The sequence below is a fragment of the Ovis aries genome, chromosome 13, assembly GCF_016772045.2.
Source record: "Ovis aries strain OAR_USU_Benz2616 breed Rambouillet chromosome 13, ARS-UI_Ramb_v3.0, whole genome shotgun sequence".
Taxonomy (NCBI): Eukaryota; Metazoa; Chordata; class Mammalia; order Artiodactyla; family Bovidae; genus Ovis; species Ovis aries.
This window is the reverse complement of record NC_056066.1, coordinates 40,355,262-40,427,350: the sequence shown is the minus strand read 5'-3', so window position 1 is coordinate 40,427,350 and position 72,089 is coordinate 40,355,262. Positions and strand designations below refer to the sequence as shown.

At 45.5% G+C, this 72,089-nt stretch overlaps 1 long non-coding RNA gene across 1 annotated transcript; it reads right to left on the bottom strand.

The window, feature by feature from the left end:
* Positions 1 to 12,254: 12,254 nt before the first annotated feature.
* Positions 12,255 to 36,986, bottom strand: LOC121816265 (uncharacterized). Its single transcript, XR_006055785.2, has 4 exons — positions 30,328 to 36,986; positions 20,213 to 20,292; positions 13,805 to 13,946; positions 12,255 to 13,714 (listed from the first exon to the last, which is right to left on the bottom strand). It is a non-coding gene; the product is annotated as an uncharacterized LOC121816265 (long non-coding RNA).
* Between the last annotated feature and the right edge of the window lie 35,103 nt (positions 36,987 to 72,089).

The window sequence follows — 72,089 nt, the reverse complement described above, 5'->3', positions numbered from 1 at the left end:
GGTGCCTTGGGTTAAAGAAGTCTCCTTGCGGCTTTCTCTCTCACACCCTCCCCTTAGTCCCACCTCTCACTGTGTTTTTAGGAGACCTGTGACCTTCCTTCACCTCATCTCAGCTGCCCTGGGTTGACTGACAGGGAGCCTTCGACAGTCATGCACATGAAGCCGAAATTTAAGCCCCCGCATATCGCTTGCCCAAGCTCCTCCAAAGGCTTGTCCTCACATGCTCAGAGCAGACAGGAGGAGCCTCTGTGTATAGTTAACACACACGGGGAAATGCTGATGTAAGAGAACACAGCAACAGCACCTAACAGGCGTCACGCCTGTTGTAAGGATAGTATTAATACAAAGCAGGCCTGCAGACCATGAGGAAAAAGCACAAACAGTGCTTTCACAATTTAGGGGAGAGGACAGTTTGGGGTGTTTTTGTATGTCTGACACCCATGGGGTCACTGTAGGGCAGTGTTTAGGGGAGGAAAATGCCGCATGTGGAGAAATAAAATACCTCTGTGTGTTTGACAGAGTTTCATGACATAGTAAAAGTAACTTTTTCCATGTGACGTCATCTGGGTAAAAACTACACTGATTTTTTATGGGATGTCCCTGGCCATCCACTGGTTAGTACTTCACCTTCCAACAGAAGGGTCGCAGGTTTGATCTCTGGTCAGGGGGTAAGATCCCATATGCCTCTTGGCTGAAAAACACAAAACAGAAACAGTATTGTAACACATTCCATAAAGACTTTTATAATGGTCCACATCAAAAAAAATCTTTAAAAAAAACTACATTGATTTGTATATGCACTATTCTTTGTCTTGTTCAGTCAATTTCTACGTAGTTCAAGAGAATAATGAGTATTAGATAATAGTCTGAAATCTTACTGACACAACATTTTTAAGGGTTCCATTTTGACATATGACGGAGAAGGCAATGGCAACCCACTCCAGTACTCTTGCCTGGAAAATCCCATGGACAGAGGAGCCTGGTGGGCTGCAGTCCATGGGGTCACGAAGAGTCGGACATGACTGAGTGACTTCCCTTTCAATTTTCACTTTAATGCATTGGAGAAGGAAACGTTAACCCACTCCAGTGTTCTTGCCTGGAGAATCCCAGGGACGGGGGAGCCTGGTGGGCTGCCGTCTATGGGGTCGCACAGAGTCGGACACAACTGAAGTGACTTAGCAGCATGACATAGGAGCTAAAGTGTGTTAACCTGCATCTATTGTACTTTTTTCATTTAACTGACTCTGGATTGTCTTCACACAAGTTCAGTTATTAACAAGCAGGAAATTTTTTAAATAGCATATGTTATAAGATCCCAAAAGTCAGTCTATTGGCCAAAACACACACACACACACACACACACACACACACACACACACACACACACAACAAAAACAACTCTGTCAGAATTTATGAAAACGTAGGTTTGATTTGTAGGTTTTTGAAAAAACAGAAGTGTTTTTATTAGCACTTCCAGACTACTACTTCTCAGGTGGTGCCAGTGGTAAAGAGCCCTGCTTGCCAGTACAGATGTAAGAGATACAGATTGAATCCTTGGATCGGGAAGAATCCCCTGGAGAAAGGCATGGCAACTCACTTCAGTATTCTTGCCTGGAGAATCCCCATGGTCAGAGGAGCCTGGAAGGCTACAGTCCATAAAGTCACAAAGAATTGGACAAGACTGAAGCGACTTATCATGCAGCCTACTGCTGGATATAGGCTAATGAAAAAGTATCGTCAGGCAGGGAGCCTCAGGCAGCCCTGTAGGTACCAACAAGGGATGCTTACCTAGCCCTGCGCTGCACTATACAAGTAACGTCATCCCATCCAACCTTCTCAATAACCCTGCGGGGTAGGTACTGTTACTATTACCCAATGCACAGATGCGGAAACTGACTGCACGGACAATGTAATATGTACAAGGTCACACTAAGAAGAGGGGCACTGGGATCCACCCTCAGTGTTGGAAAGCTGGAGTTCTGACTTGTGAACCATTTCACCAGATGACATATGAACTGACTCTGGATTGTCTTCACACAAGTTCAGTTATTAACAAGCAGGAAAATTTTAAAATAGCATATGTTATAAGATCCCAAAAGTCAGTCTATTGGCAAACACACACACACACACACACACACACACACACACACACACACACACACACACACACACACCAAAAACAACTGGATGGTACCCAGAGGGACCGTCGCAGGACTCATATCTGCACATCCCTCAAGAAGAGCTTCTGGCATCGGTACCAGGAGCCTGCTTTACACACACCAGCGGACCCAAAGAGCTTCTCTAAAGGCCGGCCTCGGGTCGCATCACTATGAGGGTATGAACCGCCTGCCTCACACTGCTCGCTCGGCTTTGTCTGCCCACTATCGCCACCTGCTGGCTCCCGAAGGGAATGAGTGTGAGCCACGTAGCTGAGCGTGTGCATCTTCCAGAGTCTTCTAGAAAGAGGCCCTGGGGGCTGGGAAACGATCACAGGAGAAGCCCGCCTGCAGATTTCATGTTTATCCTGCAGGCAGCTGAAAGCACGCACTGCGGGCGTGTTACCCTATTTCCTTCTAAACGAGCACAGGAAGGGGAAACCTAAGAGATGAGACTGCAAGGCAAGTCTGCAAAGAAGGATGAATCCCCCGTTGTCACCTGGAAATCACGGTCCCTCCACTTGACCCTCAGATCCACAGTGGACTTCTCTGTCCTAACACTGGAGGATGGATCCGACACGTCAAGCACACCTGTTCTATTCCTGGTGTGAATATCCCTGGCCCCTCAGTCTGTGGCCAGTCTCAAGCCCGACCCTCCTGTCTTCCTCACAGAACAATTGCATTTCAGGAGGATGGCAGGGCTGGATCAAACCGTGATCCAGAAAGCCTACGAGACTTTCCTGGCGGTCCAGTGTTTAAGACCCCGTGCTCCCAATGCAGGGGCACATATTCCATCCCTGGTCGGGGAACTGAGATATCCCACGTGCCATATAGTGTGGGAAAAAAGAGAGAGACAGAGAAAGCTCCCCACCTTCAAAGCCGATTCAGGGACCCAAGTTGCTCAAAGTCTGAGGAACCAGAGTAGCATTTCTGAAACATTTTCTGTGCAAAAGACAGCTTCAGTAAACCCCTTGAATCCCATCTCAGAATGCCTTTAAAGACAGAAGTAAAATACACAAGAATTCAGAGGAAACCAATTATGTCAAATGACAGCTAGTTATCAAACTATTTAAAAACAAATGTATGATGTATTAATGTGCTGTGCTGTGCTTAGTTGCTCAGTCTTGTCCCACTCTTTGCGACCCCGTGGACTGTAGCTTGCCAGGCTCCTCTGTCCGTGGAGATTCTCCAGGCAAGAATACTGGAGTGGGTTACCATGCCTTCCTCCAGTGATGTGTTAATATCTGTGGTTTTAATTGACCATTAAACAGCGTCTCTAGCTGCATGTCTAATGACTAGCATGATTTTACCACCATGATGAGTAGAAAAAATAGCTCGAGATTCCTGTACAAACTAGACTATAATATGAAAATATCTGAGTTCTATTGATGACCAAAACCACAGGCACTGCTAATGTCACTGCGAGTCATTACCTATATAATTGAAGGAAACACTATTTGGTAGGTATCTCTCCATGAACATCAAGGTACAAGTTTATTTCTTATTCAAGATTAGGGATGCTCTGCATTTGACTCTCAGAACCCTTGGGGGCTCCCAGGGGCCACCAGGCCAAGAACCAGGGTGGCTGACTATTACTGCATCCCACGTGTTTATCTAGAGCCATCTTCCTGGCAGCCTTCTTGGCAGCACCTTCACCCCTTTTCAGCTAAGAAGGCCAAGACTCACTCTGCAGCCCATAGCCACTTGCCATCCTGTCCTCCCAGGAAACTCTCCTTCCATCTAAGCAGCCTCATTGAGATGAAGCCAGTTTCTTACACCTTGTCTCCAGGGAGAAATGAGACGGAGTGGAGCAATCACGGCCTCCCACAGTGGGAACAGAGGAAACCCTGCAGTGCTCCCTGCCCCTCCCAACCCCCCAGGATCCTTCTCAGAGACTGAGGGAAATCTGACATGTGCTAGCCTGAGAGGAGTGTGTAGAAACTTTCACTTGCATATAAGGCTTGCAGTTAAATTGTGCCACCTCGTGTGGGGGTCCATGGCCTCTGGGAGGCTGAGGCCCAGTTATCAGCTGTGTGGGAGCCCTGAAGATTTAGGAGGTGGAAATGTGACACCCCATCCCCATCCCCTACCCTGGGGGGTGACGGGGATGGAGGCTTCTGGAGGCTGGGCCTTCAGATATGTGTGCCCCAGCCTTTGCAGGCAGGGAGGTGTCAAACTGCAGTCTCCCAGCCCAGCCTCAGCTCAGGAAATTGCTTTTTAGTCTACGGGGGCTGCACATGCCTTTTTACTTTACTGGCCTCAGTCCCAGCAGCTGATGAGATGAGTGTCTGCCAGGCAAGGGGCCTGCAACTGAGCACCTGGGTTTCGCGGGGTGATTCTCAGTCAGCCTGGGGTCAGAGCAGAGCTGGGTTGGGAAAGCAGAGGAGAGGTGGACTGGAATAAGGCCTCGGCCAAGGCTGCTGCAGAGATGTCTGGGCCCCTGATGACCGGATGGAAATGGTAATCGACAACTCAGCTACCGGCCTTACCCAGCTTAGCTCAAATCTCTTCCAGGGCTGGGATTCGCCTTCCAGGCTGGAGTCCCCTGGGCAATAAAGTCCCTGGTGGAGAAGCAAATTGAGAGCAGATTTCATTGGGTTTGAAGCTTTTAAGGGGCCTTAAAAGCTGGGTTTTTGTTGTGTTTTTTTTTTATCTGAACCTACACATGAGGAAACAATCAGACAAATCCCAATTGTAGGACATTCTGAAAATAATCAGCCTGGACTTCTCAAAATTGTCAATGTCCCGGTGGGGAAAGGCTGAGGGACTGTTCTAGAACCGAGGAGGCTAAGGAGATAAAGCAACTAAATGCAGCAGGAGACCTGGAGCAAACAAAATGGAAACATTACTGGGACAACTGGGGAAGCATGAATTGAGACTGTCTATTGGGCTTCCCTGGTGGCTCAGATGGCAAAGATGCCAATGCAGGAGACCCAGGTTCGATCCCTGGGTCAGGAAGATCCCGTGGAGAAGGGAATAGCTACCCATTCCAGTCTCCTTGCCTGGAGAATCCCAAGGATAGAGGAGCCTGCTGGGCTACAGTCCATGGGGTCACAGTCAGACATGACTGAGCAACTGACACTTTTCACTGGGTGATAGCATTGTCCCAGAGTTAATGTTCTGATATCCATAAGCACACTATGGTTATGTAGGCAGATGTCCTTGGTTGTAGAAGATGCACAAAGCATTTAGAGGTGAAAGGATATGTCTGTGACTGGGTCTCAAATGGGTTGAGAAAAAACAACCAGGTAGATAGTGACAAAGATTTATCTGCTTGACCGAACTGCAGTCCACCCCTGACCTCACAAGAATTTCCCAATAAGAGAATTATCATAAAAAATTGCTAGTAGAGACTTCTCTGGGCGGTCCAGTGACTAAGACTCCATGCTTTCACAGCAAAGGGCACAGGTTCACCCCTGTTTGGGGTTAGTTCCCGCATAGTGCATGGCAGGGCCAACAAAAAAAGCTAATAAGATTCTGAATGACAGTAAAAGCTTGGATTTTTATTGCGAACACAATCACCCAGCCATCCAAAACTATACATACAACAGTGTGCAGGGTATCGAGGTCTAATCGCTAATCTCCAGCCCCACCTTGCAAACCTGGCTTTGTGATGCCGCAGTTTGGATGCCGCATACATTTCTGTTTGGCCAGTGGCCCCCAGTCGGGGAGAGGCTGCAGGGCCAGAGAAGGGGCTCTTGCTTCCTGGCCCTGGAAAGTCTTGTTACTGTCTGTGTCCTTTCAGCAGTGTTTCTTTACCAGGCAGCAGCATTTCCTTCCCACAGCAGCAACTCAATCGAGTCTGCAGTTGTCCCAAGACTGGGGGAACCCATTCCCTTATGCCCCCTGCTCAGATATCTGAGCTCCATGGGGCCCCTCCTCTGAGCTTCCAAGTTTGGATAATTTCCAGCCTTTCTTAGTTCTCTCATCCCTGGAGGATGTACCTGAAAGTTTCCTTCAGATGTCAATACCATAACACCTTCAACTTTTAAAAAATTATTTATGTATTTGATTATATTGAGTTTCAGTTGAGGCATCCAGGATCTTCATTTCATCGTGTGAGATCTTTCTTTGTGGTGCACAGAATCCTTAGTTGCAGTTTGAGGACTTAGTTACCCTGAGGCATGTGGGATCCTAGTTACCCAACCAGGGATTGAATCTGTGTCTCCTGCATTGCAAGGCAGATTCTTAACCACTGGACCACCAGGGAAGTCCCAACACCTTCAACTTTTCTTTTTTGCCTTTCAATTACCCAGGTAACAATTCCTTCTTAAATTTCTCTGCGTTAAAATAACTGTGTGGTTTCCCAGGCTGGTTGAAGCACCCTCTGTGAACCAGCATGAAAGTCTCATACTAAGTCCAAAACCAGAAGAAAAGAGCCCCCGACCAAGTCTGACATATTCGCAAAGGATGGGAAGATGCCTTTCCATGATAAATCAGCCTTTGTATTTATGCTGAATTGGACAAACATTTGCATCAGTGCAGTCTGTGGTTCCCATGGGGCAATAACCTTCCACTCCCAGGAAATGGCTTCAGATATGAAGTCTCCCGTGGCTGCCACTGATGTGCCAGGGGACAGCGGGAGACTAGGACTAGGCTGCTATCCGTGTCGTCCAGGTCAGCCGGAATGGCAGCTTCACTCAGCAAACAGATCTGCGCTATCTGAGCACTTTCACAAGTGGGATCTTTCTTCCAGGCATGGGGAGTATCTGTTTTTGTGTGGGGCAGGTTATTTTATAGCTACAGACTCAACCAGACATTTCAGATCTTGACAGAGTTCCCTTGGCAGCTTTAAAATGCATTTTTTCTTTTCTTGCTGCACCCCAGCCATGTGGGACCTTGGTTCCCAGAACAGGGATGGAACTCACACTCCTCCTGCATTGGAAAGTGGAGTCTTAACTACTGGACCACCAGGGAAGTCCCTAAAATGCCTTCTTTAATTGTCCTCCAGACCCATGCATGAGACTGAAACCCTTGCTTCTGGGTGGGGAGGCTGGTGTGGGAAAAGATGAGGCAGGTCCAAGCAGCCCCAGAGCTCTGCTTAGCCTTGGACAGCTGTCTCCTTACCTTCTCAGGCCAGAGCCTCAGGTCATCTGGCTGAGACATGTGACCTCAGCCACCCCAAGGCTAAGGTCTTCCGCTCCTTCCCGGACTTCCCTGATGGCTCAGCTGGTAAAGAATCTGCCTGCAATGCAGGAGACCTGGGTTCAATGCCTGGGTTGGGAAGATCCCCTGGAGAAGGGAAAGGCTACCCACTCTAGTGTTCTGGCCTGGAGTATTCCATAGACTTAGAGCCAATTTCTAAGTCTAAGTCCATGGGGTAACAAAGAGTCGGACATGACTGAGCAACTTTTTCATTTTCACACTTTCACTCCTTCCCAACTCATCTCTGTGAGACTGGAGCCTCCTTGAGAGCCAGGTTCTTACTTCTATCAGCATCTCCTGTGAACAGCATGGTTCCTGAGCCCTGCCGAGGCTATTGCTTTTCTTGAGCTGAAACAAACTGAGTGTAATAATTCCTGGTGGAAACTTTACGAGCCGTGTAGAAACATGACCCCATACTCTGATCTCCTACCGCCTCTAGTGGTTTTTGCTTTTCCATTCACCTCTGCTTCCCCTTCCTTTAATCAAAGAATGGGAATGGGCCAGCAATTACACCTCCCCAGAAAGCCAGGGAGAGCTGGGGAAGGGGTCACAGAGGCACCCAGCAAATCCAGACACAGGACGAGGCAGCCAAAAGACAGGACACCTCCAGGCCAAACACACCTGTCAGTCCTCTTCTCTCTCAGTTTACAAATCAAGCCATTTTATGCTAGCGAGGGTGTGGAGAAAAGAGAACCCTCCTACACTGTGGGTGGGAATGAAAATTGGTGCAGCCATTGTTGAAAACAGGATGGAATATCCTCAAAAAGTCAAAAAAATAAAGAACTACCATAGGATCCAGCAATTCTGCCCCGGGTATGTATGTAGAAAAAATAGAAACATTAATTCAAAAAGGTATACCCCAGTGATCATAGCGATACTATTTACAATACACAAAACGAAGATGCAACCTAAGTGTCCATCAGCAGATGAATGGATAAAGGAGATGTGGTATACATATATACAATGGAATATTAGTCATAAAAAGAACGAAATAATGCCATTTGCAGCAACATGGAAGGACCTAGAGATGATCATACTAAGTGAAGGAAGTCAGAGGGAGATAAATATCATGTGATATTACTTATACATGGCATCTAAAAACTGACACAAAAGATTTTATTTACAAGACAGAAACAGACTCACAGATACAGAAACAAACTTATGGTTACCAAAGGGGAAGGAGAGGGAGGAGAGGAATAAATTAGGAGTATGGCGTTAGAAGATATACACTACTATAGATGATAGATAATCGATAAGGACCTACTGTGTAGGACCAGGTACTTTATTTAATACCCTGTAACAACCTAAATGGGGTGGCTCAGACAGTAAAGAATCTGCCTGCAAAGCAGGAGACTCAGGGTCAATCCCTGGGTCAGGAAAACCCCCCTGGAGAAGTGAATGGCAACCCACTCCAGTATTCTTGCCTGGAGAATTCCATGGACAGAGGAGTCTGGTGGCCTACAGTCCCTGGGGTCACAGAGAGTCAGACACGACTGAGCGACTAACAAAACAACAACAACAACAAATATACTGGAATAGAATCTGAAAAGGAGTAGAAATATGTATGTGTATATATATATATAGCTGATTCACTTTGCAGTACATTGGAAACTAACACAACATTGTAAATCAACTAGACTTCAATTTAAAAATTAATTAAATAGATAAAACAAAATATTTTGAAAATTGAGCCATTTTAATGTCCCATGTAACAACAACAACAAAAGCAAATATTTAAATATCATAAAATATCTTTTGTACCTATGAGATTGGTTGTAATTATTGCCATTTTAAACAGTGTTAACCTAAAATAATTGGAGAAGGAAATGGCAACCCACTCCAGTATTCTTGCCTGGAGAATCCCATAGACAGAGGAGCTTGGCAGGCTACAGTCCACGGGGCCACAAAGCGTCGGACACAACTAAGTGACTAAGTAACTAACTAACCTAAAACAGTTAAACAGTCAGTTATGTTAATCAGCAAAATGAGTTTATTCTGAAGCAGCAAAAAATGCAATTGGAGACACGCAACTGTGGGAGCCACATGCAAGTCTGGTAAAGCCAAGGAGAGAAAACTCTTTTATAAAGGAGAGAGGGCAACTGGGAGGGACTGTTATAAATGAAAAGTCCATTGAAGGAAACTGAGAGCTCAAGGTATAGTGGATTTTCATTGGCTGAGTCGTGACAGTCTCTCACTGGCCGAGCTGTTGCCTGGCAAGGAGAAAATCTTCCTTCTGATGGCCACAGCAGAGTAGTGTCCTTTCCTGCTGGAGAAGATAGGTAGTCTGCTCTTGTTGGACTTTATATTTCCATTGAATTGTAAGTGCTTGAGAGCTTCTCCTTCTGGCCTCCTGACTCCTTTTTAGTGAGTTTTCTCATTATTAATTTTTACAATGTTAATACTAAATATAGTATTGTTAACACTCAACATATTCTGGGGCTTCCCTTGTGGCTCAGCTGGTAAAGAGTCCACGTGCGATGCAGGAGACCTGGATTCTATCCCTGGGTTGGGAAGATCCCCTGGAGAAGGGAAAGGCTACCCACTCCAGTGTTCTGGCCTGGAGAATTCCATGGACTGTATAGTCCATGAGGCCGCAAAGAGTCAGACACGACTGAGCGACTTTCACTTCACTTCAACATATACTGAGACTGAACTTTTTAATTCACCTATAACACTGACAGAGATTGAAGGAGATGCGTAACACTCTATGTACTGGAATGGTTTTTTAAAAAAGAAAAGCTAGTAAAACCAAGTGGTGGCAAGACTGTAGAACAACCGGAACTGTCACACATCACTGGTGGAAATGCAAAATGGCACACCCACTCTGGAAAACGATTGGCAGGATTTTTTTTTTCAGGTTAAACATAAACTTATTATATGATTTAGTTTAACAAGTCACTCTTAGGAAGGACTGATGTTGAAGCTGAAACTCCAATACTTTGGCCACCTGATGCGGACCCTGATGCTGGGAAAGATTGAGGGCAGGAGGAGAAGGGGATGACAGATGGTTGGATGGCATCACCGACTCAATGGGTGTGAGTTTGAGTGGACTCCAGGAGTTGGTGATGGACAGCAAGGCCTGGTGTGCTGCGGTTCATGGGGTCGCAGAGTCGGACAAAACTGAGTGACTGAACTGAACTGAACTTAGGTATCTATCCAAGAGAAATGAAAATTTTTACTCATACACACACCAAAGAATGTTTGTGTCAGCTCTATTTATTATCAACAATAACTGGAAACAAGTCCAAGTGCCCTTCAGCAGATGAATGATAAACAAGCTGCATCCACACAATGGTACACTTAGTAGCTGGCACTAATGAGGAATAACTATTGATGTGGGTGGGTCACAAAGGCATCGTATTGAGTGAGACACCCTGGCTGCATACTGTAAGATTCCATTTATGTAATATTCCAGAAAGGCAAAATTTGAAAGATGTTGAACTGTTCAGTGGTTTTCAGGGATGTGGGGATTGTTTGACCACAGAGATGAAGCCTAAGGGGTTTCTGGGGCTGGTGGAACTATTCTATATTTTGATTAAAGTGGAAGTTTGATGATATATGTGTGCTGAAAAATCCAAAAACTGTGCACCAAACAAGGCAATGGTACTGTATATAAATTTTAAAATAACAGTTCAGTTCAGTTCAGTCGCTCAGTTGCATCTGACTCTTTGCGACCCATGAGTCACAGCACGCCAGGCCTCCCTGTCCATCACCAACTCCCGGAGTTCACTCAAACTCATGTCCATCGAGCCATCAATGATGCCATCCAGCCATCTCATTCTCTGTCGTCCCTTTCTTCTCCTGCCCCCAATACCTCCCAGCATCAGGGTCTTTTCCAATGAGTCAACGCTTCACATGAGGTAGCCAAAGTACTGGAGTTTCAGCTTTAGCATCAGTCCTTCCAGTGAACACCCAGGACTGATCTCCTTTAGGATGGACTGGTTGGCAGCCGAGACGAGCTACTGCACACCCAAGGTCAGGGGCAGCGGCCAAGAGGAGCTACCCCACACCAGAGGTCAGGGGAGGCGGCCGAGAAGAGCAACCCCATGTCCAGGGAGCAGCGGCTGCGCAGGCACAGGAGGGCCCAGAGGAGCTACTCCAAGTCCAAGGTCAGGAGGGGCGGCCGGGAGGAGCTACCTCTCGTCCAAGGTAAGGAGCAGTGGCTGCCCTTTGCTGGAGCAGCCCTGAAGAGATACCCCACGTCCAAGGTAAGAGAAACCCAAGTAAGATAGTAGGTGTTGCAAGAGAGCATCAGAGGGCAGACACACTGAAACCATAATCACAGAAAATAACAATAGTAAGAGAGATTAAATAAACAGCCAAAGATGGGTGGGTTTGGAGAAATGGCTGATTCTAGGCTGGAGGCAAGGAAAGACCAAAGTGAACCTGAAGCACCTTGTGCCACAAAGTAAGGACATACCCAGGGATGGGGGTCCAGCCAGGAAGGAATGCCATTTGCCACATCTGGGATGATCTGGTTATCAAAACAGGTAACTGCAGAAACACACTGAATCCGAAAAGAACCCGTGAGTCCCTACTGATACTGAAAGAGGAGGGAGATGGGAGGGAAAGCTTTTCTTTACAGAACAGTGACCGCTTAAAAACAGAAAGTAGAAGAAACAATAGAAAATGAGACATCACTGTACAGCCAGCAAACATTAATTGGTTCCAATGAGGATCATTAATGGATCCTGAAACTGCTGGGCAAGAGAATGCTGAGAAACAGATTGTGGTAGTCTCTCAGTTGTGTCCAACTCTCTGCAATACCAGAGACTGTAGCCTGCCAGGCTCCATGGAATTCTCCAGGCAAGAATACTGGAGTGGGTTGCCATGCCCTTTTCCAGGGGACCTTCCTGACCCAGGGATCCAATCCCAGTCTCCTGCATTGCAGGCGGATTCTCTACCATCTAAGTCAACAGGGAAGCCCAAGAAACAGAATATTCAATCTCAAAGTGTCACTCAGTCGGTCATTTATTAATTACAAAGGATGATGGGCATTTTTCCAATGAAATTGGAAAGAAGAGAAGGAGGCAGTGGTTTAGAGGACAGTGGGACTGGAATTTTTATCCAAAGACTGACTTCTTCCACTTTAGAAATGGGCAATAGAGCTAGGATCTGTTCTGTGGAGTCCTGGGTTGCCATCCAGGTAGCAGGACAGATAGGCTGGTCTCTACTGGTAAACCTTTCCTCAACCACATGATCAAAAGGTCCACATCAACAGTAACCGGACCAACAGGCATCACGTTCCCCCAGCACAGTGCTCCAAGAAGGAAGCCGTGTCATCTTGGTAAGATGCCTGCCAAAAATAGTTATGCTAAAACTAATCCGGAAGAAGCCATCAGATAAATCCAGATTGAGAAATATCCTTTAAAACTCTTCAAAATGTCAATGCTGTGAAAGACCATAAAAAAGACCAAAGAAGTGTTCTAGATGAAAGCAGATAAAAGGAAACACCGTCTGTCATCCTTAATTCCACTGTGGGTCAAAACAAAAATCTATTAAGTATTCAATCACTTGATGTGGACTTTACATTAGAAGACTGTAAATTTTCCCAAGTGTGATGCTCATAGAATGCTTATGTAAGAACATTTCCTCATTATTAAGAAAGACCCACTGAAGTATTTCAGGGCCAAGCTTCACAAATCCAAAAAGAGCTTGATGAAAACAAATATGCGTCAAAATGTTAACAGTTGGGGGGTTTGTAATAGGTGGAAAATTTACAAGGGCTCCGTATACTTATTATTGAAATTTTTCAAAGACTCTTTTTCCAAAATAAAAAGCCGTGGGAAAAGAAAAATGTTTTAAAAGGCTGAGGAAGACCTAGTAATTGACCAAAACATGGTCAACCCAATATTTTGAAAAGATAAATCAGAACTCCCTGGACTTTGTCTGACTTCATCTGAAGGTCCAACTGAACATCCTGCCAGGCGAGGACAAGCCAGCTCTCACAACCTCTGCCCATCAACTCTGACATCAATGACCTTAGACACAGCTCACTCGCTCCTTTCCTGGCTCCGTGCCAGGCACTCAAGAGGCATTTGGTAAATGTGCCTTGGTTCTTTATTGTCACTGTGAGATTGGGTCTTCCCCACCTTTGTCCTCCTTGTCGCACAGAAGGCATCGTGTGCCTATTCAGGGAATGACAGTGGACACACAGAAGGTTCACTGAAACTTACCAGCCACTGTCTGGAAGATTTATAAAGACGCCCCACCTGTCCTGGGGAAACGCAACTTGCAAGCCTCCCTTTCCAACTCCTGGACAGAATCGAGGTGCTGAGTATCCCACTGACCACCAGATGGCAGGCTTTCCCCACGTCAGGCCCCGCGGAAGGCGGCAACCCAGTCTGGTGTTTTCTGAATCCAGCGTCTGTGTTGCCTGAAGCATCAGGAAAGAGATCCTTTACTAAAGAGACCTTCACGAAAGAGGAGAACAGTAGGATTAAATATTCGGAAACAGAAGAACTCGAAGAAGAAAATACAATTTCCCAACACCACGTGCTCACCCAGCCTTCTCGGCAACAAAAGTTTCAACAGTTTTGTGCCCATTTGCAGTCTGGAGTCGAATTAGAATTGCCAGGCGTCCCGGGGAGCTCTGAATCTACATTCCTTGATCCCTTTGTGCCACTCAAAGCCAGATATTGATGTCTGAAAACAAGATACATAAGCTTCATTATTTAAGTGCCTTTTCCTTAAACAAGAACGCTTTAATACTTAACAAGGTAGGGAAACTACATAATTTTAAATCTATGCGAACAGAAATAAGAAATTATTTGTAGCGGTCTCCACTTTTACACCCAGCAACAAAGAAAGACATTCACAATTTTTTGCCTTCCCAGGGCCCCAAAATACAACACAGGCCTGTTCTCCTGCTCCAGGCAGAAGCTGCAGCTGAAGCTGTTCTTTATCAGCTTTTCTTTCTCAATATTTACCAACCAATAAATCTTTTTTCCCCTAAGACAACTGACATTCGAATCCTGTTCATGTGGAGCCTTGTTATCCAAATAATATTAAATAAACTGCTTCATTATCCACTGAAAAAGTATTAAGATGCCTTTTTCCCCTCCTGTGGGTCAATATTGAAGAAGAGAAAGGGGTATTTCCATCCCCTGGGGAAGACAGCTCCCTGCCCTTCAGGGGCTCATTTCAGTCCAGGGGCCTCATCCTCATCCTCATCCTCCTCTCTGTCACCCGGGCGTGTGTGCTCACTGGGGAAGCCTGTCTGTTTTCGCCCAAAGGGCTTCCCACGGTGGTGGCTCTACCAGCAGAGATAAGCCTGTCTGTCCTGCTACCTGGACGGCAACCCAGGACTCCATAGAACAGACCCCAGCTCTGTTGCCCATTTCTAAAGTGGAAGAAGTCAGTCTTTGGATAAGATCCAATCCCATTGTCCTCTAACCACCGCCTCCTTCTCTTCCTTCCACCAGCTGAGGTGTCAAGAGTGAAGGCCCTGGGCTCCGCCTCTGCCACCTGCCTGGTGGGACCAGCCCAGGGCCGGCCTCAGCATCTCCATCTGTAGACGACATCCCACTCGCTGCTCCTTCTGACCTGCCCATCACTCTACTTATCAAGGATCAGAAACGCAGGAATGGGCTTTGGGGCACTGGAGCTCCAACCGTTGGAGACCACAAACACTGAGTTGATCTTTTTTTTTTCACTTTTGAAAAAAATCTATTTTTAATTTATTTTTTATTGAACTATGGTTGATTTACAATACTGTGTTAGTTTCAGGTACACATACAGCCCCGTGATTCCATTTTTTGCCAATTATATTCCATTATAGGTTATTACAGGATATGGGGTGTAATTCCCTGTGCTGTGCAGTAAATCTTTATTGCTTCTCTTTTATGCACAGTGGTCTCTAGGTGTTAATCCCATACCCCTGATTTGTCCCTCCCCTCTCCTCCCTTCCCTTTGGTAACCACAACTTTGTTTTCTATGCCTGAGAGTTTGTTTCTATTTTGCATGTACATTTATCTGTATTACTTTTCAGATTCCACAGATAAGTGATATTATATAGTATTTGTCTTTCTCTGACTTATCTCTGTCTGACTTATTTCACTAAGCATAATATTCTCTAGGTCCATCCATGCAAAGGGCAGTATTTCATTCTTTCCTATAGCTAAGTAATATTCCATTGTATATATGCACCACACCTTCTTAACCCAATCATCTGTGGGTAGGCACTTGGGCTGGCAAAATTTTAATGAAAACTAAGCAACTCACCCCTGGAGACTCTTCTAGAAAAAATAATCTTTACTGTTTATAGTAATAAATAATATTTACATAGATATTTTATTGTACCAAGCTTCATTCCAAAGTTTCATCGTACTAACTAATTTAACCCTCACAACACTCTCATTTTATTATGACTGTTTATACTCGAAGAGGCTAACACTGAGAGGTTAAATACAGTCCCTGGGATCACTTGGCTGGGGACTAAAAGATCTGAAGCCAGGGGCCCTGGCTCTGAAACCACTCTATTAACCCCTCGGCTTCAAGGCTGCGGGCAAACTCTGAGTGCTGTCATATCCTAAAGCCAGGGCTCCAAAACCAACCAAGCCTGTGTGTCACACCTGTTGAGCCTGTGCTCTAGAGCCCAGGAGCCACAACTACTGAGGCCCACATGCCTAGAGCCTGTGCTTTGCAACAAGAGAAGCGCAAGCAATGCGAACCTGGTGCACCGCATCTAGAAAGTAGCCCCCAGTCAATACAACTAGAAGAAAGCCTGTGTAGCAGTGAAGACCCAGTACAGCCAAAAATAAAATAAAATAAAATTATAAAGGAAAAAACAGCACCATTAAAATGGTGGACTGGTAGACACATGTCATTATCCATTTGTCCAAACCCACTGAATGTAAAACACCAAGAGAGAGCACTAACGTAAAGTGACTTTGAGTGATGACATGTCATTTAAAATGCATCAAGTGGTGGCGAGGAAGGGGCTACATGTGTGGGGGCAGGGAAATCTTTGTACCTTCTGCCCCATGTTGCAGTGAACCTAAAATCACTCTAAAAATAGTCTCAATAAAAATAAGTAAACCGATGATAGTTTAAAGAAACAACAACAAACAAGCTTAATGGCTTAAGCCAGCAGTGCCATTTGTTTGATCACGGATGTGTGGTCTGGGTGGGACTCTCTTCACTCCTGCCATGCAAGCCACAGGCATTTCTGGAGTCAGAGCTGTGGTCTGTGGTTCCGAAGCCAAATCCAGCTAAATAGCATATACTCTGCTCTCTCTGAGTAAACCAAGAGCCTCTGCCTCCATGCAGCCTTCCCCGATTCTCCTTTCTGGCAGGATGGCCATCCAATGACTCTCTCCCAGAGCCTGTTAACTCATTATGTCTCATAGCCAGTGGCTTGTTGGATTGCCCAAATCCACTGAACACCCCTTGAGGCCTGGGACCTTGCTGGCTGCTCTGCCATCTCCCCAGCTGTGCCAGCCCAAGGACAAGCACCCCCAGGCTGTGATTGTTGACCAAGAGTGAAACAAAAGAGTGGAGGAAATACCAGGGGTGCACCCCTATTGCTTTGCACTCTCTTTATGAGATGTTGACATTTTGTTTATATTTCACTGGGAATCCCATTCACAAACACCCATTGATGTGTGTCCTCCCTGTGCGATGAGCAGGCATTTGTGTGTGTGTGTCTGTGCATGTCTGTGTGTAAATGTGTTCGTGTGACTGTGTGGACCCGGACGTGTCTGAGTGCACATCTATGTCTGTCAGTCGGTACACTTGTGTGTGAGTGCCTGTGCACTTGTGTGTGTCTGAGTGCGTGTATATGGGGGCATGAATGTGTGCACGCACATTTGTGTGTGTGTGTGTGTGTGTGTGTGTGTGTGCAAGAAGTGTGCCCAGGCCCCCATCCAACCAGCCGGCTGCAGGGCAGTGGGACTGGGTCCCCATGCTCCGGCCCTCATTGGCGATTCCACCGGCGTCCTCTGGCCGCCATCCTGACTTCCTCTGGAGGACGAGGAGCTGAGCAGAGGTCAAGTGACTGGCCCCAGACCCCACAGCGAGCCGGGGCGGCTCTCACTCCCCCTGCGAGGCCGGGCCCCTCTCCGCGGCGTGCTGGCGCCCGGCCCAGGCCCGGCCGCGGCTCTGAGGGCTCCTTTGTGGGCCTGAGTGGCTGCGTGCCATGCCCCGGGGTCCCACAGGTGACGGGTCTATGCAGAGATGCTGAGGGGCCCCGAGGGGACAGGAAAGGGGGCTCCCTCGTTCTGGGTGGCTCCAGCGGGGGAAGGAAGAAGAGGAAAGCAAAGCCAAGGGAGATAATGAAGACCGAGCAGGACGCACACGGAGAGCGGAAGGGGCCGGTCAGGAGAGGCGGAAACTGCGCTGCACACACAGACAGCAGGAAGCGCAGGGCTGGGGACCACGTGGGCGCAGGAAACCCTTTTGTTTCTGGCTCTAATTGGTGACCCCACTCAGAGCGGCTGGAAACGGGCACAGATCAAGAGACTCGAGTGCTGGGTGGAAACCAGGGCGGGCTGAGAGGCGAGGACAACAGCCAAGACTGGTTTTTCAGTCCTGGCATCAGCGTCTTTGACAGCTTCTCCTCCGGGCAGAGAGGGAGGGCTCCCAGCGGGGCTCCCCATGGAAAATCCACCTGCACAGAGGTGCCCCCCACTCCCCGGGCTATGACCCATCACCCCAGTGTGCCAGCCGGATGCACTGAGCCAGGCTGCTGGAACAGACCTGGAAACAGAGCCATGTGGGAAAAATGGCATTCAGCAGAGCTTTTCTCATCAAAACAACCAAAAGGAATGCTTCTTAATAAGCTAGCTGGGGTAGCAAGTAAGACCTCCCAAGGGTCAGGTTTAAGTAGCAATGGGGCAGAGAACTTCCTTCAAGAGTGGAGGTTGCCAGTCAAGGGCAGGCTTCTGTCTTGCTTGTCAGGATGTGCTGGTTCAGGACAGAGCACGATTTCCTGGGACAACTGAAAGGCCAAGATGGCCACCAGCAGGTGCCCCTCACACCTTCCCCCACGCCTCTTCCCTGATCATCACATATTTAAAGCACATCTGTCTAAAGAAGCACAAATTATTTTTCAGAAAAGTAAGCCAAAGTAGACTGTTCAAAAATAAGCAAATTATGGATAGAAATGGGGCATCATGTGTCTCCTTCCTCACTTAAGACTCCTTCAAGATAATAGGGAAAGAATAAAGGATGACATTCTCTTAAGAACAAATGATAATGGCCAGGAAACCAACAATCAAAGGATGAAGACTTCTGGGACTTCCCTGGTGGTCCAGTGGTTAAGACTCTGCGTCCAGTGCAGAAGGCACAGGTTCAGTCCTTGGTCCGGGAACTAAGATTCTACATGCCGTGCAGTAAGAGAAGATTTCCAAAACCGAATCTTCGGGACTGAGTGGGTGGAAGCAGGCTGAAGAGTCAGCCTGTGTAGGGAAACCATAGCTCAAAATGCACCACATGGGACGGAGTCAAAGAAGCTGAGCTGCTGCAAGACCTCCAAAGGACCATGAGGCTCAAAGATGGGCACAAGGGAAAAGCGGGACTGCTTAAAGGGAGGAGTTCAAATCAGTTCCCCCAACCACAAAACCGTTTGCTCCCTGCCACCACACCCCACTCTGAACAAAAAGAGGGCAGGCCATGCAGCCAGTACTCTGGCTTCTGGGGAGGGGGAAGGATAACTCAAAGTATTTCCTTCTAAATGGAGCAAACTAGAGTGGGTACTGGCACCATATCCACACCCTCTCTGTCCTGGCCTGTGAGGGTGCCCAGCCCTAAAACTCCATCCCCACCACTTCCCCCTAAAGTGAAGCCTCTGACTCAGTCAGTTCTGCTCCCCTGAAAAGCTCGCCATCCAGTCGACACTGTTAACAGCTGCAAAGGGCACACCAAGCACCTAGAAAAATCAGTGCCTTTCCTCCTTCTTCAAAATTCACAACGACAAAGGATCACTAGATATATGGAGAATACAAACTACAAGCTACTGGAACAGAAACACCAAAACAAGTGGAAAGAGATGACCCCAGAGAAAATGGACATAATTCAGGAAACTAAAGAAGACTTCAGAAAAGCATTCAAATTTGCATCCTCAGAGTGATTTTGAGATTATAGCCCATCCACAAAACAGGAATAGAATGCCTTAAAAGTAGAATAAATAAAAGAGTTCTTGGAAAATAAAAAATGTATTTTCTGATTTTAAATGGTAAATGAATTGGGAGATAATGCCACGATCACTCCCAAGAGAACAGAGCAAATATACAACAGCCAAAAACATAGAGATGGTAGAGATGGTATCATGCATAGAGAATCAATCCAGGAAATGATCTCAAAAACAGTTTTAGAAAAAATTATCAAAGTCATGCAATAAGAGAAGAAAAGTTACCAAAGGATTTAATCCAAGTCTTCACATTAAAATGGCTCACTGATTCCCAGCAAAATGAATGAAAAATAATTCAGAACTGTATGGATTCTTGGGACGTGTCAGAACAATTGCTGAATTATTGATTGAATGAAAGAATGAATTGAATGGGAATCCCATCAGAGTGGGTATACCAGGTATTTCAACTGCAAAGTCCCCTCTACGAAATGAAACCAGTCATGTCTTCTGAGGAACCGCATTTTGCCGTGGTCGTTCTGCTGTTGGTTAACAACCACAAATCCATAATGAATGCCTCTGTTGTAAAAGGACAGCTACAAAAGTCTCTTTTTAAAAAATAGAAGATATAGAATTTAAATTTTAAGATATGTTTAAAGTCAGATCAGTCCAGAAGGCCCAATAACCAATAATCAGAATTTCAGAACAAAAAGACAGAAAGGAGAATATCATTTAAAAATAAATGACTCAGTAAAGTTACTCAGAACTGAAAGCAGTCATCAAATGTCCATCAAAATATGTGAGAACAGGGATTTCCCTGGCGGTCCAGTGGTTAGGATTTCACCTTGCAATGCAGGGGGTGCAGGTTCGATCCCTGGTGAGGAGCTAAGATTCCCACATGCCTTGCAGCTGAAAAACCAAAACCTGAAACAGAAACAGTATTGTAACAAATTCAATAAAGACTTTAAAAATCATCTACATTAAAAAAAATCTTAAAATAAATATATGAGGATAGAGCCACACCAAGGCCTATTATTTGGCAATTTCAGAGTACCGGTAATAAATGAAGATCCTGACTTTCCCACAAAGAAAATAAAATTTCATATATAAAGGACTAGGAATCAAAATATCTTTGAACTTCCCAATGGCAATACCAAAGCTAGAAAAAATATTCTTTCCAAACAATTTTCTGTACTCAGCCAAACTGTCAACAAGTGTAAAGGTAGAATGAAGCCATTTTCGCACTTCGAAGCCTTAGAAACATTTATCTTTTTTGACACTATTTATTTAGAAGGCAACCTGAGAGACACTTCGCTAAAATGGGGAGAAGTAAATCAAGAAAGAATGAGAAGCAGAATCCAGAAAACACGGGCTCCATCCCAGAAGAAAAGTAGAGAGACTCAGAGGATGAGTAAAGGCACTCCCAGTATGACCTCGGTCAGCCGGCCTGAGGTGAGGCCCCTCCGTCTTGGAACAAGAAGATGTGGACGTCCTGGAGCAATGTCATCAACATGGTAAACAGTGGGTTCCTGAACTGTTTGAATATCTTGAGAAGACACAGGCTTCTGGCAAACTTTTTTAAATGAATTAGTGATTAGTAAATTTTTTTTTAAACAACCAGCAAAGGGGGACTTCTCTGGCAGTCCAGTGGCTGAGACTCCAAGCTCTCAATGCAGGGGGCCTGGGTTCAATCCCTGGTAAGAGAACTAGAACTCACATGCTGTAACTAAGATTCACAAGCTGCGAGTAAAGCTCGCACAGGTTTCAAAGAAGATAAACGATCCTATGTGCTGAATCTAAGACCTGGCACAGCCAAATAAATAAATAAAAGTAAATATAATATTAAATTTAAAATAGCAAATTTCTAAAAGAAAAGAGAGGGAGAGACTATTACCCACTCTGGAAGGAAACTCTGTACATGAAGTGAGGAATATCTGGGTGATATACTGTGTAACTTGTGATATACTTATCACAAGTTATATACAAGCAATAACTCACCTGTTATTGGACCACAGTGGATAGGGAAGGGGGATAGGAGGCATGTGTACAAGGATTCTAAATCTTCATCTCTCATAGCAGGAAGCCAAGAGAGAATATCTCAAGCTGAACAGTAAGAAATAGAAGTAAAAACATTTAGTTTGAAATATATGAATAAAGACCAAACAGCTGAGGAGTTCAAAGTCGTTGCCTCCTAGCAATGATAAGGTGAGGGGAGTGATGGGTTCAAATACTACTGTCTTATTATCAGCTTTATGGAACTAAATGATTTTTTTAAAACAATACACCTGTGTACTTTTGTACTTATATACAATGTGCATTTAAAGGAACTGTTAGGTTAGCCAAAAGCTTGTCTGGGATTTTCCATAAGATATTATGGAAAAACGCAAACAAACTTTTTGGCCAATCCAATATTTATATGTGTAAAATAAAAATTAAGTTTTTAAAAAATTAAAGGAATACAAAGCTTTTTATGTACGGATGTGAAAGTTGGACCATAAAGAAGGCTAAGTGTCAAAAAAATTGATGTCTTTGAACTGTGGTGTGGGAGAAGACTCTTGAGAGTCCCTTGGACTGCAAGGAGATCCACCCAGTCCATCCTAAAGGAAATCAGTCCTGAATATTCATTGGAAGGATTGACGTTGAAGCTGAAACTCCAATACTTTGGCCACCTGATGAGAAGAACTGACTCATTTGAAAAGACCTTGATGCTGGGAAAGATTGGAGGTAGGAGGAGAAGGGGACGACAGAGGATGAGATGGTTGGATGGCATCACTGACTCAATGGACATGAGTTTGAGTAAGCTCCGGGAGTTGGTGATAGACAGGGCGGCCTGGGCCTGCAGTCCATGGGGTCGCAAAGAGTCGGACATGACTTAGCAACTGAACAGCAACAATAACAAAATAAAAATTAAATTTAAAAAAATTAAAGGAATACAAAAAGACATGAAATGAATGAGGAAGGTTTTCTGAAACTCTCTCACTACAAGAGATAACCATAACTCATATATATATATATATATATATATATATATATATATATATATATATATTCCAGCATCTTCCTTTCTGGACACAATTAACCCAAAGCAGCACCACATTAAGCCATGGAGTGACAGCTCACTCTTCCCAAAGAATAATGTCTCTGGGCTGTCCCTCTCTGGGCTGTCTCTCTCTGTCGATACGTGTGGACAATCTCAAACACATTATTACAAGGATAATATTAATGACTGCAGAGCAGAGCTGTTTTGAAGATTAAATGCTTATGAGACACTGAATGTGGAATCACTATGTAAATTATAAAGCAGGCTAAGTAGTGTTGGTTATAGCTATAATTATAGTTAAAAATATAGAAAATTTGATCCGCAGCCAAAGTGCTTGATTAAGTGGTGTACTCCATGATCAACAGATAGCTCTCATTCATCACACCCAGAGATCACAGAAATCGCGGCAGAAGCTGCCGGCTTCTCAGGAGCACACCTGAATCAGATCTCTCTGTGCATTATTTAAAACAAGGAGAAACAGCCCAGCAGATGTTCTGGATAACGGCTCTTTGTCAGAGATATCACCTCCTTTGTCTGGGAACATGTACTCATGTTTATAGAAGTCTCTCTTTGGTTCCACGTCCTGCACCATGATGGAAATGATGCCTTAAAATGCAGCTGCTGAGGCACATTTTTTTCCGCTGAGAATTGAGTGTGACCAAAACACAGCTTTGAGCTGACAGGCCAGCTTGGTCACTTGGCTATAGTGTCTAGCAGGGTCTAGTGACCCAACTCTGCTCCTTCCTAGCTGTTACTCAGTCTCTAGAAACCCATTTCCTAATCCCTAAAATGGTACTAACGAGACTTTCCTCCCATAGTTGTTATGCAGATAAGATATATAATGCATAATGTGCCCAGCATATTGGGGACATTTACTGACGTAAATTTGCTACTGCTTTGTGCATATTTATGTGGAAAGCAATAGTAAGAGACAACTTCATTTGCTTTATTTTTCATGCATTCTTAATCTAAGATAACGCAATGAAAAGAGCTCATATGATCTAAAGCAATGAAAAGAGTTAGTCCCTAGACCCTCCAAATGGAATTGGAATCCATCTGATGTTAATTTCCCACGTGTTTGCCTGATGGTAAGCAGGATACACAGCCAGAAGATAGTATGCTTTGATATCCAAACTTGGTTTGAATCCAGGCTCTGTAAACTTAGAAATAAGAGGCCTTGGGCAAGTTACTTAGTGTTTTCAAGTTCAGTTTCCTCATCCGTAAAATGAGGGTAATAATATACACCTCAGAGCATTTTTCGAAAGACATCATGAAAGCATACTTTTAAAAGGACCTAGCCTAGTGCTTGCTTCATTTTATGTGATCCATAAAACTTAGATATTTTATCATAAGACCCACATTATCCAAAAACCTCTCTCTAACAAGATGTGGAAGCAAACTCACAGATATAAGCTTTAAAGAGCTGACATGTTTTATATTCAAAGAATAACACAGGTTTCATGCGTCAGTATTAAGATCCTGATGTGTTGTGTTCCACCCACATAGAAGACTATATGTAACTTTCTTTTAAGCTTTTATAGGTCAAAAATCAAAAGAGTTCTGACAGCAAAGTGTTTTTATGCTAACTAACTCAAAACAAAAGAAGCAAGAAAAAATAAAAGGAAGAGAAGTTCATAAGCCTTAGAATCTAGACTTGCCTCTGCTCTGAGTCATTGAATGACCTTGAACAAGGTCAAAGTATTGTTTCTTGGCTTGTAAAATAAAAGTGTCCCTCCATCCCTGATACTATTCAGCATTTTCCTGGAGGTCCTAGCCAGTGCAGTAAGGTGAGGAAAAGAAGTTAAAGATGCAAGCATGCTAAAAGAGAAATCAGCACTGTGGTTATTTGTAGACAATATGATTATCTTCATAGAATATTCTAGAAGATGTTCAAACAGTTGAAACAATTGAATTAAGATTTAAAACAATTGAATAAGATTCCCAGATGCATGGTGGACACACACACTCAAAAAATAAATGCTCCTTTTAACCAACAACAACCAGTTAGAGATTAGAATTGGAAAAGACACAATTTTTGTAATAACAGCAAAGACACTGCAGAGAGCCTAGGAATAAATCTAATCAAAGACGTGCACACCTTCATGAAGGAAATTAGAAAATGTTATTAAAAGACATGAAATGAGATTGAGAAACATGTAGAGAGATGAAACACATTCGTGTTTGAGAAGACTTGATACCATGAGAATGACTCTTTCCAAAAGAGATCTATAACTTTAGCAGAACTTCAACTAATACCCAAAATAACCAGAGGTGATTTTGCCCCCAAGTGGACACTGGACAACCAACCATGGGTGGAAAATGCACTCTGAGAGCTGACTGTGCTCCACAGTTTTATAAAGGACTCGAGCATCTGAGGATTTTGGTATCTGCAAGGGTCTTAGGACCAATTTTCCATGGATACAGAGGAAGGAAGGAAGTCAAATTGAGGTTTAAAATATGCATACACACATCTTCTTAGATATCCTAGCATTCTTTCCATTCTAACGTGAAGCTGCAGAGACTCCAATGGGCCCCAAAGGTCAAGCTACAGCTTTGCAGAATAGGATCCCACAAAACCATCACTTGTAATGGACTTATTCAGGTGTTCAGTGTTCCTATCTTTTATGTACGAGTGAGTGAGTGAAGTCGCTCAGTCGTGTCTGACTCTTTGCGACCCCATGGACTGTAACCTACCAGGCTCCTCCGTCCATGGGATTTTCTAGGCAAGAATACTGGAGTGGGTTGCCATTTCCTTCTCCATCTTTTATGTATAATATAGCTATAGTACTATATTCCACAAGCCTTAGTAATTTTCAGTCTGTTTATGTTGTAATTCCTTTTCAGTTTTTTGGTAGAGCATATAGTGAATTCCATCAAAAAATATAGCGGAAGGAAAAGACATTTAATATTAGAATTCTTGGTAACTTAGGCTAAGTTCTAATACACGGTTCGTGTAAATCCATGAGCTGTGACAATCCAGGTGGCCTTCCTTTGGTATCAAAGGAGAAAGTAGCTGACCTCCCAAAAGGCCCTTCCCCTCTCTGTCACCTGCATGCCCATTACTAAGTGAGATGTAACACACACCAAGGAAGAAAAAAAAAAATAACCCATATTTCCACAGCTTCCAGAGCCTGAGATAGAATGTTAAATCAGGAATATTACTCAGCCATAAAAAATAAAAAAATATTGCCATTTGCAGTGACATGGTTGGACCTAGAGATTGTCATCCTGAGTGAAATCAAAGACAAATACATGATATTGCTTATATTTTCAATCCAAAAAATGATACAAACAAACTTACTTACAAGACAGAAATAAAAGCACAGATGTAGAAAGCAAATTTATAGTTATTGGGGGAAAGGCGGAGGAATAAGTTAGGATATTGGGAGCGACATATACACACTAATATATATACAATAGATAACTAATAAGGACCTGCTGTATAACACAGGGAACTCTACTCAATAGTCTGTAACGACCTGTATGGGAAAAGACTGTAAAGAAGAGTGGCTATATGAATATGTGTAACTGGTTTACTTTGCGATACCCCAGAAAGAAAGATCTGCATTCTCCAGGAACAAGTAAGGAAGGTGGTGGGGACCGTGACCCAGACCAGACAGGATTATCATTTCACATCCTGAATCATATATTCTACATAATCCACCTTGGGGTTTTTTCCTGCATTTAAAAATATTTTAAAGACTTTCCCATCAGCCTGGTATTTAAGACTCTCAGCTTCCAATGCATGGCTGGGGAGAGGGTGAGCATTCAACTAGGGTCAGAGAGTTAAGATCCCATGTGCTATGACAAAATAAAAGAAAAAAAGGGTTCCCCTGGTGGCTTAGTTCAGTTTAGCCGCTCAGTCATGTCCAACTCTTTGTGACCCCATGGACTGCAGCAAGCCAGGCCTCCCTGTCCATCGGCAACTCCCAGAGCTTACTCAAACTAATGTCCATGGAGTCAGTGATGCCATCCAACCATCTCATCGTCTATAGTCCCCTTCCCCTCCCTCCTTCAATCTTTCCCAGCATCAGGGTCTTTTCAAATGAGTCAATTCTTTGCATCAGGTGGCCAAAGTACTGGAGTTTCAGCTTCAGCATCAGTCCTTCCAGTGAGTATTCAGAACTGATCTCCTTTAGGATGGACGGGATGAATCTCCTTGCAGTCCAAGGGACTCTCAGAAGTCTTCTCCAGTGGTAAAGAATCTGCCATCCAGTGCAGGAGATACAGGTTCAATCCTTGGTCCAGGAGGATCCCTTATGTCATGGAGCAACTAAGCCAGGGCACCACAGCTATTGAGCCTATACTCAAGAGCCTGGGAGCGGAAACTACTGATGCCCACCAGCCCTGGCACTCATGCTGCACAACAGGAGAAGCCACCACAGCGAGAAGCTGGCATGCCACAGCTAGAGAGGAGCCCCAGCTCTCCGCAGCCAGGGGAAAGCCCAGCACAGCCAAAAATACATAAAATTATTTTTTAAAAAGCAATATTATCCACAAGTTTTTATTTTGCCTTTTTAAATCTCCCTTCTGTGAAGAGAAAAGAATCCAGCTGATGACACTTCAGGAACTCAGCATAACCAATTAGGATACCATTACGGGCGGCAGTGGAGACCCACAAGAAGGAATCGTGGAAGGCAGCTATGTGCACACGAATGCTTCAGTCTCCACACACTGCATATCCAGTCTCTTTGTAGCTCAGTGAGATGTCCCAACTTGGTTTTTCTATTACTATTATCTTGGTAGATCAAAACAGACAGATGCATTTACTGGTTTCCCTCTAACGATAATAAAAAGAAGCAGTTTATAAAATCAGATTATTAAAAAAATTGCCTAATGATAATAATTTATAAGCTCATTGTGGAATAATGATGTATTCAAGAGTCGTCATAGTATGATGAGAGAAAGGTAATATGAAAGATTTTCTCTGTGAAGAATGACTCCAGATGAATTGCATTGAGATACAATTCCCTGATAAGGCACAATAAGAACCTCTAGAACACTTAATAATAGACGACTCAGGGTGAATTGTGGATTGCAATAAAAGCCCATAAATTAAAAAGTTTCCATATGATTTCTGATAAAAGACACGCCAAGGTGAAATAGCGAATCACTGGAACTGCCTGATAGCCTGCCTGTGGCCCAGTGGGTCATGCAGGGGAAATTTCTAGGAAACTCTATAAAATATAATTTCTTATGCCTAGAAATTTTTAAAGCCAAGGTTTCAACTGCACCTACTAGAAAATTTTTTAAAAGAACAAGTAAGGTTTCCATGGAATTCAAACTGCATCCCTTTGCATGTCAAGCCCCAGGGGAAGCATGGCAGATGCTATCTGCTGTGTAAATAACTTTGGTGGGAGGATGAAACCCACGCCCCCTGCAGTGGAAGCTCAGAGTCTTAAATGTTGGCCCACCAGGGAAGCCCTATTTTTTCCAGTAACTTTAAATGGAATATAAGCTCTACCATTGATGTACACCTGAAACTAATATAATGTTTAGTTGCTAAGTAGTGGCCAACTCTTTTGCAGTCCTGCGGACTATATAGCTGGCCAGGCTCCTCTGTCCATGGGATTTTCCAGGCAAGAATGCTGAAGTGGGTTGCCATGCCCTCCTCATTGGACTTCTTGGAAGTGGATGCATTTCACAAGCTCATGCTTTTTATAGATGAAAGAACCAGGGCACCAAGGAGAGGACCAGGGTTCAGGGAAGCTGAGCAAGGTCGGGCCTGTACCGCATGAGGGAAGCTAAGCAAGGCTGCACTCCAGTGGTGAAACCAGGTTTAAACCCAGGAGGGTCGTCTGGAGGTGGAGGGTTTATGGTCGCTGCCCTACAGTTGCCTAAACGTGGCACACCTGTAGTGTGCCAGAGGATGCAGCGGCCAACAGGAAGAGGTCAGGCCTGCACTCGCACCCGGAAAGCTCTTCAAGGTGTTTCTAGGTGAAAGAGAAAAGGTGGGGAGAGCGGAGAGGAAGGAAGATGTAGACTGTATCTATGATCAAACACAAGAGTTAAATAAATCCCAGAGCAAGACGAGGCCCTGTGCTAGTTGCCTATTTGTGCCTCAAACACCTTGAAACCTTATATACCTCCACGTATCTAAAATGTGCACCACCTGTAACAGCGGGTGCCTCCAGGGAGGGCGGTGGGATTGGGTGTCGGGTGGAGGGTTCAAGTGGGTTTTGTTTTTTTTTTTTTTCACTTTTCTCTTTGGTGCTTCTTAATCATCTCACTATGTCGTTTTTTTCCTAAACACACCTCTCCCGGCATTCGGATGGTGGTTTCATCTCCAAACATAACCTACTCTTTCTTGAAAGCCCACCATCTACTGGGTTCTGTCCTCAGTGCTTTCACTGATTATCTCATTTAACTATCTCAGCACGCCTAGGAGATAGACATCACCTCGTAGGCCAGACTGGCATTATGGACACAAGCAAGAGGTGAGGAGGTGCACGCCGAAAAAGAAAGAAAATTCCACTTTGGTGACATTCTGCGCTCACAAAGTATCAAAATACTTTACTTCCATCATATATGTAAATGTTGGGCCATTTTGAATTTTAATGGTGTTTTTATTGTCCACAAAGGATCACCCCATATAAATAAGCCTACTAGTGTCCAGCTACTCTGAACTTAATCATGTCCAGGAGCAATTTTGTCTCCATTGCATAGGAGATAAACTGAGGCCAAGGGGAGGGGCAAGTCAGGGGAAGGGAATTCAGAGGTACAAGTTACCAGGTATAAAATGAATGAGACAAAAGGATGAATGTACAGCACAGGGAATATAGCCCATATTTTATAATAACTTTGGCGGGGGGAGGTGTGGGCTGCTGCCAGGGATCAAACCCACACCCCCTGCAGTGGAAGCCCAGAGTCTTAAATGTTGGACCACCAGGGCAGCCCTATTTTTTCCAATAACTTTAAATGAAGTGTAAGCGCCAAAGTTTATCTACACCTGAAACTAATATACCGTTTAGTTGCTAAGTAGTGTCTGACTCTTTTTCATTCCTGTGGACTATAGCTGGCCAGGCTCCTCTCTCCATGGGACTTCCCAGGCAAGAATACTGAAGTGGGTTGCCAGGCCCTCCTCCAGGGGACCTTCCCGACCCAGGGATCAAACCCAGGTCTCCTGCTTTGCAGATGGATTCTTTTAACTCTGAGCCACCAGGGAAGCCCTAAGTCAACTATACTTCAGTGTTTTAAAAAATGAGGCCAGTCGCTTTCCCATTGTCACACGGTTGGGAAATGAGTTTGTGCCCTTGGACCACTGAGGAAACCTGGGTAACTTCCCTCTCAGATGAAAGTAGTGCAGATCTGGGTGACCTCAAGTTGACCCATCAGATACTCTTACCTATGACCACCTTTAGCAAAGCTGAAGGTGACATGCGGAGTGTCTGAGAAGGTTGTATCCTCAAATGCATGTTAGTGCTACTATACACCGGTAGAATGGTTCGAATAAAAAAGATTGACGAAGCCAAACGCTGGTGAGCATTGGAGCAGCTGGGACCCTCACATATTGCTGGTGGAGTTGCAAAGGTGCAGCCACTGCGGGAAATACTTTGGCAGTTTCTGATCGACTTAAACATGTAATTTCCATGTGATCCACCAATCTTATATTTTTATGCAAGAGAAAGGAAAAGTTATGTCCTCATAAAATGCACACGCAAATGCTAGTTAACAGCTTCATTGGAAAGAGCCTCAAATAGGAAACCACCCAAATGTCCATTAACAGATAATATCCATACAATGAAATACTATCCAGTAAGAGAAAGAAAGGAACTGCTAATACATGCCACAAAATGCATACATCTGAAAAGGATTACGCCAAATGAAAGAAACCAGACACAGACTCAAAAAAAAAAAAAAAAAAAACCCTAATATTATATGATGGGCTTCCAAGGTATCACTAGCGGTAAAGAACTCACCTGCCAATGCAGGAGACGTAAGAGATGCGAGCTCCATCCCTGGGTCAGGAGGATCCCCTGGAGGAGGGCATGGCAAGCCATTTCAGTGTTCTTGCCTGGAGAATCCCACGGACAAAGGAGCCTGGCGGGCTACAGTCCACGGGGATGCAAATAGTTGAACACAACTGAAGCGACTTATCAGCAGCATATAAAATTCTAGGAAAGTCAAAACAATAGTGACAGGAAGCAGATCAAGGGTTGCAGGGGCCAGAGAGGCAGGGAAAGGTTGACTGTATAGCAGGATAGGGAAGTTTTCAATGGGGGTTGGGGGGAGAGGTGGAAAAGTCCTAGATCTCGATTGTGAGGGTGGGTATTTGATCATATTTATTTACTGAGCTACTCAAACTATGCAGCAAAAATCCATAAAAGTTATTATGGGTAAACTCTTCCTCTCTAAAACTAATCACAAACACATTTTTGTAATGTTTGAGGAACTGTCCAGAGTTGTCCCAACAATGTATTTTTGTTTGTTAATATCTAATATGGTAAAGAACCTGCCTGTCAATGCAGAAGACAAGAAACACAGGTTCTATCCCTGGGTTGGGAAGGTCCCCTGGAAGAGGCCATGGCAACCCACTCCAGCATTCTTGCCTGGAGAATCCCATGGACAGAGGAGCCTGGTGGGCTACAGTCCACCGGGTCCCAAAGAGATGGACATGCTGAAGAGACTTAGCACTCAGAGGATAATCTGTAACTGAAATTACTATAAATTAAATTCAAATCTACTTTTATTAGGCCTGTTCTTTATTCTCTGGGAATTTTAGAAACATTCCGATTGAACGTCTTCAGCTTCTAAGAGATTAAAAGAAAGCAATAAAGAGCACTGGTTTTGGAAGTTGAAGGGGGTTCAAAGAGTGCCTCTGTTGTTTTTTTGGTTGTAGGACTTCCGAATTTTGCTTAATCATTCTAAGAATCAGTTTCTTTATCTGTTAAATGGGAACAATAATAGTTCTTCCTTCAGTTAAATCAGATGCCAGTGAGGGAGTAAGGATAGAGGATAACTGTTGGTTCAGTGTGCACTGATGACCCGTCAGGATTCAAGCAAAGTTTTCAGCACTTACTAAATCCTGACAAATTTAGAAGCTACTGATTCTACAGACCTGACAGATGGACTTTAATTTCTATGAGGTTCTTGCTTTTAAGTTTCTGGCATCTATGAGCCTCCAGTGACAGTAAAGCCCCCCCTCCCCAAAATTATTTAGCTATTATTGAAAGACTGGTTATGCTCTTGGCAGATGAGAAAGCAGAGTGAGGGATTTACTCACCTTACCACTAAGCATTACGTCTCCGATACCTGGAGCCATTCTCGGCTCCCCTGAGATTCAGGCCGTGAAAGCAGATGTGGGTTTAAACAGCATCTGGAAGGACTTCATTTTAGCTGTGAAATCCTAGTAACATGTGGCAGCAAATCTTGGAGATGTTGATCCACGGAGTAGATACTGATTATCTGATGTGCCTGAAGTGGTTTAATTAAGACGCCTTCTCCCACACCTCCAAACATGAGCACTGTTTACTGATGTATCCTCAGAGCGGCACCCCACACATAGTAGGCACTTTGCCTCTTGCATCATTTCTGGATCCACCTACTTCCTTCATTCCAGGCTGCCACCCTCTCCCATCCACGCCACCACCACCTCTCACTGGGACCACATCAGAGCCTGCTCACATCTGACTGCAGCGTCCCATGCATAAAGTTATCTAATGGCATCCATTCTTATCAGGATAAAAACCGGGAAGAGCTGACTCCAGCTCTTTTCTCCTGTCCTTACCTCCTGCTCTGTCTGCTCTCTGCCTTCCAGCCACACTGGCCTTATGTCATTTCAATCCCTCTAACTCCCTTGGTCTCTTGAACCACAGGAACTTTGCACAAATATTCCTTGTGTTAGGATGTTTCTCTCCCATGCCCACAGCCCTTCCCTACGCACTCCTTCCCAGATCTATCCTGTGTCAGCCTGAGTCTTCTGAGAGGTTGACCCCAGGACAGGATTAGATATACAAGAGTTTTATTGGGGGATGTGCCTGTGAAGGATAGAGACAGAGGGCTCAGGACAAGGCAGGGAGAGTCTTGGTCCTAATGCATCTCTGCTGCCTGTGAATGAAGGGATGAAAGGAAGAATGAGTTAGGAAGAGCCTCCAGCAGCTGCCTGGTTTTGAGAAGACTCGGGGAGTCCCCAGCAGAGCATGAAGTCTCAGAAACTCACCTCCTTCTATTTTGTAGCTTCACCAAGGATGATCTCCACTCTCCACCTCATGGTTCAAAGTGGCTGCTCCAGTTCCAGCCAGTATGTCCCTCATCCCAGCCAGAAGGAAGGATAAAGAGAAAGGAAAAACATGCAAAGAGCACACACTAGCTACCACTTAAGGGAGTTCTCAGAAGCTGCCATAAGACATTTCTATGTCCTCAAAAGCCAAAACTTGGTCCCAGGACCACATCTAGCTGCAAGGGAGGCTTGGAAGTGTCACCTTTACTCCATGGTGTCATTTGTCCGGCTATAAATTGGGGTTCTTTTCCTAAGAAAGAGGAAGAAAATTGATGTGGGGTAGGGACACTCAGCCATCTCCACCACAAGGCGAATTTCCCTCCATACATGTTGTCCTTTGGAAATGACACCACAGAAAGCAAAATTCTGTTTCTTTTGAAATACCTGCCCTTCTGCTTCATGACCTGCAGCACACATACAGAATCCCACTGACCTAACCCCTTTGATTTGACATCAATAACCTTGGTGATGGAGGCTTTCCCCAAGCCACCAGCCTGGGCACTGTCCCTGTGTGGCAGCCAGGAGGAGGGTGACACCTTTCCCAGTCCCAAGGCCACCATTCTGGAGGGTCTTCCCTTTGTCCCATCTTGTTTCTCTTCTCAACAAGATGCTACAGAGCCCTTCTGTGATCAGCTCAGATGCAACTGTTACAGGGAAGAACAAAATCTGACTACAAGTTGGATCTGTTTCTTTTACTTAAACCTTTGCTTCCCATTGCTTTTCTTCACTAAAAGGATACTATCTATATAGAATGGTCTGCCTCAGGGAACCTTGCCCCTCTGTCCAAGTGTTAAACCAAAGTGCCTTTGTGCAGAGAAACATCCTGACCGTGCCCACCTGTGAATGGCTGCAAAAAGAAGAAATTAACCCACCCCTGCCCTGAAGCTTCCCTGGTGGCTCAGGCGATAAAGAATCCGCCTGCAATGTGGGAGACTTGGGTTCCATCCCTAGGTTAGGAAGATCCCCTGGAGGAGGACATAGCAACTCACTCCAGTATTCTTGCCTAGAGAATACCATGGACAGAGTAGCCTGACGGGCTGCAGACCATGGGGTCACAAAGAGTCAGACACGACTGAGTGACTGAACAGGCGCCACCCTGAGGCTGGCCATTCCAGGAGCTTTTGTAAGATTTAGCACCTTTTTACTTTACTTCCTCACCTCCTCCCTTCTCTGCTCTATAAAAGAAACTGGCTCAGGAAACTCAAACAGGGGCTCTGTATCAACCTAGAGGTGTGGGGTGGGGAGGGAGATGGGAGGGAGGTTCAGATGGGAGGGGATATATGTATTCAGTTCAATCAGTTCAGTTGCTCAGTCATGTCCAACTCTTTGCGACCCCATGGGCTGCAGCACACCAGGCCTCCCTGTCCATCACCAACTCCTGAAGTTTACTCAAACTCATGTCCATTGAGTCGGTGATGCCATCCAACCATCTCATCTTCTGTCATCCCTTTCTCTTCCTGCCTTCAATCTTTCCCAGCATCAGGGTATTTTCAAATGTCAGTTCTTCGCATCAGGTAGCCAAAGTATTGGAGTTTCAGCTTCAGCATCAGTCCTTGCAATGAATATTCAGGACTGATTTCCTTTAGGATGGATTGGTTGGATCTCCTTGCAGTCCAAGCAACTCGCAAGAGTCTTCTCCAACACCACAGTTCAAAAGCATCAGTTCTTCAGTGCTCAGCTTTATTTATAGTCCAGCTCTCACATCCATACATGACCACAGGAAAAACCATAGCCTTGACTAGACGGACCTTTGTTGGCAAAGTAATGTCTCTGCTTTTTAGTATGCTGTCTAGGTTGGTCATAAATTTTCTTCCAAGGAGCAAGTGTCTTTTAATTTCATGACTGCAGTCAGCATCTGCAGTGATTTTGGAGCCCCCAAAAACAAAGTCTGACACTGTTTCCACTGTTGCCTCGTCTATTTCCCATGAAGTGATGGGACCAGATGCCATGATCTTTGTTTTCTGAATGTTGAGTTTTAAGCCAACTGTTTCACTCTCCTCTTTTGCTTTCATCAAGAGGCTCTTTAGTTCTTCACTTTCTGCCATAAGGGTGGTATCATCTGCATATCTGAGGTTATTGATATTTCTCCTGGCAATCTTGATTCCAGCTTGTGCTTCATCCAGCCCAGGATTTCTCATGATGTACTCTGCATAGAAGTTAAATAAGCAGGGTGACAATATACAGCCTTGACATACTCCTTTCCCAATTTGGAACCAGTCTGCTGTTCCATGTCCAGTTCTAACTGTTGCTTCCTGACCTGCATACAGGTTTCTCAAGAGGCACATCACGTGGTCTGGTATTCCCATCTCTTTGAGAATTTTCCACAGTTTATTGCGATCCACACAGTCAAAGGCTTTGGCATAGTCAATAAAGCAGAAATAGATGTTTTTCTGGAACTCTCTTGCTTTTTCCATGATCCAGCAGATGTTGGCAATTTGATCTCTGGTTCCTCTGCCTTTTCTAAAACCAGCTTGAACATCTAGACATTCACGGTTCGTGTACCGTTGAAGCCTGGCTTGGAGAATTTTGAGCATTACTTTACTAGCGTGTGAGATGAGTGCAATTGTGTGATAGTTTGAGCATTCTTTGGCATTGCCTTTCTTTGGGATTGGGATTAAAACTGACCTTTTCCAGTCCTGTTGTCACTGCTGAGTTTTCCAGATTTGCTGGCATATTGAGTGCAGCACTTTGACAGCACCATCTTTTAGGATTTGAAATAGCTCAGCTGGAATTCCATCAACTCCACTAGCTTTGTAGTGATGCTTCCTAAGGCCCACTTGACTTCACATTCCAGGATATCCGGCTCTAGGTGAGTGATCATACCATCATGATTATCTGGGTCGTGAAGATCTTTTTTATATAGTTCTTCTATGTATTCTTGCCACCTCTTCACCTATGGTTGATTCCTGCTGAGGTTTGACAGCAAATAACAAAATTCTGTAAAGCAATTATTCTTCAATTAAAAAACAAATAAAATTTTTTAAAAAAAGAAACTGGCAACCAGATCCCAATAAGATCATTTTTTCTGAGACACTAGTCTGCCATCTTCTCCAATAAAGTCACTATACTTTGCCTCAACACCTCGTCTCCTGACTTACCGGCCTGTTGTGTGGTGAGCAGAGCAAGCCTGGACTCAGTAACACAACCACAGTGCCAGGCCACCTTTCCCAGTTCAAGCGAGTATCTGCGCCACCTCTATTCCTGGAAGCAGGAAGCCAGACAATGGAGGTAGGGGGAATTCTCGAAACTTTAAATAGCATCATGGTACATCTTCTGTGTCATCCACACATTCAGGGAGTTTGGGTCATCTGATGGGAACAGCTGACTCCTTGGAAAAGACCTGATGCTGGGAAAGATTGAGGGCATCAGAGGATGAGATGGCTAGATGGCATCATCAGTGCAATGGACATGAGTCTGAATAAACTCCTGGAAATGGTGAAGGACAGGGAGGGCTGGCAAGCTGCTGTTCATGGGGTTGCAAAGAGTCAGACATGACTGCACGATGGAACAACAACAGCAACATCTTCTGTATCATCCGCACAGACAGTGGATTTAGCAGCAGAAGAGAGTAACTGGGTGATTCCAGCTCCTTGCATTTTCGGGGGCTCCCTGGGGGAGACGGACCACAGAAAGGGGTAGCACAAGAGGTAAGGCGTTATGTGCGAGGATCTAGCATCCTTTCCATGCAGCCAGTAGCCACGTTTGCTCACAGCCAACCAGTCAGAGATGGAGGATGATTTATTACAAGCTGTTGCAGAATATATTATGCATGGTGGAGGCATGGGAAGGTCTTTGATACGTATCTAAAAGAGCTTCAAACCCATAAAAGATAAATTTTGTAAGAAGAGTGTCACTGAGAGGCCGGGAAGAATCTCCAACACATCTTCATATCACAGGGAATAATGAAGGGCCCTCTCCTCACACAATCCAGGCATTAATTTCACTTAAAGAGGCCGCCATTAGCATACTGACGCACGGGCTCCACTTTGTAGCCACCGTGCTATTGGCAAACACAACCAAAGACCACGGTCAAGGCCTCCATCTGCCGTCAGGGCCCGGGTATCTGTTCTGTCAATTGCTTCCCCTAGAAATGCTAGTCTGATCTCTGCTTCCCTCCTTCGAATCCTCCAAAAACCACCATCTTAGGGCAGTGAACTGCCTACTTTGGCTTTTCTCTTAACCCTCAGCTTCTGGGTAATTCCCAAAGCTTTTTGGAACACAGCATCCCCCAAGCCTTGGGCCTCGGTACCTTTCTTTCCACTTGCACCTTGTCCCTTGGTTTATTCAAGGACCCGTCCTCTGTGGTAGCCGCCGGTTGGGACCTCACAGCCTGTCCCCTTCATCCTGTTCTTCCTCTCTGGCCAGGCTTTAGGGGAGCAGGTAAGCGGCTCACAGCAGTCTGGCACACAACCAGTTACCGGGCAGGCAACATAATATTTGTCGAGAATGCCTCTTGTTCTTGAATTATGGTTTCCTGCTCCAGGCTGCTGCCACTGTTTGAATTGGGCTGCACCTAATTATGGTTTTGTTTGCTTTAATAAAGAGACGTCCAAGCATGCAGCGAGTGCCACACAAAACAATAATAACAATAATAACAGCAAAGTGTCTCTCTAAACATCTGCAATTAAGACATTCGTTGTTAATTGCATTAATTAACCTCCCCCATGAAGCAGCTGTTGAGGTTTCCACCACAAGGAGATGAGAAAGACGATTCCCAGAAGCGCCTGGTGAGCAGCTGGAGAGAACCCGGCCCCAGGTTCCAGCAGACTTAGGATGGAGGCACAATTTCCACCAAGCAGCTGCCACCCAGGTGGGACCAAGGGACCAAGCCACCCTCCTGCAGGACGAGAGGAGCAGCCAATGCCACCATAAACCTCGGAAGGCTGAGGGATGGTAAAACTTATAGACAGGCGGTCGCAGCAACAACTGTAACAACAGGACACTTGGATTTAGCCCAGCTCTCAATTCTTAGTTGGAGAATTTAGTCTGATACCTTGGTTAACGCTAAGTGCATTCCATTCCATCCAAGCAGGAGAACCCACAGAGCAACCGCTCTATAATCACCCAAGGGTGTCTTGTGCTGGCAGAACAGAAGAACTCGCTGGAATCCTGATCCTAAACGTTAGCGCTGTTTTCCCAGTAGGGTAACGTGATTTTAAGCTGCCCAGTAGGGTAACATGATTTTCAGCTGAAGCTGAAACTCCAATACTTTGGCCACCTGATGCAAAGAGCTGACTCACTGGAAAAGATCCTGATGCTGGGAAAGATTGAAGGCAGGAGGAGAAGGGGACAACAGAAGATGAGGGCGTTGGATGGCATCACCAATTCAATGGACATGAGTTTGAGCAAGCTTTGGGAGAGATGGTAGAGGATAGGGAAGCCTGACATGCTGCAGTCCACGGAGTCTCAAAGAGTCATACACAACTGAGTGACTGAACAACAACATTATTTTAATGTTTTGCAGAGATTCACAAATACTATCTCATCCTCACAAGTCCTGGAGACGCCAGGGGCAGTGTGATGGTCCTGTTCTGCTAATGAGATAAAAGGAAGCATTCACCCTTTCAAAGCTGAAATAACTCAGAGCTGGGGTCAGGTTCCTGGTCTCCGGCCCATGCTCTGTAAGCCCTGAAGTGTAAGGCCACCGGCTCCAAATTTAAAAAAAAAAAAAAAAAAGAGGTAATATGAGTGAGCTTTTTTTCCTACCCAAGGAGCTAGATTCCCAGATTTATCAAAATTTTTCTTTAATCTGAACTGAAGCTACTATACTAATTCTCCAATTCTGATACCTTAGTTGACACGGAGTGCATTCCATTACAAATACTGATGAAAAATATAAAGCATGAAATTTCATGTGTTCAGTCCACAAATATTGGTTATGCCTCATTACCTAAGGGCATCACCTGTCAGACCTGATCTATCTCCAAGCTGTTCATCACATCAACCATGGTCTCGTGATGAGCTCGTTTCTCTCTGCCGCCAATGGGAGGCCCTCACTGTGCTGAGTTTCCCTGGCTGTCCTCTTGCCACAAGAGGCGAGAGGACATAAATGTCTGTTATGTCGACATTGCCCTAGGTGCTAGAGATAACACAAAAGGAAAAAGATGTAATCATGAAGCTCATGTGAGGAGGAGTACCTTCATCTCAAGGGAATGTGGACAGTGACTGTGTGTCTGAAAGAAGAGGGCCGTGTACTTACGAGACAGATTCGATCTGGAAGGTGTGTCCATGGGCAAGATGTGCACGTGAAGGAGGGCCAGGGGGCCCAGGGTGATGGGAGAGAGAGGACAGAGGTCAGTGGTGAGAAAGATCAAAGAGGGCCAGTGAGGATGGAGTGGTGTGAGGTGGGTGGGAGGGGTGGGTGAGCATCTGGCTCTGGACTTCCCCACAGTAATGGAAAGAGGAGGGTCTCCAGTGAAGGGTCCAGGCAGGGACGCCCCAGGACCAGGCGAGGGGCTGCTGGGTGGAGACCACGGTGAGAGGACAGCCAGAGGAGCTCAGCAGAGTGAGGGCCTCCCGTTGGCGGCAGAGAGAAACAGGAGCGCATCGTGAGATCGTAGTTGATGTGATGAACAGCTTGGAGGTAGATCAGGTCCGACAGGTGATGCCCTTAGGTAATGCCTTTGTGTACAGGGACCCCGGAGGAGGCCCAGGGCAAGGAGGACACACCCTGAGCTTGGTTTGCACATGAAGACTAGGTGTTTCTGCACATACCAAGAGGAGATGCTGAGCTGGGTATGTGGGTCCAGAGCTGGAGGAGAGACGCCAGCCAGCATGTGGACCTGAGAGCCGCACCTGTGCACATGGACCGTGAAGTCAGGGCAGTGGGTGAGATCAGCTACAGAGCAAGGAGGCGTGAGAAGGCAGGTGGGCTCCAGGCTGAGCCCAAAGCAGCTCCACCATTTAATTCTGGAGGAGAAGACGCTGATCTCCCAGGACAGAAAGGATGGTGGCAGGGGGACAGGAAGGAGCCCAAGAGAGTGGACAGCCCTGCAGGTCAGGGAGGACAGGATGCAGGGGAGGGGGGTCAGGCACAGGGACCAGGAGGGAAGAGACTGATGTTGAAGCCCACAGAGGGCTGGGGGAAGTGAGGCTGGAAAACATCTTCAGGCTTTGGGGCTTGGAGGTTGTTGGCCACCGATGGAGGAAGGGGTCAGGAAGGAGCCAGGTGGAAGCCAGGAGATCAAGGAGATAAGGAAGGGAGACAGAGCATCTGGAGGTCTGGTTAAAAACAAGGAGATGAACAGCAGTGATGGAAGGAGATTTTGCAGGACTGAAGGCATCAGGTGTGATTTTTTTTTGGGGGGGGGAGTAAAGTTGATTTACAATGTTGTTAGTTTCAGGTGTACAGCAAAGTGATTCAGGCATTTATATTCATTTTTGATTCTTTTCCCTTATAGGTTATTACAAGATATTGAGTATAGCTCCCTGTAGGACCTCGTTGTTTACTTTATGCCTAGCACGGTATATCTTTTCATCCCAAATTCCTAACTTATCCCTCCCTCTTTTCCCTTTGGTGACCACAAGTTTATTTTCTGTGAATTCATGTCCCCTGCTTTGGAAGGTGAATTCTTAACCACTGGACCTCCAGAAAAGTCCTGAGATGTATTTAAAGTGGGGGGGGGGGGAAACAGGGATAGGTATGTGGCTAGAGGAACACACAGGACAGCACGAGACAAAGCAAGCAGAGCAGAGACCCAGCGACAGAAACAGACTGGTCAAAGGCAAGAGAAAGCAGGTTTCGCAAGGAAGTGTGAAGAGATGCAGTTGGTAAAGGGATCTGGCTGAAGAGTTTATAGAAAGCAGAGAAAAAGGGAAAGAAATCTCCCCACCCAGGTTTTATTCATCAAGTAATGGAGCCAAAGTGGCTTGTCATACAACTCCATGAAGGAGCAGGTTTTTCTCACGCTGGCCGTAAATTTGCAACCATGCCCATGATTTTGGGGGGACTTCCCAGGTGGCGCTAGTGGTAAAGTCCGCCTGCCAATGCAGGGGACTCAAGAGATGTGGATTCACTCTCTGGGTCGGGAAGATCCCCTGAAGTAGGAAATGGCAACCCACTCCAGTATTCTTGCCTGGAAAATTCCATGGACAGAGGAGCCTGGCGGGCTACAATTCATGGGGCCTCAAAGTATCGGACACAACTGACCAACTGAGCACACACATGCCCGTGATTTAAGGCAAATCTTAAAGGGAGATTAGAACAGGCACTACACAGGCTGAAGCACTCGTTTCCTGTCAGACGCTCCATCCGCCTGACCCCTCCCGCTGCCTGTCTCAGAAGTGGGGAGAGCTGAGGCCACCCTTTCTCACGGTCAACCCACCATCTCCCAGGCCTCTGGGAGCACAAGCTTGGGAGTCAACAGACTGGGGCTCCCCCCACCAAGATCTGTCTAGTTCACTAACAAGGTTGAATACGTGAGGTCCCTCCTATATACAATGTCTAGGTCCACCCCTGGTCCAGAGAAAGTACAAAGCCCAGATTGTTATTTTCTGAAAATGTGAAGTCTAAGGACATTTCATGCATGCGTAGGCACTGTCTTCATTCGAAGGATACTTTATAATGTTCAAAAAAGCAGTGGTGCTTCTGTTTTGAAATCGCTTTTGCTCTCGGCTCACATCTCCAGCTGCATAAAGAGCATCCTCTCTGGTGTCCCCGAGGCCTCTGGTCATGTTCCTCATCCACATAAAAGCCCGTTCGAGAATCATTATGGCTTTCAGATGGGTGGCTCATCACTCGTGAAGGTCCCGAAGCAATGACAGAGAAGCGCCCCGGAGCCTCGCTTTCTTCCTCAGGCCAAAGATCCGCCTGTCATAATTAACAAGACTGGCCCCAGACCGGCTGAGTCTACAGCCACAAGACCAAACGAAGCCCTTCAACATTCTGCACGGAAAAAAGCCTCTCTCTTATTTTCTGCCCCCACATCTGAAAAGCCACCTTGGACGAGATCCATGGAAAACTCCAATTCATTAGCGATTTCAACAGAAAAAGAAAATCTCAAAAGGCTTGTTGACAGCCACAGTAGCCATGGTGTAACCTTATCCTTATCTTTCATTACACTGCTTTTATTAGGACAAGAAAAAAGGCGTTTGTTTTCATGGTCATAACCCCAGGGGATGCTTATATACAGGAGGACAAGATGAAAAACACACACATACACTCTCATTGGAGGGACCCCAGCTACACTTGAAAGTGCTAGGGAAACCTTCACCTCCATGGAACAGTCACGCTTTCCTCATTATTGGTACAAGCCAGTCTTCAGGAGCTACTGGCTAGGTTCATGCAGGGCCAGGTGTAAAAGTCATTAATTCAGCATGTACAAACCTCTGTGATACCCCACTCAAGGTAAAGGTTTAACTTCCAACAGCTCAACTCTGCTCCCAGCACAGACAGATTCACACCCTCCCCCAGTGTCAGTCCTTCTTCAAAGCAGAAGCATCTGCCGATACAGTCAACGGGTCTAAGCAACCCCAGCCCACTGCACAGGCCAGGATGGGCAGGTAGGTGCCCTGGGCCTGTCGCCAGCCTCTCGCCTATATCCGAGGTGACAACGCACCTGGGAACACAGCAGACTGGTGCCCAGATGACGCCTGCTCCATTTGGCTTGTGCAATGCTTTCTGTTCTGTTTTTAATTAATTGCCTAGATTTTAAAATTCTGATGTTTTCAGATAAATATCTGGATTTCCTGCTTTCTCATGAAAAACTGAGAGCTCTGACAAAGTAGAGCACCTAGGCCAGCACCAAGGGATGCTCTGGGGAGCATAGCCCCCATAACCTTTATCAGCCCTTCCCAAACCTAGCCCCACATAAACAGCAGGTCTCAGCCTGGAGCCCCAACCCCTCTCCAAGCAGAAACAGTGGAGCCCTACTCCCCCACACTGGGCTTACAGTCCCAGAATAAGAAGTAGATGTAGGGGGAGCCATGTCCCCCTGCAGACAAGGCCATGTGAGTCTCACCAGACCTCACACGGCCCGTCTGGTCCCTGGGGGCTTTCACTTTGAAGACCCAGGACCCAGGGGAATGGACAAACTGGCAATGACATCAAAATACCTTGCTTCATTACTGACATATTTGGCTACTCGCTCACATTATTTGAAATCTCTCAGAACAGCAGAAAAAGGAAGTCTCTCAAAGTGCCTGTTCCCGGCTGAGGTCAATCAGGCCCCTTCCCAAGCATCATCCTGAAACAAGCGTCCTCCCGTGCTCTGGTTCGTGCCACCTGCCTTCAAATGCGGTGCTTTTGGTGGGTGAGCTCAGCATTTAAAAGGGCCCCCCAAGCACACTGCTGAAGGGCTACCTTGAGTCCAGAGCACAGGAAGGCTGGGCCATGTCTTCCAGAGAAAATGCACGTTAGATAATCTTCCTTTGGTCTCGAGTGATGGTGCTGTTGGTCATGAGTTTAATGTTAAGGATTTGGCATATATTAAATAAGTCATCTTTAAACAGAAACAGGCACCAAAGGTGGTTGTGTATTGGTCAGTTCATGAAACATTGTGACCAGAGGCTCACGAAACCCTAACCCAATGTCCCCCCACCCAGGGACAAAGATTCAGTGATCACGCCCACCTAACAGAGTCTATTGTCCATCAAGGCAGCCACTGAGGGCCCACCAGTGAAATTTTAGGGCAGGAGTAATTTCTTTGTATCCAGGGGGCCAGGTTGTGGCTGATTCAAGGAAGACTATGGGCCCTGGGCCCAGCATGGAGGTGCCCCTGGTCCCAACATAGGAATTAACCTTGAGGCTACCTTGCCTTTCAAGGGCCCACTTTGCCCTGGGCTGCACATGCTGGACCCATTTCACTGTGTCTGGGTCCTTGTATGGGCTCCACTTGAAAGAAAGAGTCGGGTCACATAGACAAGGAGCCAACAACTGACAACACGGAGGTACTAACGTGGAGCTCTTTGGGAAACGCCATTGGCCCTAAGCTCTTCTTGGCAATTTTATGAGTGATTTCACATTGTTTTAAGCTTTGTGCTGAAAGTAGCTTTTCATTAAATATATGCATATCTTGCTATTTCACATTCACTGCAATTCAGATGTGTGGAATCTGCCACCATGGCGCTAGGTGACCAAGAGCCTCTAGTCCTCCCGTTGAAAAAGCAAGTGAAGCCAGGACCACCCATGACTTCTGAGTCCTCCTACTAGAGGCCAAATTTGGGTGCCGCCATGGACTTCACTCAGCCTGTTTCTCCAGAACTGCAAGAGGAGGACACAGCCACTTCAGAGGGAGGTCATAGAGAGTGAATGACATGGTTCAAGATACCTGAGGAGGTCGCTGGGGAAAGTTTTCAAACTGCAATAATTATATTCTCAGTAACCCCTAGGAAAACTGTCTGTGACCCAAGATAAATCCTAACTATGGTGTACCTTCCAGGCAGCAGGAAGCTGGGTGAACACCAGCTTCCACTTAGTCTCTCTTCCCTCACTTCCAGCTCTTCTTAGGAGAAAAGATGCAAACGCCAGGCTTCCTGGCATTTCCTGTGCTGTGCTGTGCCCAGTTGCTCAGTCATGTCCAACTCTTTGCGACCCCACAGACTGTAGACCACCAGGCTCCTCTGTCCACGGGATTCTCCAGGCAAGAGCACTGGAGTAGGTTGCCATGCCCTCCTTCAGGGGATCTTCCCAACCCAGGGATTGAACCCGCAGCTCTTTCATCTGCATTGGCAGGCAGATTCTTTACCACTGGCACCACCCTGAGGAAGCTTAAGATTGGAGAGTTTGAATAGTTTCAGGAGGTTCCAGGCTACAGGGGTGGCTCCCAGTTTCCCAGGACCTGGCCCTGCGCTGATTTAAGGCAGGGAACAAGGGCAGGGTGTGTGTTAGCTGGGGTGTGGGCTCAGGGCCGGCTGGCCTATGCTCACGGGGCATGTTCTCTCTAGGAGTTACTAGCCCTGGGAGAGGCAGACTCTCCAAGATCAAGGCCCCAAATGCCAGAGCAGCAAGAATACAGAAAATAAGAAAGGTAGTCAATACACATGTTATTTTTGTCTTGTTAACCACTTGGGATCTGCTGAGATCTGATGGTCGAATTTTCAAGTGAAAAAAGAGTCTGCGAGATGTTTCCACCAGTGGTAAGAATACATGTGCATCAGACACCAGGCTGCATCTGGGGGTTATGAAGATAGATGGGGAAAGGGAGGAGGGAAAAGGGCCCAGGCTGCAAGCAGAAGTGGGAAGTACCCACAAGACAGAGGGAGCACGTGCAGAGGGGCTCCCGGGCTGCCACACCCAGGCTGGGCTTGCTGAAGGCATGACAGGAAGGGGTCAGGGGCCGAGGATATGAAGCCAGGCGAGAACGGGACGTGACTCCTGTTAACTGTCCAAGACTCCATGCTTTCAATGCAGGGGGCCCAGGTTCAGTCCCTGATCGGAGAACTAAGATCCCACATGCCACTCAGCAGGACCAAAAATAAAGGCTCCAGGGTGAAGAATGCAGTTACAGGCCCAAACGAGGCCCCACTTGCCAACCCTGACCCTGCCCTGCCTTTTTCTGCCATTCCGAGTTTACAACCCTCTCCCTCACAGTGCTGCTCCAATGCACTGATTTCTGACATTGCTCGTTTTTACAAGCTTTAGCAGTTCATTTTCAAGTTTCCGATTTGAACGAGAACTTGGAAGCATCTGGGAAACTGTCCCACAGGAAATCTCACACATGTGCATGTACATATACAGCTATAGATATAGCTGTATATTTATGTAACTTGAAAAATACATAAATATAAAATATACATAGAAACAAGTGAAATATCTATTTTTATTAACATATACACCTATTTCACATGCACACATATACCATATATGATCTATATGTCTACATTTCCAGATACAAGTAGAGAAATACATATGCTATACATATATGTCACTTTTAAATGGATATAATTAGTGTAGAAATGTCCCCTGGGTGGTAGCAGAATCCAACATAGGGGCAAAAACACAGGGCAGCATCAACTTTTTACTCTATGCATAGGCTGAAATTTTACTTTTGTGTGGGGTGTGTGCGTGTGAAAATATGCATAACATAAAATTCACTTGTACCGCTTTTAAGCATACAGTTCAGGGGTATTAAGGACACTCACATTGTTGTGCAGCCATCACCCCCATCCACCTCCAGAACTTTCCTTCTTCTCAAACTGAAACCCATTAAAGAATAACTCCATTTCCCCCTCCTTCAGCCGCTGGCAACCACCCTCCTACTCTCTTTCTCTATGACTCTTAGTCCTCTTATAGGCGTCTCCTATAAGAGGAATCCTACACCACAATATTGTAAAGTAATTAGCCTCCAATTAAAACAAGTTAATTAATTTTTTTAAGCGAGAGAGGAATCCTACAGTATTGTGTGTGTGTGTGTGTGTGTGTGTGTGTGTGTGTGTGTGTGTGTGCCTGATTTCGCTCGTGTAGGTTTGGCAACAATAAAAAAAAAAAATCCACCTCTGGGTACCCGACATGACGCCTCTCGGCCACTAGAGAGCACTAGAGATCGCGAAATGTGTCCCAGGTTTTTTCGCGGATGGGGCGCTGGTGCCCCGGCCGTGAAAGTGGGTCCTTTGCCTTTCACCAGGGAGGGCCCTTGCATTTGCCTGGAGGGGCACTAACCCTGAGCTTGCGAGGAGGGTTAGGCTTGGCCTGCAGCCCGAGGCCTCCTCCCCCCACTCCCTTGACTGCCAGGGTTTGGGGGGCGCTGGGAGGCGTTTTTCTGCCAGGACCACAGCTTCACCCCCGTGGGTTCCACGCGCGGCGCGGCCCCAGCGCAGAGAGCTGGTGCCTGGGCATATATCCGTGAGCAACTCCGTTCTTTCATTCTAGGGGGACCCTGAGAAGTTGGGACTGTATAGTGATAGTGGAGAGAACTTCTGGCCTTTGACTGGAGGAAGGCTAGAGATTAGAAATGACCGAGATTCAGCCTGAAATGCACGTGTGTGAACCATCAATCTCTAATTCCCCGGCCCTAGACCCTAATCTGTCTGACACAGGCATATAAGGGGGTTCTTACCTGGTTAATGTGTTCTGAGTTAGGCAGAATCCAGCTACCGGGTGAATCTTGGTGCTTTGCTGTGCTGGGAATTGACCAAGAGTTTTGCGCCCAAGTGGAAAACTGTGGCTAGAGGAGCAAGCAGCTGGAGGAGACTGAGTGACCCAGGCTTGGTCTGAATTTAGGGCTGTGACAGTCATATTCTGAGAGGACAAACACCGACCACTTCATTAAATCAAATATATATATAAATTTGGGCTTCCCTGGTGGCTCAGAGGGTAAAGAATTTGCTTGCGATGCACGAGTCCTGGGTTCAATCCCTGGGTTGGGAAGATCCCCTGGAGGAGGGCATGGCAACCCTCTCCAATATTTTTGCCTGCAGAATCCCCATGGACAGAGGAGCCTGGTGGGCTACAGTCCATGGGGTTGAAAAGAGTCTGAAATTACTGAGTGACTAAGAACAGCACCTTTTATATCTTTTTACTTCTCTATATTACAGAAAGAGCATCATTTTAGTTTTCTTACTGGTATGTGTGAATAGGTTATACTGTCTATAAATTTCACTTCAGGACAGTTAAGAACACTCTTTTAGATATTTGTGGTCTCCAGCCCTGTCCTTACATTCAAATCATCTGAGGAGTTTTTAAAAAATGACATCAACTGGAATTCCCTGATGGTCCAGTGTTTACGACTCCATGCTCCCACTGCAGGGTACCTGGGCCTGATCCTTGGTGGGGGAAATAAAATTTTGCAAGCCACGAGGTATGGCCAAAAAAGTTAAGCAATAAAATAAAATTAGAAGATAAAAGTACTTTGGCTACCTGATGTGAAGACCCAACTCGTTAGAAAAGACCCTGATGCTGGGAAAGACTGAAGGCAGGAGAAGGGGATGATAGTGGTTGAGATGGTTGGATGGCATCACCAGCTCATGGACATGAGTTTGAGCAGGCTCTGGGAGATGGCGAAGGACAAGGAAGCCTGGTGTGCCACAGTTCATGGTGTTGCAAAGAGTTGGACACGGCTGAGTGACTGAACGACGACAAAAAATAAAAATGACATTAATGCTGCTGCCCCACTTGAGACCAGCTGATTCAGTTTCCCCAGGGTGGGGATGAACACTAGTATTTCTTAGAAGCTCCCCAGAGTGATTGCGAAGCACAGCAAGGACGGAGCACTTCGGTTGCCATCGCCCAGTTAGTTCCTGGACCAGGGGCTTTCCACCTAGGTTCCCACTAAACCATCGGAAAGCCATAAAAAAACACTGATGCCGGGTTCCGAAGGCTAGAAGTTATGCTGTAATTGGTCTGAGATGCAGCCAGAAGACTGAGATTTTTTAATGACAACCCACTCCAGTACTCTTGCCTGGAAAATCCCATGGGTGGAGGAGCCTGGTGGGCTGCCGTCTATGGCGTCACACAGAGTCGGACACGACTGAAGCGACTTAGCAGCAGCAGCTGACTCTAATGCAGCCACATGTGAGAGCCACCTCCTCCTCTCACATTCATGAACCAAAAATGAATAGACCAGCCACATCAACTTGGCCATGTTAGAAATTTTAAATCTGGGACCCCACCTCAGACAACAGAATCTGAACCTTTGAGCTGGAGTCCAGGTTCTGGATTTTAAAACTCCCTCCAGGTAATAATTCTGCATGCTTAAGTTTCAGAACCTCTGTCCCAGCTCTCACACAAACACAAATTCATCTGAGTTACAGCCTGACTTGTTTAACTTTCCACGGATTTCTTGCCAGTTGAAGATCTGTTCTCTAGCCACTACTTTTCTTTTTAATATTTTTTATATATATTTCGCTGCTCTGGGTCTTCTTTGCTGCACTCGAACTTTCTCTAGTTGCAGCGAGTGGAAGCTACTCTCTTGTTGAGGGTCTAGAGTACAGGCTCAGTAGTTGGTAGCACACAGGCTTAGTTGCTCTGCAGCATGTGGGATCTTCTTAGACCATGGATCGAGACCCTGTTCGCTGTATTGGCGGGTGGATTTGTAACCACTGGACCACCAGTAAAGTCTGCCACTGCTTTTTCACTTCCGTGAGTGCGTGCTAAGTCGCTTCAGTCACGTCTGACTCTGTACCCCCATGGACTGTAACCTGCCAGGCTCCTCTGTCCATGGGATTCTCCAGGCAAGAATACTGGAGTGGGTTGCCATGCCCTCCTCCAGGGGATCTTCTCGACCCAGGAGTTGAACCCATGTCTCTTACATCTACCTGCCTTGGCAGGAGTGTTCTTTGCCACTAGCGCCACCTGGGAAGTCCTTCATTCCCATTAGTTCAGTTCAGTTCAGTTCAGTCACTCAGTTGTGTCCGACTCTTTGCGACCCCATGAGTTGCAGCACGCCGGGCCTCCCTGTCCATCACCAACTCCTGGAGTCCACTCAGATTCACATCCATCGAGTCAGTGATGCCATCCCAAACCCCATTTCCCATAAAATGAACCACACAGTGTGACCAAAGAGCTGCAGAGGGCAGAAAAATGAGGCATTGGTGTAAAGACTTCCAGGAGGATGGGAGGAATCCATGAGCCGCGGAGATACCGATCCCACAAACTCAGCTACGACAGGGAGAAATGCCCTGAGGTGGGGAGATGACCTCAGGTCACCTGCGTTCAGCTCCCAGTCTCCAGGGCTTCAGTGGGTGCTGTTTCCCTGCCCCTGCTTCCTGGTAATCCCAGCAGCGGCAGGAGGGGACTTTGTGAGAGACAGGGGTAATGGCAACAGACACGGCCTTCTGCCCTTGTGAAAAAAAAATTGCCACCAAGGATCCTGGGTAAAGAGAAGCAAGCTGTCTTCACTCCATCCCTAAAGGAGGTGGCTCCTGGTTGGTCCCCAAAGAGCTCAATACTAGGGTCGAGTTGCTGCCAAGCAGACATAGCTGCTTCTGTTTACTCTTGCCCATCTGGCACCAAAGAGATGCTCAAAGGTGGTCCCAGAGATGTTGGCCTCATTTCACTGTAGCAGGGACAGGTCATGCACCCACGGGAACAGCTCTGAACTCTTGTTCCAGGTGCACAGGGTGTCGCATCCAATTTTGCCTCCCATTGTATCCCCAGGACCCAGCCCCATGTTTGCCCACCAATGGGTGCTCCATAAATGCCTGGGTGGGTAATTGAATTATTAGCATGAACTGAACTGAACTGAAGTCGCTCAGTCGTGTCTGACTCTTTGCGACCCCATAGACTGTAGCCTACCAGGCTCCTCTGTCCATGGGATTCTCCAGACAATAGTCCTGGAGTGGATTGCCATTTCCTTCTCCAGGGAATCTTCCCAACCCAGGGCTCGAACCTGGGTCTCCCGCATTGTAGACAGACGCTTTACCGTCTGAGCCACCAGGGCATATGGTCATAAAAACCATTACCCTTTACTGGACACCTCCTGTGTATCCAGCTCAGGGCTCACTGCTTCACATACAGTTGTTTCATTTAACCCTCCTGACATCTTCAAGAGATACCTGTCAGCAAATATGACAGGTAAGGACACTGAGAGCTCACAGAAGTCAAAAGACTACCACAGGGCCGCACAGTCCATCAGCAGGGCTGAGTCCCACTGGAGGCAAGCTGACTCCCAGATCTGCTTTGGCAAAGGTTTCATAATGTAATTTTGTAGTTTACTGTGTAATTTTCATGAAACTGTCACTTATGTGATTTGTATCTCATTGCAATTTTATGATTGTAAATTTGTATAATTATATAATTGTACTTTTACATAATTACAATTGTATAGATTCTAATGTAATTTGGGGGATGGCCTTTTCTGTGCCAGGAGTTTACACATGTGTACTTTCTGCAAACACTTAAATGAGAAACAACTCCAGTTTTTTAGACTCTCTTCTGGAAAATGGAAAATGGTATATACTTCCACTCATCTTATAAGGCTGACACAGACTTAATACCAAAATTCAGAGTAGAAGGAAGACAAATTACAGATCGATATTACACATGAAAGTAAATGCAGAAATCCAAAATGAAAAAAAAATTAGCAGTCTGAATCCAGCAACATAAAAAAGGAAGATTTCTCATTACTAAATTTAACTGCCCTCAAGTATGCTAAGTTGGTTTAATGTCGTAAAATCAATGTAATTCATCGCATTAAAAGGATAAGACAAAAAATTTGTTATGGTTATTTCCTAGATGCAAAAAACTCTTTGATACAGTGTAACATTTATTTTGCGTTTCCCAGGTAGCTCAGTGGTAAAGAAAGTGCCTGCCAATGCAGGAGATGCAGGACACTCCGTTTCAGTCCCTGGTCCAGGAGGATCCCCATACCTCGAAGCAACGAAGCACTTGGGCCACAACTACTGAGCCTGTGCTCCAGAGTCAGGGAGCCTCAGCTCCTGAAGCCCACGTGCCCTACAGCCTGTGCACCACAACTAGAGAGCAGCCCCGCTCGCTGCAACCAGAAGAAAGCCCAGCGGAAACGAAAACCCAGCGCAGTCAAAAATTTAAAAAAAAAAAAACTGACAGCGCCCAAACTCCACAAAGATGGCCTACATCAGTAAAGAAGATGGAAAATCCCATAGAAAAAGGAATCACTTGAATATACACTTCATGAATGGAATCCAAATCGCCAAAAGACATGCAAGTTGCCCGCCCTACTAGTAATCAAAGAAATACAATTTAATATAATGCTCATATTAGCCAAAAACTGAAACAATCCAAGTGTCTACAAACTACAGGGTAAATAAATTGAGATACAGTCATGCAATAGGATACCGTGCAAACAATAAAAATAAATGAGCTATAACTGCAACACAATAATATGAATGAATCTCAGGAGCATAATATTGAGTAAAGAAAATGCAAAATAATACAATGTGTAGTTCTCTTTATAGAGAGATCAAAAGCAGGCAAAAGAAACTGCATATTCAGAAATTAATATTCAGTTGATGAAAATATGAATAAAAGCCAAGAAATGATTACACAGGAGTCAGGTGAGTGGTTACCTGGGGAGTGCTTTTCAGGAAGGTGAATGCAGGTTCTCCTGCGGGCTGACAATATTCTCTGATGTTGTCTACTGAAGTATGGTGATTACCTGCGAGTTTCACTTGTCTGTGTGTTACATTTCCTAATAAAAATGTTTTTAAAGATAGAACAATACCATGATGAATATTCTCATGCCTGCCCCCCGGTATGGTATGCAAGAGCTTCTTTAGGGCATATACAGGGAGTAGAATTGCTGGGCAAATGCAGAGTTCCTGTCTCCAAGATGGTGCCAGATGATTTACCAAAGTGGCTGCATCAGTGTATAACCCGACCAAGCAGTGTTCGACTCATTCTCAGCAAATCACATCTTCACCAACATTTCATGTCAGACTCACTTCACTGCTCCCAGGAATACAGAACCGTATCTTGTCGTCGTCTAAAAAGATGTCATCTTATTGCATTTCACTGATTACAGTGACCTAGAGAATCTTTCCCTGATTTTCAGTTCAGTTCAATTCAGTTCAGTCACTCAGTCTTGTCTGACTCTTTGTGACCCCATGGACTGCAGCACGCCAGGCCTCCCTGTCCATCACCAACTCCCGCAGTTTACCCAAACTCATGTCCATTGAGTCAGTGATGCCATCTAGCCATCTCATCCTCTGTCGTCCTGTTCTCCTCCCCTTCTCCTCCTGATTTTCTTCACCTGTAAATCTTTTCTCCCAGGGTTGGGACTATTTTTGTGTTGTGTAAGAGAATCCTACCTACCCCAAGGTTAGACACCCTATAACTTCTTTGAAAAGTGTTTGTTTTAACTGTTTTCACTTTTAAGTTTGAGTAGGTTCTGAGAAAGGGATCAAACTTCTTTTCTTTCTCCTTCTTCTTCTTCTTCTTTTTTTTTTTTTGTTATATGGACAAACATTAGGTATAGCACCATTAGTTGAATAATCCATACTCTTCCCAGAGATCTGACCTATCTCCAGTTTCTATACATTAGAGGTTCTGTTTCTGGACTCTGTTCTGTTGGTCTATGTCCTACTGCCAATAATCACACTGATAAATTACTGTAGTTTAGTGATAACTGTTGTTACCTGGTAGATCAAGTTTCCCAAATATTATTTTTTTAGGAGCATCTATCTTCCTAATAGTAGGATTTTGTGGTTCATGGGAAGCCCTTGAGGAAATGCTTCCAGATTCTTTTAGAAGTATCTAGTATGGCTCTGTCTTCTAGAGAACAGATTACAGCTACCTTGAAGCCCGTTGACTCGATCCACACAACAGCCATGCGTCACTGAGTCAGTGGTACGCCAAGGGCAGGGCTGGGGGCCTCGTCTGGGGAAAACTTCAAAGCGCTGAGACTGACTAAAGGCCCTGTGCTTTCCATCATCACCATGGCCCAGCAGCTCCAAACAGCATCCAGAATAGATGACTCCTCTCTGACAACAAAAAGTCTCTATTGAACAAACAACTGTTGCTATTGATGAGTTTCAATTACCTATGTGTTAAAAAACAGAGACTTCACTTTGCCAACAAAGGTCCGTCTAGTCAAGGCTATGGTTTTTCCAGTAGTCACGTATGGATGTGAGAGTTGGGCCATAAAGCAGGCTGAGTGCCAAAGAATTGATGCTTTCAAATTCTGGTGCTGTAGAAGACTCCTGAGAATCCCATGGACAGCAAGGAGATCAAACCAGCCCATCCTAAAGGAAATCAACCCTGAATATAACTGGAAGGACTGATGCTGAAACAGAAGTTCCCATACTTTAGCCACCTGATGAGAAGAGCCTACTTATTGAAAAAGATCCTGATGCTGGGCAAGACTGAAGGCAGGAGGAGAAGGGGATGACAGAGGATGAGATGTTTGGATGGCATCACTGACTCAATGGACATGAGTTTGAGCAACTCCAGGAGATGATGAAGGACAGGGAAGCCTGGTGTGCTGCCGTCCATGGGGTGGCAAAGAGTCAGACACGACTGAGTGACTGAACAAGGAACAACAGCAACAATGTGTCTAAGCTTCTGGGCTTCCCAGGCGGCACTAGAGATAAAGAAAATGCCTGCCACTGCAGGAGACATAAGAGATGTGGGTTTGATCCCTGGGTTGGGAAGATCCTCTGGAGGAGGGTATGGCAACCCACTCCAGTATTCTTGCCTGGAGAATCGCATGGACAGAGAAGCTTGGTGGGCTATAGTCCACAGAATCAAAAAGAGTAGGATTCGACTGAAGTGACTTCCCTCGAAAGCTCTGTAAGCCCTTAATTGGCCCATTTTTATTACTTATCCGCTAATAAACATTGCATTGTCCTCAGAAGTTGATCCAGAGAATTCTCGGTTACACTGTTGACCTCGTCCCTCGTGGGTTCAGTGGCAGCTATTCTGACACAGGAGTTGTTTAGCTCAGAGCGACTGGAGCTCACCATGACTGAAGGCACATTCCAGCCTCCAGCGCCTGGGGTACCACATATTCATATCTCAACAGTAGATTCTAGATAAACCATCACTATCTCAGCCCAGTGCTTAGAAAGGCAAAAGAGCAAAGCTTCTCATCCACGTGACTACTTGGATTTTTTATTTATGTTTAAAATTGAAAACGATGAACAGAAGGCAAAATGTCAGTGGACTTGACTTTGGTTTGGAAACTGCAAGGTTGAGTGCATAGCTGAAAAGCAGTACTAACATAATATCTTGAAAGTTAAAATCTGTTCTCATGCTTTAAATATTCACTTTAGGGCTAGAAAAAAAAATCAAGAAAATAATAACTAGTTCTGGCTTTTCCCTGATGATTAGTGAGAGCAATCTTGTCTTTTAGAAAAACAGATGTCACAATGTGATGCAGCAAATACACCCAGGGGTGAACAGCGGCTGGAAGTTAATCATGCCTCCTGCTTCCACAGGGGCACTCTGATGGGGAGAGGGGAAGACGCGGGGACCCCAGAGTCCTGGCCAGACCCACACACCTTCCCAGGACCCTCCCAGGTCCTTGCAGTCCTTCCCGCTGCCCAAGCAGAGAGCCAGACTGGTACCCACGCTTCGGGTGTTGTCCAGCCCACACCAGGGGCCTGGGCAGTGCCTGTTCCAGGCCAGTGTTTTGCTCCAGTGAACTCAGGGGGAAATAACTTATCTAAACACTGACGGTGGCTAAAATGCCTCGGAGTGGGGAGAGGAGGTCAGAGTCCAACAAGATGCAAGGTGAGATGCAGTCAGCTGGAAATCTCAGCAGAGCCTGAGTCTGCATGCTGTTTCTTGTTCTCAGACCCTGGGGGACCCTGTCTTTCTGCACTGTATTGTCCTCAATCTGTAGCCGCCATGGTCTCACACTGCCCACATCCTCTGGGCTCTTGCACAAGCCCATGGCCTACGTGTCACAACGTATCACACTCCTGCTTCTGGGACCAACTTCCAGCCGGAACTGACTCAAATCTAAACTTCTCCTTCTGGATGCCACCAACTCACACTCTGTCCTTCCTGTACCTCAGTCCCCAGCAGTTCACAACATCATTTCCTGCTTTCTTCATTATGAAGCCCCTCTTCCAAATATACTTTTGCAGCTCTGCATAGAGTTTGGCCCTTTGGAAGCAATGTAGGGTCTGAAGCAATGGATGGTCTGCAATCCATCCTGTTACCCACTTGGCTTGGGTATTTTAGTGACTGTCTCCACCCCCATTTGCGAGCCCCGTATTGGACTAGATCCATCTCTCTGGGATTTAAAGGGGACGGGTCTGAGATTTTTTTCCCTTTGTACCAAATAAGGAAACTAGACTTAGAGAGAGCAGAGCTTCTCCAAGGCACCCCAGCACTGGGTCTTCCACTGCACGCATTCAGGATCCAATCCAGTGTGTGTACCACTTCATCAGGGACAGCCAGGGGCACATAAAATCATTTCTCAGCTTCCTAGAAGAAGTTTTTCTTGGCAGTTGTATCCTTATTTTAATGTGCTTTAGAAAAGCAGCTCAACTGCCAAAAATTCAATCAGGGATTTTCAGGATCCTATTGTTCAGAACAGTAGTCTACATGTAGCACCCCGCCCCCCACCCCACAGACACACATGGCCTGCCTGAGCACACCCACAGCCTCAGCATCACCCGGGAACTTGTTAGAAATGCAAATTTTCAATCTCCAGAACCCTGGAGGTGAGGGGGAAGGGGGTGTCAGAAATCTGTGTCTTAACAAGACATGCAGGTGACAGATACGCAGTTTGAGAACCACTAGCTATAGCAAAGTCAATGAGAAATTAAAGTCTATTAATGAAAAATACAAAGTAAACATAGGCGATTTGTGAAAATAGCAGAAAGTTCGTCAGTTGCATAGGAGTGATTGAATTTGAGGAATAGGTATCCTATGGCAAGAGCCTCCAAGAGTGTAAAGGTAGAAAGGCCTACCCCACCCCAAGCAGATTAATCCCATCCCGGGTCCTGCAAGAGTTCCCCAATACAGCAAGGTGGGGCGGAGGGGGTAGGGAGAGAGGGCCTTTATCACTTGTTTGCTTGTTTGGCTTAGAGTTTAAATGCTTAGACTCTGGTCACTTCCCAAGACTTACTAGGAAACGTTCAGAAGGGTCCTCTCTTTTATGATGGTCTATCCTTATCGTATGATATTGCTTATATGAGGAATCTAAAAAGAAATGATACAAATGAATTTCTTTACAAAACAGAAACAGACTCACAGCCTTAGAGAATGAATTTATGGTTACCAGGGGAGAAGGCTGGGGGAAAGGGATAGATTGGGAGTTTGAGACTGACATGTACACATTACTGTATTTAAAATGGGTAACCAACAAGAACCTACTATACAGCACGGAGAACTCTGCTCAATATTATGTAAAGACCTAAATGGGAAAAGAATTTGAAAAAGAATAGATACGTGTATATGTATAACTGAATCACTTTGCTGTACACCTAAAACTAACACAATATTGTTAATCAACTCTACTCCAACATAAAATAAAAAGTTTAAAAAAAAAAAGATGGTCCATCCAGATGACTTTGGGCTTACCCTCATTACAGACAAAGAAACAGGCTTTGGTCCCAAAGATATGAATACTTCCCAGCAAGGAACAGCGGCTGTTCACCTTGAGCATGCAAGGCCCAGTGATGATCCCATGATCACGTGGGCAGGATGGGCCTGAAAGGGCTTCACAATCACAGAGCATCCTTGCAACCTTGAACACTGATTCTTAAGGACGACCAGAGACCCACGTGGTTTCCCTGATAATGAGAGAGTGGATTTCAGGCGGGGCCCTCAGAATGCTGGGGGCTGGGACCCCACCCGGGCCTCGGGTCCTGGTGAAGTCTGACGCTTCCACTGACAACAGCCTTGACCCACATCCATGAAAATCATTGTTGCCACCGTTGGGCCCACCTTCCCACTGAATAGGTGATCCAAGTGCTTTGTTTCGACTCCCTTCCTTAAGGCACCGTCTATTTTTCAACCACGTCTATGTGGAATTCTCTGACATTCACAAGAGAGCAGACTTGCATTTACTGAAGGGTGAGAGCGCATCACAGCTGTGTGCCCACCCCCAGTTCCAATGCAAAAATGTCATGAGCATAAAAGCTCTCAAGAAACTTGGGTCGCTGGCGAGGGCCACAGAAAACCCAAAAGAAACTGTCTCCAGATGGGGTTCATCTGCCTTAAGCTGCAAAGACACAGAGATGGTCTTAGAGGACATTTTATATATTGTATGAAATTGTGTGAAAACCATGAAAAGTATCAGCATTTCCCCCCTTCACAGTCTATTTCATTTTGTTGTTGTTATCTTACGTTATTTTTTTTTAATTGTGGTAAAATACGCAGAACATAAATTTACCGTCTTAATCATTTTTAGTGCAGTTCAATGGTACTGAGCACTTTCAAATTGTTACACAGCCATCCCCACCACCCATGGCCGCAGCTCTTTTCATCTTGCGTACCTGAGGCTCTGGCCCCATCAAGCTAACTCTCCAGGCCCCTCCCCTCGGCCCCTGGTAACCACCACTCTACTGTCTGTCTCTATGAAGTTGAGTCTGCTTGAGTGTGACATTCCCAAGACTCATTACTGGGTAAAAAATCCTGATAAAAGGAAGAACGCGTCACCCACTCAGCAAGTGAGTTTGGAGTTCTTAGTATGACCTGAAGGAAATTAACAAAAGAGGGCCACCAGTGGGATTTTCTCCCCAGTTTATTGCCCTCATTTTCTTTAAGATTTTTGTGTATGTGGATCATTTTTACTTATTTATCTATTTTTGGCTCTGCTGGGTCTTCATTGCTTTCGTTCAGGCTTTCTCTAGTTTTGATGAGTGGGGGCAATTCACAAGTTACGGCTCATGGGCTCCTCATTGTGGTTGCGTTTCTCTTCCTACAGAGTGCAGGCTCTAGGGTCCTTGGGCTTCAGTAGCTGAACCTGCACTCAGTCATTGTGGGGCGCAGGCTTAGTTGGTCCATGGCACGCGGAATCTTCCTGAGCAGGGATCGGACCAGTGTCCCTTGCATCCGCAGGTGGATTTCTTATCCACTGCACCACCAGGGAAGGCCTATGCAGACCATATTTAAAGACTTAATTGAATTGGTTACAACATTGTTTCTGTTCTGTTTTGATTTTCTGGCTAAGAGGCATGTGGGATCTTAACTCCCCTACCAGGGATCAAACCCCCACCCCCTGCTTTGGAAGGTGAAGTCTTACCCACTGGATCACCAGGGAAGTCCCACCCCCTCACTTTACTATTGGCATTGCCCTGGTATAGGGGCAGGGACATTAGCCTTCGAGTCAGATTTGGAGTTGAAAACCCAGTACTGTTACCTGGGCGATGCCACATAATCTCTGTAAATGTCTTAAACTCGGTCTTATCTTTAAAAATCAAAAGATTTTATATAAAAAAAATTCTCAATATCTGATTCTCTTGAAAATTCCAAAGAACTGGCATCAAAACAAACATCTCAAGGTTTTTAAATGGGGAGTAGATTTGAATAGACATTTACCAAACAGGATATGCAAACAGTAAATAATACCTCCGAAACAGGGGCTCAGCATCATTAGTCATGAGAAAAATGCAGAATAAACCCATGGTGAGATCCCATTACACTTATATTACAAGACGTGAAGTTAATAAAATCTGTAACTCCTACTGCTGGTGAGGGCTTCCCTGGAGGCTCAGATGGTAAAGAAACCGCCTGCCAAGCAGGATACTTGGGTTCCATCCCTGGGTCAGGAAGATCCTCTGGAGAAGGAAATAGCAAACAACTGCAGTATTCTTGCCTGGAGAATCCCATGGTCAGAGGAGCCTGGTGGGCTACAGTCCATGGGGTCACAAAGAGTCAGACATGACTGAGCGTGCACATATACACAGCACTGGGGAGGACCCAAAACAACTGGAATTTCATTCACAAATAGCTTGGCAGTTTCTTATCATGTTAAACAAATACTTATCATATGATCCAGATTTCCCTCTTAGTATTTACTGGCGAGAAATGAAAAATTATGTTCACACAAAAACCCACACACAAATGTTCACCGTAGTTTTTACTCATAATTATCAGGGAACAACCCAAGTGTTCTACAGGTGAATGAGGAACAAACTGTGATCCAACGACACCGTGGAAAATGATTCAGCAATTAAAAGAACAAGTTAGCCATGCACTAAGCAACCTGAGTGAATCTCACATGCCTGGGGCTAAGTGAGAGACTCTCCTGGCTCTGTACAGTATGATTCCATTTCTGTGACATTCTGGAAAAGCCACCTGCAGATCAGAGGTCACCAGGGGCTGGGGTGGTTGGTGTTTCACTGGAAATTGTCATGAGGGAATTTTCGGGGGTGATGGGACTGCTCCATCACTGCAGATGGTGATTGCAGCCATGAAATTAAGACACTTACTCCTTGGAAGGAAAGTTATGACCAACCTAGACAGCATGTTGAAAAGCTTTGCCAACAAAGGTCCATCTAGTCAAGGCTATGGTTTTTCCAGTGGTCATGTATGATGTGAGAGTTGGACTGTGAAGAAAGCTGAGTGCCAAAGAATTGATGCTTTTGAACTGTGGTGTTGGAGAAGACTCTTGAGAGTCCCTCGGACTGCAAGGAGATCCAACCAGTCCATCCTAAAGATCAGTCCTGAGTGTTCACTGGAAGGACTGATACTAAAGCTGAAACTCCAATACTCTGGCCACCTCATGCAAAGAGTTGACTCATTGGAAAAGACCCTGATGCTGGGAGGGATTGGGGGCAGGAGGAGAAGGGGATGACAGAAGATGAGATGGTTGGATGTCATCACCAACTCAATAGACATGAGTTTGAGTGAGCTCCGGGAATTGGTGATGGACAGGGAGGCCTGGCGTGCTGTGATTCTTAGGGTCACAAAGAGTCAGATAAGACTGAGTGACTGAACTGAACTGAACTGAACTGGGACTGCTCCGTGTCTTGATTTTGGTGGTGGTTGCATAACTAATGTGTGCATTAGTCAGACATTCACTGAACTATACACTAAAAAGAGTGAATTGTGTTGTAAAAAGTTATAATAAATGTGACCCAAAAATCTTAATAAAACTACAAGCATCTGGCACCCAGGACACACCATCTGCCTGGCCGTGGCTGACCTAGCAGGTAGATAGAATTGAGCCTGTGAGTTCACCTTCTGCACCTGTCTTCCTTCGGGTCCCCAAGCAGCTCCAGAGATCAGGACTTGGGCACAGGCAGTTCACTTGGTAAAGGAGGCAGTCAGCTTGGCGCAGGCTCCCCACCCCTTCCCACGTGGAGCTCTCTCTTGGGCCCCCCACATAGCTTGGTGGAGTGTGAGAACTCGGTCCTGATGAGATAATTCTTATTTACAAAATTATTTATAAACACGGGCAGGGAGGATGAACTCTAGACCCCAAATTATTAAACTAGGTTTATGGGTGTGGTTCTTCCCAAAATCTTCTGAGACCTTGAGCAAATCATTTCACCAACATGGATCTGGGTTTTCTCATGGATGAAATGAAGAAAGATAGATAACATCTATCTGGAGGTAAGCTCTCCAGGCCCTCCATCCCTAAAAAGCTGTTCCAGAAGCATCCTATTTCAAAGAGGGTCTCCTCTTGCAAAGCAGTCCATTTAGGAAACCTTACATTAAATCCACTCCTGAAATTATCCAGAACTTTTCAAAGCTTGGAACATGAGCTTTTGAGTATCTTCAGTGGTGAAGCATCTTGGTCTAAAGGAGGGACTCGATCTTGGATTTGGCTGTTTAGAAATCAAAGGGGAATTAGACTGGAAATAGCTGGGTCCAAAACCAAGTGTGAGGCACTGATTCCAAAACCCCCTGAGTCAGGTTGGCTGGGGAGCTCGTTACAGAGCGAATGTGCAGAAGTGAGGGAGAGGCTGCAAAACAGCTGGCCGGAGCTGGGACTCGGTCACAGGCACACGCTCCCTTTCTTCAGCAAGGAGGTTGGGAGCTTGTTGAGAAAGGGCGCTGGGCTACGACGCTGAGGATTTGGATAACTTCTGCGCGGCCTGTGGTGCAGTTTGACAACTTCAGACAGTGGGCCGAGGACCTTCAGGCCTGAGAGGCACTGATAATGGCAGATACAAAGGTGAGGACCAAATGTTTCTACATCCTCGAGGGAGCTTGGAAAACCATGAAGCAGACATCCTGATGCCTGAGGAGGGGGTGCCCAGGCTGAGGGGGCAGGAAGACACCATGTTTCCCCCAGGGGAAGGACTGGTCCCTGAGGGAGGTGGCGTTCGAGATGGACTTGGGGGATGGAGAAGATTCTCGGGTCAATGCCACAGGTGATAGGAAAAGGCCAAGTTATGGCAGAAGGGAAGCTGAGCATGTCGGATCTGGGAGGCAGTGAAGGAGGAACCCAGAGCCGGGACTGGGGCCAGGCCCTGGGGTCTTGCTGTTGGGATGAGAGCTTGTCACTGTGTTTCAGGGAGCAGGAAGGATTTTGGCAGGGGAGCAGCTACAGCAAGGCTGGGCTTCTAGAAAAGCATCTTATGGGCTGCCTGAGAACTCCTTGCCTCAGTGTCCCCCTCTCCTTCCTAGATCTCGCCCCTCTGCCACTCTGCTCGCTTCCTGCTGGAACCCACTGGGCCTCCAGCCTTCAGCCCATCTTGCTCCCTTGAGTTTGAGGCCTCAGGAAATCTGTGAGCACCGCCATGTCCCCAGAGAGAAAGGGGAGGAGGCAGAGGACAGCCCTGGATGCTGCTTGCTTAATGAGTCGAGAGAAGGAAGGAGCAGCCACGTGAAAAGAAAGCCTGTGAGAAACAGGGGAACACTCTGCAGAGAGGGTGGCTTGTTCTTTGGGGTTGAAAGCGTGCAGTTTTCTGCAGGTCTATGTATGGGTTGGCCCAAAGGTTTTGATTCTTTGAGGCAGAGAGAAGACCTTTGTGAGGTCTTGGGTACTGTGTCTAAAGCCAGAAGCATCTAGTTGGCACCAACTTTGGTCTCCAGGGACCAGGGATGCATGAACCAGAGGAGAGGAGGGTTTCTGTGATTTTTTTTCCATACCCAACTGTCCTCGATTCTAAAGAGGGGCAGGAAGTAACATGACCAAGTCTCCCCCAAGCTCAGATGTCCTCTCTTTTCACTCTGTCCCCTGCCCTCATCCCCGTGACCCTTGGGAGAGCCGCCACTTCACACCCATCCTTGCAGCAGACTGCAAATCTCAGTTCAAGTTCAAAATCACTTGAGTCCTAAGTGACTCCATCTTGAAACCCTTTCCTCTAAGAGCAGGAACCCTGGGAAACAGAAAAGACCACCCAGCCTCCTTCTAAGGCTCAGGACTGAGTAAGGCTGCGTGTCTGCCCTGCACTGGGCCATCGGCAGAGCATCCAAGCAAGTGCTTGGTGTCAAAGAGCCAACGGACCACTTTTCAGGCTCACGGCTGTGACCCCTGCCTCTGTATCCTGTGAAAATGATTAGGATGTGAGTGTCAAAACCAGACAGCATTTGGCCTGAGAGAAGAGGCGAGAAAAACAAATACGACGGCTCAATTTTATTTCATTCCGCATCCTCTCAATTTTAGAATATAGACACCGAGAAAGCCGGAAGGGAGAGGAGAAGCCATTCCAGGCGCAGCTTAAACTTTCAAGATCACACTAGTCAAGAAACAGCCTTATTGGGGAGGAATAAATAAGGGTAAAACCAAGCCAGATGAACTTAATGCGAGTGAGATGCTTTTATGGAATCACAGGCGTTTACATTGTTTGGCCTGAATTGCCCATATTTTTGTATTCATCGCAGACAATGAGTTCCTGTGACATTCTGGCATACATTAGAGGAGGGGGGAGAAAACCCAACCTGCATTATTTGTTCCATTTTCTGCTTTTAGACATAATGGAAATGTTAACATGCTTAACATCCGTGGCCTCTCATAGAGCCTCGCGTCACTTTCCTTAGTCATCCAGGGCATCGGTGAGGGTAGATTCTGCCTGCTAATGCAGGCTCTAAAGCCGGCCAGCTACAAATCCTTCGCCACACCAACTCTCTCTGTTCATCCTTCTAAAGACTTGCACGCATATAGTCTCCATTATGATTAAAATTATCTCCACCGTCCTTCAGAAAAGAATGGACGGCTTTTGACTACGTGAACCAGTTCAAGGAAAATCTCCCCGGAGTCCAGGACAGGAAGATCATGTTGTTGAACCCCTTTTATCTGCATTCAATTCTCCCCCCAGGGGTTTCGAGCTGGCTCACTCCCCTCGTTGGATGGTTTTCTCTTACATTAATTGATAATGCTCTAAGTGTTTAATTTAAAGTTCATACCTAAGGTGAGAGCTGGATAAATAAACTCATTCAGCTTCATGGGAGGAGGAAGCAGGAAAAATACTCTTATTTTTTTTAAAACCCTTTTCAGGACTAAGAATTTGCGAGAGAATGGCCATTCCATTTCAGGGGGCTTATTTATCTAAAGAGGTGTATGTGGATTTAAAAAAAAATGTACTCAATCTCTACATTTAAAAAAGAAAAGGAATACCCACTTCATAATAGATATTTTCCTTTACATCTGCCCTTTGCACCTCTCTTTATCATCTCTGTACTGTAACAAACCGCATTACCACCACCCCAAAAAAGACAGAGGCCCTGTTTACAAAAAAACCACGTTTGGCTTCTGAAAGGGTTCAGGGGACACCCAAGGGCACCTCTCAGCCCACCAATCCTTCCCGATGACTTGAGAGAGGAGCCCTGGTCTCCCTTGGGGACCCAAGAGGCACAGGTGTGGAGAGGAGTGAGAAAGGTCCAACAGAGTGTGATGCTGCTGTTTGGCAGGTTGCGACCCTCAGGCCATGAGATTTCCCATAAGTTCTGTCTGGGGTTGGGTGTCACGCACACCCCAGTCATCTCCACCAACTTACAAGGCCTCTGAGTCCCCAAAGGGGACGCAAAGAGTAAACAAGAATATTATTCAGCCTTAAAAAAAAAAAAAGGAGGGAAACTCTGACACAGGCTGTAGCAGGGATGCTTGGAGGACATTCTGCTGAGTGAAATAAACCCATTACAAAAGGACAAATACTGTATGATTGCGCTAACATGAGGTACCTAAAACAGGCACACTCCAAGTCAGAAAGTAGAATGATGGATGCCAGGGCTTGGAGGGGATGTGAGAAATGGGGATTTGTTGTTTACCAGGTACAGAGTACTTTATTCTACACAGTAGAATAATGAAAAGGGTCCAGAGGAGGGTGGGGGTGAGAGGTATACACTAATGTGAATATAAAATGTATAATGTTAGATGGTGAATTTTATGTTCCATGCATTTTACCATACTTAAGAGTAATTGTTTTTTCTGAGAATAGTCAGAAGTGGTAGTCAGCCCCTAAAAGGTCTTTTTAACAGTACTCATCATGGCATCTGAATTCCAAGTATGAATCTATTCCTTTGGGATGACACACAGCTCCAGCCTCAGAGGGCATCTCAGGCCTTGAAAATCAGCCAGAGCTCAGCAAACGCCACCTGTAGGAATGTGGCTGGACCCCAGTGCCCCATCACCATCTCCATCTCATTCAGCCCTGGGACACTTGGCCCTTCACTTCCCGAGCACATCTTTGCTATAGACCCTCCAAGTCCAAGGCTTCTCTCTCATCAATTCACTAGAATTATTAAACATCCAGTGGACAAACAAGATAGGGACAGGATTCTTTTCTGCGTGCTTTTTTTTTTTTCCTGTAAGAGCTCTTTACAGAAAAAAAAAAAAAAAAACAAAAAACAAATTTTCTCTTGTGGTGTTCTTTAAGTTTCCAGATTCTGTTTTTCCTAGCTTTTTTAAGGTAATTGATTTTAAAATTTATTTTTAGTGGGAGGATAATAGCTTTACGATGTTGTGTTGGTTTCTGCTGTGTAACGAGGTGAGTCAACTATAAGTACACATATATCCCCTCCCTCTGAGGCCATCCTCTCACCCCCCAAAATACTAATTTTATATGATAAGGACAATAAAATATAGTAAGCACATGTGATTCAGTGCATTAACAATAAATTGAGATGAAAATAACATACCAGGCTGGCAGAAACATTTTAAATCCTACTGTGCTCATGCTCAGTAGCTTCAGTCATGTCCCACTCTGTGCGACCCCATGGACTGTAGCCCGCCAGGCTCCTCTATCCATGGGATTCTCCAGGCAAGAATACTGGAGAGGGTTGCCATCTCCTCCTCCAGGGATCTTCCCGACCCAGCGATCGAACCACCATCTCCTGCATTGGCAAGTGTGTTCTTTACCACTAGCAACTAATCATGGTTTAAGCCTTTCTGGAGGGAAATTCGACAATATGTATAAAAAAGCCTTAAAAATTGGCATACACTTTGACCTGACAACTTTTTAGAAATATCATGTAGGTGTTGATAGTGGGAAAATCATCAGAGATTTTTGCAAGATTTATATACAAAGGTGATTGTTCAAGTGCTATTTATAACTGGTAAAACAGAAATAGGTCAATGATCCGAAGCAAGTGATTCACTAAGTAAATTAGAACAGGTCCAATGACTATTTTGAGAGCACTCTATTGTGTGATATTGGCCAAATTAACCCCTAAGTTAGTACCATTACCATCATATTCTGAAAGGAAAGGGGGAAACTTTAAGATGGCTCTTGAACACTCAAGTGCCAGAGGAGACATGATTTCTCCTAAGGAATGATGTGGAAGGCATTTCCTACTAGGTATCAGACCATGCCATAAAGTTACTATGATGAAAGTATGTGCTCCCCTAGGAACACATACATAGTTCAATAAAACAGAACTCAGAAGAGGTTCCTCTGGGCAGGAGTCCATCATGGGACAAAAGGGATGGTGAAATATTAGCCAAGCACAGTTCTGCCGAGGTGGAAATGGGAGACAGCCAGGGCTGGCTGGGGAAACGCTGTTCTCCTGATGCAAACACAGCCCCTGACTCTTCCATTTTCCTGATGTGAAACATGTGAAGCTGAAGCTGTGCCACTTCTTGTCCCAGGAGGCAACAACATCAGGACCATAAATGTATTCTGAAGGCTAGAGGATACAAAACTGATGGACCCATGGAGCCTGAGCTTCAGCCCCAACAGCCTCCCTCCCTGTGGGATATGGAATCACTCCTGGGTGACACAATGGACCAGCCCGCCAAGCCACGATGTACTCTGCTCTTCAATCCTTGAACATGAAGACTGTATCCAATTTTTATACTCTATCTGTGGTTTGCATATCTTTGAGCATAAAGTATTGGGCACATCTCTCATTAGAGTAAGTTCCTAGAAGTTGAAACCACTGAATGAAAAGAAAAATTTTTCATTTAAGACAAGCGTCAAGATACCAATTTTTATACACAGCAGTTTATGAGAATGCTAAATTCACTGCTCCCTTGCCAGCACTAGCTATTAACACACTTCTCTTTCCTCACTACCAATTTTATATACACACTGGTCCCTGTTTCTTTATGCTTTTGATTAAGGTTATTTCTTTTATTCGTTGGTCAAATGTATTTCTCTTTTTGCCCATTAAAATATAAATTTTTTCAATTTTCTTTTTTCTGTTGAAAATTCTTACAAATATCTTTTACTTGTAAAATCTGTTTCTATATTAAGGCTCTTAACCCTTTGTCTATCATCCATTCGTGTAAATACATGTTGCAAAAGTTTCCCTCATGAGGCCAGTTGCTTTTTAATTCATCATATGATGGTTTTATGTATCAGACCCTTTATTCAAATGTTTTAAATAAGGAAATCTGTCCTACTATGATGATTTTTGTCCATTCAGAGAAGAGTCCCGCCATGATTTCAGAATCCAAGCTCTAGAGTTGGAAAATCCAGGCTCAAATCCTAGCTTGGTCATTTTCTGTGACTTCAACAACTTACTTCACCTTCATGGACCTTAAGGTCCTCATCAGTAAAGACAACAATATCTGCCTCTAGAGCAAATGTGTGAAGTTAAATGAAGTAATGCTCCGAACATGCTTCTCATTCTGCTTGATACATTGTGGGTGCTCAAAGAACACATCTGTGTTAGGATGCTCTCAAGTCACAGAAAGCCCAACTTGCCTCCAACAATAAAGAAAATACATGATCTCACGTCACAAAAGATAGGTCACTTCCAATGTTTGTTCCTTCAATAATTAACAAGATTTTTTCCTTTTTTAAGAGAAAGGAAAATTTCCCTGCAAAGCACCCAGCCCTGCCCACATCTCACTGGCCCAAGCGAGGTCACCTGCTTGATTCTTAGTCATTCTCAGGCAAATGGGATCAGCTTTCCATAATCAGGACGTCCCTGGTGGCTCAGATGGTAAAGCGTCTGTCTACAATGCGGGAGACCCGGGTTCGAGTCCTGGGTTGGGAAGATCCCCTGGAGAAGGAAATGGCAATCCACTCCAGTACTATTGCCTGGAGAATCCCATGGACAGAGGAGCCTGGTAGACTACAGTCTATGGGGTCGCAAAGAGTCGGATACAACTGAGCGACTTCAGTTCAGTTCAGTTACCATAATCAGGGTTTATTCCTGATTCTACATTAGGGATTTTTATACTCAAAACCCACCAAATATTTTGCAGTTACATGTTAGTGTCCAGCCAGAGTGTTTCAGCTTTATCAGCAAGGGGGTATGCCCTTGTGGCTCAGTTGATAAAGAATCTGCCTGCAATGCAGGAGATCTGGGTTCCATCCCTGGGTTGGGAAGATCCCCTGGAGAAGGAAATGGCTACCCACTCCACTATTCTGGCCTGGAGAATTCCATGGACTGTATCGTCCATGGGGTCGCAAAGAGTCAGACATGACTGAGTGACTTTCACTTTGAGTATAAATATGTATAAATATGGTTAATTTATTAATAGCTAAAAAGCCAAATGTATAAGGTGTCCACCAAGCCCCATCTGCAGGGCTATAGAATTCCCCTTCCCAAACATACCTGGAACACACACACACACACACACAGAGGTAACCCCCCAACCCCTGGTCATTTCCATGTGCTCACACATCCATTCTCCAATATAAACATCTTGCACTCAAATCTTCATTTTAAGATCTGCTTCCTGGATGCCTGTGAATGCCCTGTGAATTCACAAAAAGACTGTCTTCCTTTACCACTTGAACCTTTGGTCCCATATGCATGAATTACTACCCAAGAGACTAGCAGACAGCAATAATAGGAATATTTTGTATACTTTACATAAAGTATAACAATAAACTAAATTCTTTGTATTTAAAAAATCCATAGTTCTCAACATTATTTATGAACAGTAACAGGCAACATGGGTCATGATGCTACGAAGAAGCATTATGGGAACTTTTCCTCACTGGTTTTCTTCTCCTGCACCAAGCTCAGTGCCCGGTACACAGTAGGTGCTCAATAAATGTGTATACAGTGACAATTATGTAAAATAATGCATATATCATATACCTGTATATTGTGTATATACAAAATGTATTACTTCTAATAGCTTGAAAATGGTTTGCAAAAGAGGTACACTTAATTGCCTTTACTATTAGAGCAGATAGTACTTAATCAAAGTAGAGCATCACAGTTGTTGACGCAGCGTCACCTGCACAGCTCCTTCACTCTTTGACGAGGATATTACCATCACATTGTACGAATGGGGAAACTAAGGCCTCAGAGAGATTTAGTGACTACAGAAAAGCATGTGAAACTGAAGGGTCCTTAAAATGACTTGTTCATGCAGCCTAGCCAACCAGCTCTCCTGACAGCCTGTGTGCTGGGTCTCCACTTCCTCCTAAGCATCTCCAGCTCTTTCTCGACTAAACCAGCCAGAGCCTGGTTTCACTTTGGCCACCCCAGTTGTCTGTCCCTGTGCAGTTTGGCTCACTGCAGCAGTAACTGTGTTCCTTTGAATTCCCTTTCTTTCGGCAGCACGAGTTACTTGGCCTCCCTATTCTCCGTACTTAATTTGAGAATATTTGTTCAATTTGAGTATGTTTTTGACCTGCCAGGTATCTGTGAAACAAAATAGCTCCTACTGATAGCTTCTTATCAGAAGTAATTTAAAACATCCATCATCTACTGCTGAATGTCAAAATAAAGGTTGAGAGAAATTCCTGTTTCCTTAAATATGTTTTCTTTTCACTCTTGTCAGCATCATTGTCAATCCTGAAATTATAGTGTGCCATGGAAGACCTCGGAAATTGAGGCTTCAGAATGGTTACAATGAGAACATACAAATCAATCTGTGGTACAAAACTGCCCCAGCAGAGCGGCCGGGGGCCCACCAATGCCAGGCAGCTCTTAGGGTTGCTGAGGGTTCATTAGGATCCACAAGCACCCTGGGGAAGCAGCTGTCCCTCCTCCCAATCCTGGTTAGAAGTTTAGCCCTAAGTTAGTTATTCCAGGCTTCTGTCAACATCCAGACCATTCTCTGACCCTGCTGACAATGATTAAGCAGAATGAGAGAGAAAGGGACAAATACACACTAATAACCCCGGCTATTTAAACAGCCCTGTGAATGCAGAGGGCATCAGGTGAACGGCAGAGCTTGTGTTTTTTTTGTTTTTTACTTCACTCTGTAACCAAGTCAGCTACTGAGTATATCTGGGTGCGCCTGCCAACAGAGACCCAGCGAGAGGTGGAGAGAGATGTGAACACAGAGCATCTGCCTATGGAAGGGATTTCCATCAAGACGATGCTACTGTCTTGGCCACATTGAAGAAAAGGCAAATGTCCCTGTGTTCAGCAACCGTTGTCCTGTTGCCTCTTCCCAATGGCCAGCCCTGGAACAGCCTGGAATGATCTTCAGACAAGAGAGGAAAGAAATCCAATTATTTCTAAAAATCAACAAATACATATTAAGCACAAACTAAGTGCAAAGCCACGTTGTGCCTGCGGGTAAATAAGTGAAAGTCACTCAGTTGTGTCCAACTCTTTGCAAACGCCTGGACTTGTATAGTCCATGGAATTCTCCAGGCCAGAATACTGGAGTGGGTAGCCTTTCCCTTCTCCAGGGCATCTTCCCAACCCAGGGATCAAAGCCAGGTCTCCCACATTGCAAGCGGATTCTCTATCAGCTGAGCCAAGAGGGAAGCCTACGGGTAAAGAATGATATCCAAAATGCCCTCTGTCTTTAAGAGACAATTAAAGACAATGAGGGTAATTGTCAGAAGCAGGGCCCGGGAAGCACATGGTAGAAGCAGGCTCGCTTGGAGCAGCCCCACAAGCTTCCCTAATATCAGACAGAGCTCTGTCTCTAGTTGTGATTGGGAGACAGTGGTGTGCAGAGGGTGCCCGTTAGATGGATATAGACCACCTAGAGAAGGTAACTGACTATGGGGGACATGCCAATTGTGGGCCAGCCCACCCAGGACCCTCTCCTCCCAGCCGCTTTGCAGCTGGCAGGGTCAGAGGACTTGATTCTGATGCTGGCCAGTGAGAGGTCTACCAGATGAGGCCTTTAAGAAAGTTGTACCTTTCTGATGAATACACTTTCTTTGCCCCTTGGTGCGTCCACCGTTCTCCCTGCCTGGAAAGCAAATGTGAAGCCTGCAGAGGGAAGCAGCAGCCACTTTGCAACCACGAGGCAAGATGAATGAGTTCACAATCCAAAGGTTTGAAATATGGAAGAGGCCATGACTGCCAACACACTTAAGGTATTTCTGCAACAATAGACAGAAAAGGAGGCCACTGAAGAAACATGCATTGTTTTCATTGTGAGGTGATCTCCATAAGAAAATTCCCTATGTCATCAGCTCCGGAACTTTGGGCCAAAGTAAGAGCTTTGAAAATGCTCAGGGCAAAAATTGACAAAATGGTTGGCAACTGTAAGGTATTAATTTCACGACCAGCAGGTGGCCCTGAAGGCTCTGAGCTCAGTGGACATCCATGCTGTAATGAGCTTGAACCAAAGCAAGTCTTCCAAACGCAGAGTGGCCCCTAACTGGAGGCCCCATCCAACCCCATAGGCTCTGTCTGGACGCCCTAAGACGGGAACCCAGCCTACTCTGGATATTGCCCACTCTCCTCTTTCAAAGGGTCTCCTGATGCCAGTCTCACCAAGAAGCAAGGCTCCCAGAGCTGAAGGCACAGAAGGAGTCCATGGTGTGAGCTGGGTTGTGCACAAGAGCTCTGAATGAGAGCCATGGGAAATTGTCATTCACCTCCTGCCGAATGCAGCTGCAGACGTGAGCCCAGGGAGACCAGCCAAGAAACTACCCAGCCCACCCTCAGAAGCCTGAGAAACAACTCGCTGCCTAAGCTGCTATGTTCAAGGCGGTTTGTCCTCCAGCCACAGTTAACTGGGGGGCTTCCCAGGTGGTGGTAGTGGTAAAGAACCCACCTGCCAATGCAAAGAGCCCCAGAAGACATGGATTCGATCCCTGGGTGGGGAAGATCCCTTGGAAAAGGGCACGGCAACCCACTCCACTATTCTTACCTGGAGAATCCCATGGACTGAGGTGAGTTGGACCCAAATGAAGTGACAGCAGGCACGCACACACAGTTAATTATAACTCTATGTGCTCACCAAATTCTCTTTTTAAGTAAAGTTTGCTTTGCTGAGTAAATAGCAGTATCATATTTTTTCAAAAAGGAAAAATGAACTCTAATCCTACCAAGAACTATTCACTATTACATTAATATATCATATTTGTCATTAATATTTTGTCACTAGTATTCCTTTGTTCTATACATAATTTATTTTCACTCAGTTGGGGTCATATTATGAAAACCACCCAAGAATATTGTTGGTTTCTCAGGAACTAATATATTTGGTGCAGTTTGTTCAATCAAGCAGTAAGTATTTAGTGGGCATCTGCTAGTTTCAAGATTAAACAGCAGGAACCTCCCTGGTGGTCCGGTGGTTAAGAATGTGCCTTGCAATTCAGGAGACATAGGTTCTATCCCTGGTTGGGAGCTAAGACCCCACATGCCACAGGGTAACTAAGTCCACGCGGCAAAACTAGAGAACCCATGCACTGCAACAAAAGATCCCACAGGACACAAAGCAGACTCTACACGGCCAAATAAATAAATATTTTTAAAGATCTATTTTTAAAAAAAGATTAAAGGGAGTCTATAAAAAGCTTGGGATCAGACCCCACAAAATGCATTGATCCATTGCGCTTACCAGAACTTGGGCAACTTACCTGGCTGATTCTGTTTCCTTATCTGTAAGAAGGGGATGGATGATATTACCTGACTTGCAGAATTGTTAAAAT